This window comes from Lactuca serriola, chromosome 5 (assembly GCF_051521515.1).
Source record: "Lactuca serriola cultivar US96UC23 chromosome 5, Lser_US96UC23_V15, whole genome shotgun sequence".
Lineage (NCBI taxonomy): Eukaryota > Viridiplantae > Streptophyta > Magnoliopsida > Asterales > Asteraceae > Lactuca > Lactuca serriola.
The window spans coordinates 52,741,816-52,813,904 of NC_136412.1; the positions used below are offsets into that span (position 1 = coordinate 52,741,816).

At 40.1% G+C, this 72,089-nt stretch overlaps 1 protein-coding gene across 1 annotated transcript; it reads left to right on the forward strand.

Moving 5' to 3' along the window:
• Nucleotides 1–34,266: 34,266 nt before the first annotated feature.
• Nucleotides 34,267–36,355, forward strand: LOC145052472 (cytochrome P450 78A5-like). The gene is made up of 2 exons (XM_079000298.1): nt 34,267–35,272; nt 35,355–36,355. The coding sequence occupies exons 1-2, from the start codon at nt 34,310–34,312 to the stop codon at nt 35,961–35,963; spliced, it is 1,572 nt and encodes a 523-aa protein (XP_078856424.1). The 5' UTR covers nt 34,267–34,309; the 3' UTR covers nt 35,964–36,355.
• The last annotated feature ends 35,734 nt before the right edge of the window (nt 36,356–72,089 follow it).

The window sequence follows — 72,089 nt, forward strand, 5'->3', positions numbered from 1 at the left end:
CATATCCAGTCGATTGTCCTTTCACCCATCTTTACTCGTCGAGTTAGGCATTCACTCGACGAGTTCACTTCCTAACTGAATACTCAATGGTCCTTCATCCAACTCGCCGAGTTGTATGAACAGCTCGTCGAGTTAATCTTCAGCTGATGAAAACGTTCCATCCTTGACTCGTCGAGTTGATGAACAACTCGCCGAGTTCTATGAAGATTGCCTTGGACTCGCTGAGCACCTTCATGCACTCACCGAGTCCCATGAACTTCCAGATCAATGGCTTAGTCCAGAACGTTGGGTCACTCCCCGGAGACCCCCTTAAAACTTTCCACACTCAACTTGGTCCTTTCGACCCTCAACAAAATGGGACAGAACCCCTAGACTCACCGAGTCTAAGAATGGACTCGCCGACTTGGTCACGTCCATTCCCTAAATCTTTGTTTTCTGATGAACATCCTTTGATCAAAAGATAGATCCAAGCTTCTACAATCGATGTAGCATGTAAATTTACAAACTTTACGTGCTTGCATGGGACTTTGAGCTCAAAAGGACATAAAACAAGCTTATATGGCACATGGGACCTTTCATGGATGCAAAAGTAACCCAAATCTGCCTAGTGACTCCTTTCATGACGTGATTCAGAAGCTTAAACCCCCAACCATGTTTGCAAACATGGTTGGCCACCAAAAACGACTCATAAAAGCCCTAAACCTCCCCAAAGAGGGATCTAACAAATGAATGAGCAAGATCACAACTTTTTACCTTCAATGAGCTGAAGAAGGTGCACAAACTCAAGTTCCCTTGCTCTCTACTTGCTTCCTCAAGATTCTCTAAGATCACAACACCAAAATCCACCAACAAGGCTTAGATTGCTTCAAAAATAGCTAGGGTTTTAGTGAGGGGTGTTTGGGAGCATAAAGGAGTGATGGAGGCTGCATAAGGTCGTTTAAATAGGGTGCAAACCCCTGGATTAGGGTTTTTGTCTAGACAGCGGCTACTCGCTGAGTCCGCAACTTAAACTCCACGTCTCATCCCGCTTCTACTCGTCGAGTCAGTCCTTCGACTCGCCGAGTCCAAGGCCAAAATTGTAAATCATTAACAGAATTAAATACAAGAATACGTACCAAGAACCAGGTGCTACAAATCTTCCCCACTTATTTTAGACTTCGTCCTCGATGTCTGCTGCTTGCTCCTGAAACAGCTCGGGGTAATGCTCCATCATCTCGTCCACCGACTCCCAAGTCCATTCCGACCCCTTCCGGTGCTGCCATTGCACCTTCACGAGTTCCACTCTTTTGTTCCTCAGATCCTTTGACTTCCGGTCAAGGATCGCTACAGGTTGCTCGATGTAATTCAGGCTGTCATCAACCTGAATGTCCTCCAAGGGTATCACTGCCAAGTCGTCCACCAGGCACTTCCGCAGCTGAGAGACGTGGAAAGTGTTGTGGATCTGACTGAGTTCGGCTGGAAGATCCAGTCGGTATGCCACCTTGCCCACCCGGGATTCAACCCTAAACGGTCCAATAAACCTGGGGCCCAACTTGCCCCACTTCCTGAATCGGATGACGCCTTTCCAAGGCGAAACCTTCAGGAGAACCACATCCCCGACCTGGAACTCTAGGTCTGATCGACGCTTATCGGCATAATTTTTTTGCCAACTCTGAGCAGTCTGAAGCCTGCTCCGGACCTGCTGAATCTTCTTTGTCGTCTTGAGCACTACATCGGTGCTCCTCATGACCCTCTGGCCAACCTCGCCCCAGCGTATCGGGGTCCTGCACCTCCTCCCATACAACATCTCGAAGGGAGGATGGTTGATACTCACATGATAGCTATTATTATACGAGAACTCCGCCAACGGAAGGTAGGTATCCCAGCTACCTCCGAAGTCTAAAACACATGCCCGCAGCATGTCCTCCAAAGTCTGGATGGTCCGCTCACTCTGGCCATCCGTCTGCGGGTGAAAGGCGGTGCTGAAATGTAGAAAAGTACCCAACTCGTCGTGGAATTTCTTCCAAAACCTGGATGTGAACCGCACATCCCTATCCGAAATCACCAAAACTGGCACTCCGTGCCGCGCCACCACCTCCCTGATATAAATATCGGCCAAATTCTCGGCTGAGATGCTCTCCTGAATCGGGATAAAGTGGGCGCTCTTGGTCAACCGATCGACGATGACCCAGATCGAATCCACTACCCGTGCGGTCCTGTGAAGCTTGGTGATAAAATCCATCATGATGTCTTCCCATTTCCATAGCGGAATATCCAACGGCTGCATCTTGTCGTGCGGTCTCTGATGCTCGGCCTTGACCTTCCTACAGGTCAAGCACCGCTCCACGTACCATGCCACATCCCGCTTCATGGAGGGCCACCAATAGTCCAGACGAAGATCCCTATACATCTTCGTCACCCCGGATGAATGGAGAAACGGGATTTGTGCGCCTCCTCCATCAGAACCTGGCACACGCCTCCATGATAAGGGACCCACACCCTACGGTGAAGAGTCAATAACCCTTGGCTATCATAGTTGAAGGAGGAAACCCGCCCCACAATCCGCTCACTCTTCCGATATTCCTCCTTCATAGCCTCCTGCTGAGCCTCCCGAATCCGCTCCAGCAGCGGAGTCACCACTGTCATCCTTAGGCAAATATCTTGGATCGGCGCTGCCTTGCGGCTAAGCGCATTAACCACCACATTGGCTTTCCCCGGATGGTAAAGGATCTCACAATCATAATCCTTTACCACGTCAAGCCACCGACGCTGCCTCATGTTCAGATTCGGCTGGTCCATTAGATACCTCAGGCTCTTGTGGTTCGTGTAGATGGTATGTCACACCCCAAAACCAAGAATGGCGGAAACGTTCTGGGGCGGAGGACGTCATGTAAAGTATCACAACACAGTAAATGTAAATAAGCAAACAACATCATCCATTGCATTAAGTATATAATTTTAATACAAGAGTGTTCTGTACAGTTTTAGACACCAAAATTATAATGTAAATCAAAATAATAATATGATGAGTCTTGAATGCGCTCCATCTTCTCAAAAGCTGGCATCGGTACCTGTCTACTGATGACCTGAGAATACAAGTTATTTTGAAAGAGTTTATCAGCATTAAGCTAGTGAGTTCATAAGTATTTTAGTGTCGGTGTTTGTTATCAAAATCGTTTGAACGTGTCTCAAGTATAAGTTCGTAAAATGTATGTAAGTGTTTGTAAAAGTTTGAATCTCTCAGAAAATCCTATATTTTCTATTAAAGTAGCCTTCTACCAAGGCTTAACTGTTTGCATGCTCGTTTGTTGTAAAAGTGTGTAATTTACCAAATGTAACTATCATTTAATAAAATATAGTTTGTACATTTAATGTTTAAGTGAGGTTATCACTAAAAATATGTAATGGGTAAATCAATGTAGTACTGTAGTTCTGTTTTATAGAAACTACTGTTGTACTAACTACCTTAAACCGGATTTATATTAAGGTAATATGTGATAATTGCACCATGCTATCGACTGGTAACAACGACATACGAATGGTCGTAATAATGGAATGACGTTTGGCACCCGCAGACCTGCAGGTCCGGCTGTAGCTAGCAGCAAGGTGTAGGATAGTCAATCCAGTATAGATCTATACGCAAACTCACGCTCTCCCTCCAAGAGAATTCTGGCTACAACTCGGGACATGACATTTAAGGCATGCTCCGATACAGTGGATCACATTTGTTAACGTATTCTCGTATATGTAATGTAATGTTTCTAGTTCTAGTATAGTTGTATATGTTCTCGTAGTATGGTTGTATATGTTCTCGTAGTATAGTTGTATATGTTCTCGTAGTATAGTTGTATATGTTCTCTTAGTATAGTTGTATATGTATGATCCTGTGTTACCCCAATGGTAACTAACTAGTGATGTGTCTAGTACGTATGAATATGGGAGTACTTTTATGTCTATATATGTATATTTGATATATAATTAATATTGAAACGACCTTCGGATGGTCACCCGAAATCCCACCAGACCACATCCAAATCGAGGAAAAGGAAATAGGGCGGATGGCATTCCTAAGCCCTTTAAACATTATTTATACATCTATACATATATGGGCATGCAATTTATAAGAAGTAAAAGCATAAATAAGTTTTTATAAGACATTTGGAACATAAATATTATTTCAAGAAAAGATCGACTTGATGTCAATCTATAAAACAGTTTGAAGTCATAAGTTTAATAAAACATTTTAAGTATAAGGAACATTTGTTTGAATCACAGTTGTAAATAAGTTTGAAGAGTAAAATAGTTTGTAAAACATTTTGAAGTAAAACAGTTTGATAAACAATTTGAACAGTGATAAAATCATTGGTTTCCTAGTTATTAATCACATGTGATTGAAGCAATAACTATAAGTGTTTGACTTGTATCCCCCCCCCCATAAAGCATTTAAAACATTTAAAACATTTCAAAGGTTGATTAAAGGGGTATGAACTCACTTGTGGTGAGCTGTTTGAATTGCAGTGTCGGATACCGTGCTAGGTGGCAAACGGAGACTTGTTTACACGCACGAGCCTAGTTATCATATAATAAGCATATATATAACTAATTAGCCAAATAATAACTTAATAAAATAAGTTGGGACACTTAGGAACATGAAAACACTTTGTATAAATGTTATAGGTCCTAATGGTTGCATCTAAGTCGATACGGGACAAGGCAAAAGGGTTTGAAGCACCAAATGACCTTGTATAGTAGCTTACCACCCAACAAACCCCAGCTTTGGAGTTTACGGCCGTCAACCCATGAGTTTACGGCCATGAACTCCTCACTTGGTGGTTTTGGGTGTTTTGAAGTGCTATATTAATCCTAGAATAAGCCTAGCATTGTTGGAATAATCCTTGAAGTAGTTTAAGGCCCTAGAATGCTCCATAGAGGAGTTTACGGCCTAAAGACCATATCCCCTAGAGTTTACGGCCGTAAACTCCTATGGGGTGTTGGTTTTAATTCTTTTTGGTCACTTGCACATGTAGGATAGCTTCTATGTTTTTATCTAAGGCTAAAGGGGACATTAGGCACACCTTTGTGCCTTTACTTGGAGTTTACGGCCCAAGTGATGTTCCTTGGCCGTAAACTCCCTTTTAGGGATGATTTTTGTGTGGTTTAATCCCCATTCAATTCCTATGTATTCAAGGGTAATTGTCTCAAAGCCTTAGGGGTGATTTAGGGCACTTATAGCCCTTAAAAAGGGGTTTACGGCCCAAGAGATATCCTTGGCCGTAAACTCCTAAAACCTTATGATTTTGAAGTGTTTTGGTGTCCAAATTAGCTACAAGCATTAGAGGGTAAATGCCTTAAGCCTTAAGGGTGATTTAGGGCTCACGTTGGCCCTTGGAAATGGTGTTTACGGTCCAAGAACTCTTGGGTCGTAAACTCCAATTGCTTTGTGTTCTTGGATGATTTCTAGCCTCTAATGTTTATACATTAAGTCCTTAACTAGTTGCCTAACAAGGAAACGGGACTAGGTAGCCTTAAAGCTCCATTTTGGAGTTTACTCCCCAAGAACGTTCTTGGGCGGTAAACTCCCGGATCTTGCATTTTAGACATGTAATCTATGTTATAAAGCATATAACAAGTAATAAAACACATAGGAAAGTAGACTCACAATCTGGGATGAAAACCCGAAGATCCGTCAAAGAGAAAATGGCTTTTCTCTAGTTGGAATTGTGAATAATGAATTAATTTATTTCAGAAAACTATTTATAGTCCTGAAATATTTTGGCAGAACATATTTTTATTCCGGACATTGGACTATGACATTATGAAACTTGGAATGTTCAAGTTTCACAATTCCAGGAGCATCCACTCTCCTGATATCTACTGAAATGTAAACCCTAATGTACACAAACTTGTTCGGAAAAGTCTGAAAATCACCGAAACTGGACTGGCTTCTATTGAATAGATATTGTTCGTACAAATGGAAATTTCGGGTTGTCACATCATCCCCCCGTTAGAAGGAATTTCGTCCCGAAATTAGAATTTAAGCAAATAAGAAGTTACAAATAATTAAGCGAAAAGATGAGGGTATTTCTGTTTCATCTGATCCTCGCGTTCCCAAGTGAATTCCGGTCCTCGCTTGGCGTTCCAGCGAACCTTCACGATAGGGATACGGCTTTGCTTTGTCTGCTTGACCTCACGGTCCATGATCTCTACAGGTTCTTCCACGAAGTTGAGGCTCTCGTTGATCCCGATCTCGTCGAGTGGGATTACAAGAGTCTCATCGGACAGACACTTTTTCAAGTTAGATACGTGGAATGTAGAATGTACGTTACGAAGTGTGTCGGGTAGGTCGAGTTTGTAAGCTACGGGGCCGACTCTTGCAAGAATCTCGAATGGCCCTATGTACCTCGGATTAAGCTTCCCACGCTTGCCGAAGCGTATCAAGCCCTTCCAGGGTGAGACTTTGAGAAGGACTCGGTCTCCCACCTGAAATTCCAAAGGTTTTCTTCGTTTATCAGCGTAGCTCTTTTGTCGGTCTCTAGAGGCTTTCAATCGTTCACGGATCTGAACGATTTTCTCTGTCGTTTCCCGAATTATCTCCGGACCGGTGAGAGTACTGTCGGAAGCTTGCCCCCTAGCTAATTGGGTATCACCCACCTCAACCCAGCACAGAGGGGATCTGCACTTTTGGCCATAGAGAGCTTCAAATGGAGCAGCCTTGATGCTCGTATGATAACTGTTCTTATAGGAAAATTCGACAAGGGGTAAATGAGTATCCCATGCCTTCCCAAAGTCAATCACGCAGGCTCGCAACATATCTTCCAGTGTTTGGATGGTCCTCTCACTCTGTCTGTCGGTGTGAGGATGGTAGGTTGTGCTCATGTCCAGCCTTGTTCCTAGGGAGTGTTGTAGTGATTGCCAAAATCTTGAGGTGAACCTACTATCTCTATCGGAGATAATGGACATAGGTACACCATGTAACCGTACAATTTCCCTAATGTATGTTCTCATAAGTTTCTCCATCTTGTCGGTTTCTTTGATAGGTAGGAAGTGTGCAGACTTGGTCAATCTATCGACGATGACCCATATGGTATCAAGTCCACCCGTTGTCTTGGGCAACTTGGTTATGAAATCTATAGTGATCCGCTCCCACTTCCATTCCGGGATCTCTGGTTGTTGCAATAAACCAGAGGGCTTCTGGTACTCGACCTTCACCTTTGTGCAAGTAAGGCATTTACTTACGAAGGTAGCAATCTCTGCTTTCATATTAGGCCACCAGTATAGCTTTTTAAGATACAGATACATCTTATCTGAACCTGGGTGGACGGAATACTGAGTGTTGTGCGCCTCGGTCATGACCAAGTCTCGGAAACCACTGTGTTTCGGTGTCCAGATCCGGTCCATGAAATATAAGGCTCCGTCACCCTTGGCTTCTAAATTCTTGTCCATTCCTCTAAGGGATTCACTCGTCACATTTTCAGGTTTCATGGCTTCAAGTTGAGCCGCCTGAATTTGCTTAGACAAGTGTGAATGGATGGTTATTGACAATGACTTGACTTTGCGACCAGAATATTCTTTCCGACTTAGGGCGTCTGCTACTACGTTGGCTTTACCCGGATGATAACGAATATCGCATTCGTAATCACTGAGTAGCTCGACCCACCGTCGTTGTCTCATGTTGAGCTCCTTTTGATCGAAAATGTGTTGTAAACTTTTGTGGTCGGTAAAGATAGTGCTCTTCGTTCCATACAAGTAATGTCTCCAGATCTTCAGAGCAAACACTACTGCTCCTAGTTCAAGATCGTGGGTCGTGTAGTTAACTTCGTGTGCCTTCAACTGTCTCGAGGCGTAGGCGATGACCTTTCCTCGCTGCATCAGAACACATCCGAGTCCTTGATTTGATGCATCGCAATAAACTACGAAGTCTTCTATCCCATCGGGAAGGGATACTATTGGTGCGGTGCACAAGGCTCGTTTGAGCGTTTAGAACGCTCTTTCTTGTTTCTCTTCCCAATCAAAGGCCACGCTTTTCTGGGTCAGGGTCGTAAGAGGTTTCGCTCTTCGAGAGAAGTTCTGAATGAACCTGCGGTAGTAGCCAGCGAGACCCAGAAATTGGTGAATTTTCGTAGGCGTCTTTGGCGCTGACCAGTTCTCAATGGCTTTTATTTTGGATGGGTCCACGTGGATTCCCTCTTCGCTTACTACGTGTCCTAAGAATTCGACTCTTCGGATCTAAAATTCACATTTCGAGAACTTCACATAAAGTTTCTCTTTTCGTAACGTCTCTAGAACTTGTCGCAGGTGATCGCCGTGCTCTTTCTTACTTCGGGAATAGATTACGATGTCGTCAATGAAAACGATGACAAACTGATCCAAGTAAGGCCAGCATACCCTATTCATCAGATCCATGAAGACTGCAGGCGCATTGGTCAATCCGAATGGCATCACCACGAACTCGTAGTGTCCGTAACGAGTTCGGAAGGCTGTCTTTGGCACATCCTCCTCTTGCACTCGTAACTGGTGATATCCGGATCTCAGATCAATCTTAGAAAAATAGTTTGCCCCTTGCAGTTGGTCAAATAAATCGTCTATGCGAGGCAGAGGGTAACGATTCTTGACCGTTAGTTTGTTGAGTTCTCTGTAGTCAATACACATACGGAATGATCCGTCTTTCTTCTTAACGAACAAGACCGGTGCTCCCCAAGGTGAGAAACTTGGTCTTATAAAGCCCTTACTGAGCAGTTCGTTAAGTTGACCAGAGAGTTCCTGCATCTCAGCTGGTGCTAAACGGTAGGGCGACTTGGCTACTGGGGTAGCTCCTGGGACTAAGTCGATTCTGAACTCGACCTGTCGTTGCGGAGGTAACCCTGGTAGTTCTTCTGGGAAAATGTCGGGGAAGTCGCTCGCTACTGGGATGTTCTTTAGTTCTTTCGTTTCGAGGCTCGTGTCAACGACGTGAGCAAGGAATGCACTGTATTCCTTACGCAGATACTTCTGTGCTTGAATACTTGATATAATACGAAGACTTGCGCCGGGTTTGTCGCCGTAGACTATAAGAGTTTCGTTAGACGGAAGGTTTAGACGGACTGCTTTCTCGTAGCACATGATGGCGACGCGATGAAGGCTTAACCAATCCATGCCAATGATAACGTCGAAACTTTTTATTAAGACTGGCATGAGGTCGATTGGGAATGAATGGTTATCTAGAGTTAGGGTACAACCTAAGTATATGCTACTCGTACTTTTAGTTTTTCCATTAGCCATTTCTACTGTGAATAGTTCTTTGAGTGCGTGCGGTGGTTGATTAAGCATGCGAGCAAATTTATGGTTTACGAAGCTTCGCTCCGCTCCACTATCGAACAAAATGCATGCATAGGAGTTATCGAGGAGGAACGTACCAGTCACCACGGTCGGGTCAGTAACTGCTTCCCCGTGGCCTATAGCTAGTACCCTCCCTGCTCCTCCAGCATTCCTCGCTTTGGGGCAGTCCCTCTTAAAGTGGCCTGCTTCGCCACAACCATAGCAAGTTGGGCTCGCGCCAGAGCCAAGAACTTGGTTAATAGGTTGTGCCGGGAATTTATAGAAACGGATTGTGTGTCCTTTCCTGTTGCAGTTAGAGCACTACATTTCACAGCAGGGGCCGTTGTGGTGGAAGTTGCATTTGTTGCACTTCGGCAAATTTCCATCATACTGCTTTATCGGAGCAGTAACAGCAGCAGGGGTTACCGCGGCATGTACTGCCACGATTTGCTGCCTTTTGGCAGCTCGCTGTTTCTTCTTCTCATCCCAGAATTTCCGTTTAGTGTCAGTGGGTTTGGAGGGTTCTGGGATGGCTAGGGTGGTTGTGGTTACAAGGGTCTTGACTCCATGGTCAATGAGTCTTTGTGCCAATCGCTTGGCACTGTCGAAGGTAGCGGGGTTTGATGCTAAGACATTCCCCTGATACGGAGACACTAGCCCCCATATGTACCGTTCGATCTTTTTCCCCTCAGTGGGAACCATATTGGGGCAGAGGGCCACCAGTTCGCTAAATCAGGCAGTGTAAGCGATCACATTGGTGCCCTTCATGGTCAGGCTCCAGAGTTCATGTTCCAATTTCTGGACTTCGCCCCTCGGGCAGTATTCCTCCATCATGAGGTCCTTCATCGTTTCCCAACCTATGTCGTTGGCTACAAAGAGGGTTAGTGCCTTAACATGGCCGTTCCACCATGTCAGGGCCTTTCCTTCAAAGGTGCATGCGGCGTACTTGAATTTACTCGCCGCAGGGCATGAACAGATTTCGAAGACTGATTCAGTCTTCTCGAGCCATTGCGAGAGGGCAATGACTCCACCGGTTCCATAGAAAGGCTTCGGTTTGCAATTTGTGAAATCCTTGTATGAGCACTCCCTCGAGCGCACAGGAGTTTCAACCGGGGTTGATTCCACAGGGGTTCCATCTCTACTGGCATCAGTCGAGTGATATTGAGCCATGGCAGTCGCCACTGTTGCGGCTACGGCAGCATTCAGGGCTGCAGTATCGATGACCGGAGGCGGAGGAGGTGGTGGAGGTGCAGGGTTATTCCTGGGAGATTTGCGAGGAGGCATCTTTCAGCTATAAGTTTATAAAGATAAGAAAGATGGTAAGAATCAATTTATAAGCAACGTGAGAGTGACACATGGACTAACTAACCATAGCCCAACAGTTGAATGAGTGTTTGAAATCATAACAAGGAATATTAGTAGGAAAACACAAGTGTATAGATTTTTCCCACAGATTAGATAGATTTCAACACCACTGGTATTACTGATGTAATAAGTTCAAGGAAAATCGACCTAACAGTAGGTCTTACATCATACCAAACAGATAAGATTTACAGTTCTTAGATTCCTAATTAGAGTACTGAAAGTTAGGAATGTTTTACAGACAAGTGCTACTTAGAGCACAGATGTTAAAGGCTATTCCTTAACCAAAAGACAGGGATGCACTAGACATCATCTAACGGCGATGGGAATTCCCCGGGAGAGCCCTGAGGTCTGACACTTGACGAAACAGCTCTTGAAGGTGTCGATCCTGAGCCCTCTGACGAGCTCGAAGTTCCAAGATTTCAGTTCGTGAGGCAGCCAGCTGCTGCTGCAGGGTTTCATTAGTTCTCTGGGTCCGTTCCATGTCTTCTTCAAGACGGCGGATGCGGACTGTGTTGACACCAGAGTTGGCATCTATCTCCATGACCCGGTCGATGGCTGCTCGACATTACGAGCTATTCTACGGATAATGACAGGCAGAGCTCGGTCAGCAGAGCCACCGTCGCTGACGTTGTAAAAGCTTTGGTCCCCTAAGTATGGTAAGGGTTGACCCTGTTCATCACTCCAGCGATTCAAGTTGTTTGCCCACATGGGAGTAGGACCTGGAAAAGCTGGTCGAGGGTTGTTGTTCGAGGCTTGACCTACAAGCGGTAGGTTGTTGACTTCAGGCTCGGAGTCGGATCCATCAGAAAAACCTTCTGCGAGGTGATCATCCAAAGGGATTGGATGGTCATCTTCGGGCTCTTCATCGATCCACCCGGCATTGCCTTCATTTGGAAAGTACGGGTCGTCGTGATGGAATCCAGCCATTTAAATCTACGCGAGAAGAGAGGTATAAGAATATAGTATACGTGTAACTAGTAGTACAAAATACACCTATAGTATTTTAAGTTTAAGTTCTACTGATCTTCTTGTGGTATTGTTGGTAAGTTTTTAGACTTGTTAACATATCACAACCATTCTAGGGCATATGCTAATCACTCTTAGGACCAACATAGTTGATCAGGCTATGCCATTCCCAGGACTGACCATATATCCCTGAGCTCACTTGTGATATTTAACAATCGTAATACTTTTGTTCTTGTCATTGTGACACTGATTTTAGTATGAATGCAGACTAGTATACTTAATTAAATATTTTAATATTTAAAGTATAGACTCTTGGTCAGAGTGTTTTAATCCCTTTTGGGTTTATAGTTTAGTATATCTTTTATGGGTTGATATACTTGATTCACTATAAACAATGCACTGATACCAATCTGTCACACCCCAAAACCAAGAACGGTGGAAACGTTCTGGGGCGGAGGGCTTCATGTAAAGTATCACAACACAGTAAATGTAAATAAGCAAACAACATCATCCATTGCATTAAGTATATAATTTTAATACAAGAGTGTTCTGTACAGTTTTAGACACCAAAAATATAATGTAAATCAAAATAATAATATGATGAGTCTTGAATACACTCCATCTTCTCAAAAGCTGGCATCGGTACCTGTCTATTGATGACCTGAGAATACAAGTTATTTTGAAAGAGTTTATCAGCATTAAGCTGGTGAGTTCATAAGTATTTTAGTGTCGGTGTTTGTTATCAAAATCGTTTGAACGTGTCTCAAGTATAAGTTCGTAAAATGTATGTAAGTGTTTGTAAAAGTTTGAATCTCTCAGAAAATCCTATATTTTCTATTAAAGTAGCCTTCTACCAAGGCTTAACTGTTTGCATGCTCGTTTGTTGTAAAAGTGTGTAATTTACCAAATGTAACTATCATTTAATAAAATATAGTTTGTACATTTAATGTTTAAGTGAGGTTATCACTAAAAATATGTAATGGGTAAATCAATGTAGTACTGTAGTTCTGTTTTATAGAAACTACTGTTGTACTAACTACCTTAAACCGGATTTATATTAAGGTAATATGTGATAATTGCACCATGCTATCGACTGGTAACAACGACATACGAATGGTCGTAATAATGGAATGACGTTTGGCACCCGCAGACCTGCAGGTCCGGCTGTAGCTAGCAGCAAGGTGTAGGATAGTCAATCCAGTATAGATCTATACGCAAACTCACGCTCTCCCTCCAAGAGAATTCTGGCTACAACTCGGGACATGACATTTAAGGCATGCTCCGATACAGTGGATCACATTTGTTAACGTATTCTCGTATATGTAATGTAATGTTTCTAGTTCTAGTATAGTTGTATATGTTCTCGTAGTATGGTTGTATATGTTCTCGTAGTATAGTTGTATATGTTCTCGTAGTATAGTTGTATATGTTCTCTTAGTATAGTTGTATATGTATGATCCTGTGTTACCCCAATGGTAACTAACTAGTGATGTGTCTAGTACGTATGAATATGGGAGTACTTTTATGTCTATATATGTATATTTGATATATAATTAATATTGAAACGACCTTCGGATGGTCACCCGAAATCCCACCAGACCACATCCAAATCGAGGAAAAGGAAATAGGGCGGATGGCATTCCTAAGCCCTTTAAACATTATTTATACATCTATACATATATGGGCATGCAATTTATAAGAAGTAAAAGCATAAATAAGTTTTTATAAGACATTTGGAACATAAATATTATTTCAAGAAAAGATCGACTTGATGTCAATCTATAAAACAATTTGAAGTCATAAGTTTAATAAAACATTTTAAGTATAAGGAACATTTGTTTGAATCACAGTTGTAAATAAGTTTGAAGAGTAAAAGAGCTTGTAAAACATTTTTAAGTAAAACGGTTTGATAAACAATTTGAACAGTGATAAAATCATTGGTTTCCTAGTTATTAATCACATGCGATTAAATGCAATTGCATGTGATTGAAGCAATAACTATAAGTGTTTGACTTGTATCCCCCCCATAAAGCATTTAAAACATTTAAAACATTTCAAAGGTTGATTAAAGGGGTATGAACTCACTTGTGGTGAGCTGTTTGAATTGCAGTGTCGGATACCGTGCTAGGTGGCAAACGGAGACTTGTTTACACGCACGAGCCTAGTTATCATATAATAAGTATATATATAACTAATTAGCCAAATAATAACTTAATAAAATAAGTTGGGACACTTAGGAACATGAAAACACTTTGTATAAATGTTATAGGTCCTAATGGTTGCATCTAAGTCGATACGGGACAAGGCAAAAGGGTTTGAAGCACCAAATGACCTTGTATACTAGCTTACCACCCAACAAACCCCACCTTTGGAGTTTACGGCCGTGAACCCATGAGTTTACGGCCGTGAACTCCTCACTTGGTGGTTTTGGGTGTTTTGAAGTGCTATATTAATCCTAGAATAAGCCTAGCATTGTTGGAATAATCCTTGAAGTAGTTTAAGGCCCTAGAATGCTCCATAGAGGAGTTTACGGCCTAAAGACCATATCCCCTAGAGTTTACGGCCGTAAACTCCTATGGGGTGTTGGTTTTAATTCTTTTTGGTCACTTGCACATGTAGGATAGCTTCTATTTTTTTTATCTAAGGCTAAAGGGGACATTAGGCACACCTTTGTGCCTTTACTTGGAGTTTACGGCCCAAGTGATGTTCCTTGGCCGTAAACTCCCTTTTAGGGATGATTTTTGTGTGGTTTAATCCCCATTCAAGTCCTATGTATTCAAGGGTAATTGTCTCAAAGCCTTAGGGGTGATTTAGGGCACTTATAGCCCTTAAAAAGGGGTTTACGGCCCAAGAGATATCCTTGGCCGTAAACTCCTAAAACCTTATGATTTTGAAGTGTTTTGGTGTCCAAATTAGCTACAAGCATTAGAGGGTAAATGCCTTAAGCCTTAAGGGTGATTTAGGGCTCACTTTGGCCCTTGGAAATGGTGTTTACGGTCCAAGAACTCTTGCGTCGTAAACTCCAATTGCTTTGTGTTCTTGGATGATTTCTAGCCTCTAATGTTTATACATTAAGTCCTTAACTAGTTGCCTAACAAGGAAACGGGACTAGGTAGCCTTCAAGCTCCATTTTGGAGTTTACTCCCCAAGAACGTTCTTGGGCGGTAAACTCCCGGATCTTGCATTTTAGACATGTAATCTATGTTATAAAGCATATAACAAGTAATAAAACACATATAGGAAAGTAGACTCACAATCTGGGATGAAAACCCGAAGATCTGTCAGAGAGAAAATGGCTTTTCTCTAGTTGGAATTGTGAATAATGAATTAATTTAATTCAGAAAACTATTTATAGTCCTGAAATATTTTGGCAGAACATATTTTTATGCCAGACATTGGACTATGACATTATGAAACTTGGAATGTTCAAGTTTCACAATTCCAGGAGCATCCACTCTCCTGATATCTACTGAAATGTAAACCCTAATGTACACAAACTTGTTCGGAAAAGTCTGAAAATCACCAAAACTGGACTGGCTGCTATTGAATAGATATTGTTCGTACAAATGGAAATTTCGGGTTGTCACATGGTACAACGAACCTCATAGAGGTAATGACGCCAAATCTTGAGGGCGAACACAACAACCCCCAACTCCAAATCATGCGACGGGTAGTTCGCCTCGTGAGGCTTTAGTTGTCTCGAAGCGTAAGCAATAACGTGCCCTCTCTGCATCAACACTGCGCCCAAACCTGAGATGGACGCATCGCAGTACACAACAAAATCCTCCATGCCCTCTAGCAGGGCTAAGATTGGTGCCTCGCACAATCTCTGTCTCAACGTCTCGAATGCGGCCTGCTGCTCGGGCCCCCAACGAAAAACCACGACTTTCCTCGTCAGCCTGGTCAGGGGTACGGCTATCTTGGAGAAGTCCTGAATGAATCTCCGATAGTAGCCCGCCAATCCCAGGAAGCTCCGAATCTCGGATGGAGACCTTGGGACCTCCCATCTCATCACGGCCTCTACCTTGTCCGGATCCACTGATATCCCATCCTGGTTGACAAGGTGCCCCAGAAACTGCACCTCGCGTTACCAGAACTCGCACTTGGAGAACTTAGCATATAAGCTCTCCCTCCTCAAAGTACTCAGAACCTCACGCAAGTGCTCCTCATGGTGCTCTCGCATCTTGAAATAAACCAAGATGTCGTCAATGCAAAAAATCACGGACCGATCCAACATCGGCCGGCACACACGGTTCATGAGATCCATGAACGCGGAAGGAGCATTGGTGAGCCCGAAAGACATCACCACAAACTCATAATGACCATAGTGTGTCCGAAAAGTAGTCTTCTGCACATCCTCCTCTCTGACCCTCATCTGATGATACCCTGATCGCAAATCAATCTTGGAGAACCAAGATGCTCCCTGAAGCTGGTCGAAGAGGTCATCAATCCTCGGGAGTAGGTAACGGTTCTTCACTGTTACCTTATTCAGCTCCTGATGGTCTATACACATCTGATGCGACCCGTCCTTCTTCTTCACAAACAGAATCGGGGCTTCCCAGGGTGAACTGGTCGGCCTAATGAATCACTTGTCTAACAGCTCCTGCAACTGTGTGGACAACTCCTGCATCTCAGGAGGAGCCAACCGATACGTCGCCTTGGCTATCGGAGCTGTGCCAGGGACTAGGTCGATCCTAAACTCCACCTGCCTCTCCGGAGGTATCCCAGGCAACTCCTCGGGGAATACATCCATAGACTCCCGCACCACAGGTACATCACCCACCGTCGCCTTACCCGCCTCCCGGGTGTCCATAACATACACGACATACCCTGCGCAACCCTGCTGAAGGTAGCGCCTAGCTCTCACTGCTGAACATACAGTTGATCCTCGATGTGGCCTCTCGCCCTAAACTACCAACTCTCCCCCACTTGAGGTCCTGATCTGTACTAGCTGATGTGCACAATCTATCACTACCCCATTGGGGCTCAACCAATCCATGCCTATAATAACCTTGTTCCCCCCGCAACGGTATGGGAACCAAGTCTACCAGGTAGCATTCCTCGAATAGCCTCAAAACACAATCTCGGTAGACCTTCGATGCTCGCACTGATCGGTCGTCTGCAATCTCGACCTCTAAAGGGCAGTCCAACATGCCCGAAGACTCAGGAAACTTCTTGCTAAGCGCAAGAGAGACAAATGGTCGGGTAGCACCCGAATCAAACAACACCTGAACTGGGATACCGTTCACATGGAACGATCCTAAACGCATATACACAGAGCACATATTGTAGGGTCTGAAAGGTGTTGCATCTTGGGCTCGCTCTTTAGTCCATTTTGTCTTCGGATTGGGCCTGTCCACCCGAGAGTTATATCTAGGGTTTTGTATTTATAGGTGCTTGCATGCATCTTAGTACGTAAGATTTGGAAGTCAATTATTATCCTTATCGTTTTGTAACCCTAACAGCCTCTACAGTGGAAGTTCATTATCGAGCTCTGTTGAGGCTTGAATCTATTGAATCATTCGACATATTTTGATTCATTCTTGTGCTTGATATTACTGTTTATCGATTTTGTGATTAACCTGTTCAAAGATCTAAACGATCGAAGAGTTTCTTAACCCTTCAATTGGTATCAGAGCAGGAGACTGTGTAATTCATACACATCTCTTCTGTGAAAGAAGTGATTAGGGTTTATTCCGCATTTACTGATATTTATTGAGCCGTCACTCCATAATTGACGTATCTCATTATTTATTCATCTTGCCCTAATATTACGTATTACAAGTCTGATCTTATAACAGGTTAAACGATCAAGCATGGACGATTCTCAATCCAATCCTATCAACATCTCAAACAGTATTAGATCTACAACCAAGATTCCAATTCTCTACACTCAAGATTACGAGGTTTGGACGCACCACTTTGAAGACTACGTCATTGGATCTGAAGATAATGGGTATCTGATATGGGAAGCTATTGTGACTGGACCATTTGCTCATTCAGGAACATCCAAAATTATTAAAACTCAAAAGGAGTATAATGATTTGTTGAAAGATGTGAAAGATGTTGCTCAGGACGAAAAGGAGAAGTTTCAGTGCAACATCAAGGCACTGAGACTAATTTGATTCGCTCTTCAATCTGAAACGTTTAGATTGGTGAGTTCCTGTAGTACAGCTAAAGAAATCTAGGATCGGCTGCGAGAGCTGTATTCCACAGATGAAGATCTGGAGCACTCAATTCAGACCTTACTCCTGTCTGAATTTGGAGAGTTCAAGCAAAATCCCGATGAGTCTGTTACGCAGACATTTGATCACTTCAATCATCTTCTCAACAAGATGATCAAACATGATATTGAAAGGAAGCTCATTGAATAGAAGGTCACTTTTCTGAATGGTCTAAGATCCGAATGGAGAGCTGTTGTGTCAACGGTTAAAGCACACGAGCAGTTCAAATCGTACTCGCTGGCGAAACTGGTGGGAATTCTGAAATCCCAAGAAAAGATAGTGTTGCAAGAGAAAAGCGTGGTTTCAAATCTGGGGTCTCTGGCGCTTCTGTCTAAGGGAAAAAGTGTAGAAGAAGACGAATAGGATCTAAATCTGGGAGATCATGATCTGACAGGCGAAGACTATGCTATGATGGTGTCAAATCCTAGAAGGTTTATCAAGAAAAAGTTTCCTTCCAACAAAAATCGTAATTGGTAGGGAAGCTATAGTTCCGAAAGAGTGAAAGACGAACCGAAGGTTGAGGAATTGAAAAAGGAAGCGAAGGGTGAAGCTGACTCTGGTGTCAGTTGCTTCTACTGTGGGGGAAAGAATCACTATGCAAAAGATTGTGTATTGAAGAAGATGGCAGAGAAAGATGAAGAGAAAGATGAAGAAGCAAGTCTTATGAAAAGACTGGAAGAGATAAAAAGGAAGAAAGCTGCTACTAATCCCTCTATGAATGCTCTTATTGTGTAGGGTTCGGTAGATGATAATGAGTTCGGTGGCGTGCAGGTGTGGTCGACTGACCCAGAAGACGATGAAGTGAGAAAGCCTTCTCATGGAAAGGCATATGTTGCAAAAGGTGGTGAAACTGATGGAAGATGTCTTATGGTGATTGACGTATCTCAGATAAGGGGATACAACACTGATGGTGGAAATGAAGAGGCCAAGGAGCGAGAGGACTTATGCTTTACAGCAAAACCTCTCAGTGTGCATATCAATGAACTTGATGAACTAATCAAGAAGGTACAATCTGTTTTTGTTTCGTTTAAAATTCCCCAAAAATCATATGAAAAGGAATTAAATAACTTGAATTCAAGAATTTCAAATCTAGATAGTTGTTTAACCCAAACACGGGTCACGAATTCTAATCTAACTGACCAAATAAGCAGGGTGTCATCCAAGAGTGAGGAGCGAAGGATGTGGATAGAGCAGAAAGAGTTGGAGCTGATTAAGTCTAGGGATGAAAACATTTATTTGCAAAGAGACAATCTTAAATTGTTAAAACAAAGGAATGTTTTTTGTTTGATCGCCAAAAGGCTTTATGCTAACATTACTCAACTGCATCTAAATTGTGAAATAGGGCAGAAGATACATCGCATGATTCTTCCCTTCCTTGAGTTCAAGGAGGATGAAATCGATGTCGAAGCATACAACTATGAAAGTGTTGTATCTTCCAATGATGTTAATCCTACTTACATGTATGGTTTGGACAAAATAGAATCTTTTATAAAGTCCAAATACCAAAAGGACATGCTTAAAAATCTTTTGGATGAAAATGATAAGTTGAAACTCAGGAACGAAACCATACAAAAATTCGACTCATTGAGTACCAATTTAAGTTCAGAAAACAAAATTGATGTTGAAAACGCATCTGAACTTAATGAGGACGATGATATGAGTGTAATTTCTGTAGAGGACGAAGTTGACTGTTTTGAGTTCGTCAGAAGCGAACCCGAAAACCACAAAAATCTGATTTCTGAAAATTCTGTGGAATTCGCTCGTTTGACCAAAACTAAGTCCCCAATCCTTAAAGAAAAGGTCGTTGTGTTTCAGAAGGTTATAACTACACCCAATCAGGTGTATAAAGTCACAGGAGTAACCGAACATCAAACAGCCGAACTCACTGCCATAGTGAACGAAGATAATGCAGATGGCTGTGATAAGTTTTTCTGGTCAGCACCTATAGACAATGCAGACGAAACGGTTGGTCTGTCGGAGCAAACATCCTAGAAGGCCAAAGGTAGATATGTGCCCGAACCGCTGAATAAGCCTACCAACATTGACGTACCAAGTACCAGTGGCACAAAAGAGATTCCAGTAGAAGAAGTCACCTCCACAAGCGAAACCTCATCTATGAAGAGTGAACCGGTTGCTAAGAAGCTGAAACAAAAGACTAATATCCACAGACAACCGAAAAAGGTGAGAAATCAAAAACAGCAGAGAAACCTGAGATACAAGAAAAATCTCTCAGAGCGAAAGCAGTTTTGGCGCTCCCAAAATCCGCACTACACTTACCATGACAAAGATTCTAAGTCAAAGGGAGAAGAAAAAAAAGTCAAAAGAACCAGAGAAAGACTTTCGGGCCACACGAAGAACAGAACCGAAAGGATGGGTTCGGTCCCGAAAGCAACAGCAACCGAAAAGCTAGTTTCGGTCCGTCAAATAACAACAGGCAAAGACCTGATTTCAGTCCATCAACCTTTTACAATAAAAGACCCAATTTCGGACCACCAACCAACAACACCCAAAAATCCAACTTCGGTTCATCATCAAACAGCTACCGAAGGTCCAGGTTCGGTCCCCCAAATGACCACAACCGAAAGGGTCATTCCGAATCTCGAGTCAGGAAAGATTCTCATTCTAATTTCTTTTCCTCTAATTCTTCTCGTTCTCAATCTTCTTCTATGCCCAATTCTGTTCCTACACAAAATTCAAGATCATCAAGGGATTTGAAAGGAAAAAGGAAGATTTCCTCAGCTAAGGAAGACCGAAAGCAGGCTAAAGTCCAAACACCAGAATCTGAATCCAAAACGCCTGCAACTAATTATAATAAAATCAAAGTGTTTACTATTAAAAGAAAAGATGAAACAACCTTAATAAAACGAACATATCTTGTTGATGTTTCTCTTACTATTCCTGTTCCTGTGAAAGGCTCACGTGGACCCAAGAAACTTTGGGTTCCTAAATCTGCTTAATTTTTGCAGGTTATTAGTGACGAGTAGTTTGACGAAGAATGATATATTGACAGTAGTTGCTCACGTCACATGATAGGAAGGAAGGAAGATCTAAGGGAGTTTCGATCACTTCAGAATGGTGGCAATGTCAAGTTCGGTAACAACTCCTATGGAACAATAAAGGGTTATGGGATGATAACCAATGGAGACTTCACAATAAGAAAGGTGGCGTATGTAGAAGGGTTGCAACATAATCTCATCAGTGTATCTCAACTAGTGGGAGGTACTGGTCTCAAAGTTTCATTCGACGACGAAGGTTCAGAAATTATAGAGAAGAAATCTAACAAGGTCATTCTCAAATCAGATCGAAAAGGCGAAATGTTTCCTATGAATCTCAGACCAATCAAAGGAAATCCAGCCATATGTCTTTTGTCCAAAGCTCATTCAGACGAAAGTTGGTTGTGGCACCGAAGACTCTCACATCTCAACTTCAAAGACATCAACAAGCTTGTCACTGGCGGTCATGTTCGGGGTCTTCCATTACTCAAGTTTGATCGAGAACACTTGTGCGCTGCATGCGAAATGGGGAAACAGAGTCGTCAAAGTCACCCATCGATTATAAACACAAAAGTTGTTGAACCACTTGAGTTGCTTCACATCGACTTATGTGGTCCATCATCAATCGAGAGCATTGGTGGTAGCAAGTATATTCTTGTTATTGTTGATGATTTCTCACGTTTTACATGGGTATTTTTTTTGAAGCACAAATCTGAGGCCACTCCTATGCTGAAGATGTTTATCAAGCAGGTCGAAGTACAACTGAGAAAAGTCGTTCGAAACATTAGGAGCGACAATGGACTGGAATTCAAGAACAAAGAATTCGAAGAATTCTTGGCAGAAAAAGGAACCATTCATAACTTCTCAGCCCCTTATACACCTCAACAGAATGGTATTGTCGAAAGGCGAAACCGATCCTTGTGTGAGGCGGCCCGAACTATGCTAAGTTTTGCTTCTCTTCCCTTATATTTCTGGGCTGATGTTATTGCTGCAGCATGTTTTACGCATAATAGGTCTTATCTCAACAAGTGTTTCTCTCTCACTCCTTATGAGATCATCAACAACAGGAAGCCGAATGTAAAATTCTTCCATGTATTTGGTTCAAGGTGCTTCATCTTCAACTCCAAAGAACATCGCAACAAGTTTGATGTTAAAGCTGACGAAGGAATCTTTATGGGATATTCCCTTACTTCAAAATCATACAGAGTTTTAAATAAACGTTCTAGAAAGATTGAAGAAACCTATTATGTGACGTTCGATGACAATTACGTCAAGAAACTAAAGACTCCCGAAGAAGCAATTGGAGAAATTATCTCTCAAACAGGTCAAGTCACAGTCTCGATTGCCAATTTATTTGATTAGTTCATAGACTTGTTTGACGAACCTGAGAAAGCCACTCTCTCGGAAGCCAAGGCAGCAGACAACAAAATCGATCGTCTGAAGCAGATTGTCGAAGATGCAGCCAAACAAATGGGAGAAGGAGAACCAGTTCGAAACGAACCTCCTCAGCACGGCACTTCGGTTGAGGGGGAGAATCAATTCTCTTCAAATCAACAGAACTCACACTTTCAGGGGAGAATCCAATCCCTGCAGCACCTGATAGCCCGGCTACACCTAAAAGTTCAGTAACACCCGAAAGTCCTGTAGTACCTAATAGCCCGGCTACACCTGAAAGTTCAGTAGCACCCGAAGGTCCAAATCAACCTGAAGATCCAAATGATTCATCATCTGTCGAGGGGGAGAAGGAATTGATTATGAAGCTCGTCTTGTGGTGAAAGGATACTGCCAGGAAGAAGGAATTGATTATGAAGAAACATTTGCTCCGGTAGCAAGGCTGGAATCTGTTCGAATATTTCTTGCCTATGCTGCTCACAAGAACTTCGAGGTCTACCAAATGGATGTGAAGTGCGCTTTTCTGAATGGGGAACTTGAAGAAACGATTTACGTGGAGCAACCTCCTAGTTTTGTGAATGAAAAACATCCAAATCACTGCTACATTCTAGACAAGGCAGTTTATGGTCTGAAACAAGCACCTAGGGCATGGTATGAAACACTAACTAAGTTTTTAAAGATGTCTAAATTCAAACAAGGTTCGGTTGACCCAACCTTCTTTCGTAAAAAGGAAGGTAACCACCTTATGATAGTTCAGATCTATGTCGATGATATCATCTTTGGCTCAACGAATCCTAGCTTAACAGCTGAATTCAGAAAGCTGATGGAGACAAAATTTGAAATGAGCTCAATGGGTCCGATTAATTTTTTCCTTGGTTTAAACATTAGACAGGGACCCGAAGGCATCTTTATCAACCAAGAAGCATATACCAAGACTCTTCTTGCTAAATTCGGCATGATGGGAGATTCAAAAGTCAAAGTTCCTATGGCGTTCGGCACCAAGCACACACCATCCTTGGAAAAACTGGCAGTCAACATAACGCTATACCGCCAAATGATTGGTTCCCTGATGTACCTCACAGCTAGCAGGCCTGATATAATGTTTTTTGTGTGCTATTGTGCTAGGTTTCAAGCGAATCCCCGTGAACCACACATGCTAGCAGTGAAAAACATACTCCGATATCTGAAGCGAACCACCTCTCTCGGTCTCTGGTATCCCTCAAACTCAGGTTTCTTTGTTCAAGCCTACTCAGATGCAAACCTTGGAGGATGTGGTTTAGACAGGAAAAGCACCACAGGAGGCTGTCAATTCCTCGACGGGAAGTTGGTGAGCTGGAAATCTAAGAAACAAACATGTGTTTATCTATCTACAACCGAAGCAGAATATATTGCAGCCACTTCATGCACATCTCAAGTGATTTGGATCCAAAGTCAACTCCGGGATTATGGACTCAATATGAAAAAGATCCCTCTATATTGTGACTCAGAAAGTGCAATTAGGATCTGTCATAACCCCATGCAACATTCCAAAACCAAACACATTGCATTGAGGTATCACTTTATTAAAGATCACGTAGAAGACGGAAACGTAGAGATTCATTTTTTTCGCACTATTGATCAACTGGCTGACATCTTCACCAAAGCTCTTCCTGAAGCAAGTTTTAATAAAATTCTAGAAGGGCTAGGTATGATGGAATCGAAGTCAGTACCAAAAACTACTTCTCAAAACTAAAAGTTGGAAGCGAAATGAACCGAACGTTTGGTCTATTTTGGGTTCGGTTCACGTAAGTAACGAAATGAACCGAGCGCTCGGGTTCGGTCCTATTCACTTGTCTTCGCTTATCACTTAAAGGTAGTTTCTTTGGTTGTAAACTTTTTTTGTACTCTTATTTCTCAACTATTTCTCACTTATTTCCCAATTCTTTTTCTTTTTCAAACATTTTTTTTAAATACCGAAATGAACCGAGCGTTCGGTCTATTTCGGGTTCGGTTCCAAAAAAAATTTTGTTTGTTTTATTTTTGTTTTTCTCTTTGAATCAAAAATTTCATAAAATCCAAAAATATTTTTCTTTACTTCCGTTTGTTTTTACCATTTGTGGATGATCAATGGGGCAGGTATTGTTCTCACACTTTTTAATAGTTAAGTGTCCCTAGAAGCATACTGTTGTATGTTGTCCAAAGCCTCAACTGATTCTGAATAAATCCTTACTGACCTGGTATATACAAACCTTGTCTTCCCAATTAGGCTATATCATTTATTCTAATCTTGAGCTATCTTACTCTCTTCTCATATGAGATAAGAGTTTTCTGCTTTGTCATTAATTTTATAGCAGAGGTACTTTGGTTTCTTTACACCATCTCAAATATTTTTCTCCATCCTATTCGCTTCATACACGTAACCCTTGAGACTCTCAGAAATTACCACTGAGGTTTATGGTTACACAATTTCTGCGTTTATGATCTTAGCTTCGTGCCACTACGTGCTAAGTGAAACCCACAATTCAATACCTACTATGCATTGACGGTGAACAATTAAATTTGCTCTAGTTTTCACTAATGAATTAACGAATTCACCCAAGTGGTTGTACCTTGAAATCTCTAATTTTTCTTTTTGTGTGATTCTTATGAAATTGTTAAATCCCATAACATTTATCCCCTTAGAATCCAATTTAATTTTTTTTTTGAGATTTCACCTAAAAATTATTTTCCACTTGTCACTTAAATTCTCTTCACACCTACTTGTTCAACAGACCACATTGGTCTCACAAGTACTTCAGTCGATTTTTGTCTTATGTCAAGATCAGGAATTCTGAACTGAAGCGAAAGCCTCCCAAATTAGCCTTATTAAAAGATGCCTTTCAACACTTCTTAATTAGTGTCTGATCGTAATTCAGCGGGAAACCACACAAACACTTTAAGGTCTCTCTTGACTTTGAAGGAAGAGATCCATGCCCGGGATCCACTGTTTCGTGTCTTTATTGACATCACAATTTCCCACATATGTGTTGCTTTATTTCTTTTTCTTTGACACTCTATGCACGAAAATCTTTTTGATTTTCCTTAAATCTGGTTTCGTTAATTACAAGCTATTTTTGGCTATGGGATTTAATCTTATAAAAGAGATGTGGTTAACAATGTTGCACGTGGTTCTCTTGATCTATGACGACAACTGTTACTAAAAGGATAAGTTGCTGACTCAGCCGAAAGCCTAATCGTTTTGATATTTCAAATGGCGCTTGATGGGAAGGCGTGTGAAGCGGAATCGTTTTTGACATTTCAAACGGCGCCTGATGGGAAGGCGTGTGAAACGGGACAGTCTTTCTCTCTCCTGCGTAATCATCGGGGCTCTAAACTGTCACGCTTCAATCACTTAAGGAAACGCTTCGTTTTTTTTTTTGAAGATTTGGGAACAGATTCTTCTCTCTCCTCTACCCACAGTATAAAGGGTAAATCCTACATACTTTTACCTCTTTACCGCACCAAATATTCAGAGAGCAAGAAAATATTACTTTCTCCTACTGTTCATCATCTTCCCCAAAAACCTCTCTTCAATGGCGGACTCCTCTTCAGTTCACGCTACTTCTCACATTCTGCCAATCCGTCCTCAACAAAGCCTGATCATTGATCTTACCCCACAAGTTTACGATGCTTTCATGTTTCCAATCGTGGAATGTCTCAAGTATTCGCCACTGGTTCCAGCACTCACCAAAGTCGAACCTGTTCCAATGGAGTGTCTGTCGCAAATCTTCTCCACAGCCCACTATGACAAGTCTGTCGATCGAATCTTCTTCGACATTCTTGATAACAAGTCCTCCATCTCCAAACAATGATTATGTTCGCTTTTAGGGTTTGAACCTGATGAGTCTAGGGTTAACCCTGAATCCATTCTCGTGGGACAGTTGTTCTCCATGTTTTATAACATGGGTTACACTGAAATTCTGACCACCGTTACAAAGTTCAAGAAATCATGCTTACCTCCTCAGTGGAATGGCTTCTTCACTGTGTTGTTCAAAGGGCTATCGGAACGAAGTGCAGGTTCAGATGGGGCGAGCCGACTGTTTATGACCATTCTCTATGGGTTGTATCACGGCATAAATCTCGATTATGGATCGGTTCTATGGTAGCAGCTGATTCAGAGCCTAGCGTCTACTTCTCGCCATTCAGAGATCTCTTATGCCAGATTCTGGACGCTGGTCACAAAGTGGGTGATGGACAAGTATCATGTCCCTATTGTTGCTGATTCTCCACTCTCCTTGATAGGAACTTTCCACACTACGAGGATCATAGTGTCTGATTTCTCCAAATTTCAGTTCGTTGGCTCAATCCCTGAGTCAATGTATGGGTGTGTTCCAAGTGACATTCGCATCATCAGAACTTACAAGGAGTTTCGTCGCTCAGGTCCAAGAGAGCTCACTCCTGAAATGATTCAATCAATCCATGATGCTGATAGGCCTGCTCCCAGGGGAAAGAAACATGACAAGGGAAAAGACAAGAAGGTTGTCAAAGGAGTGAAAGGTCCTTCTCCAAAGTAACGCAAACCTTCCAAGGCTGCTTAATCCCCTCCACCAAAGAAGAGGAAGACTCAACCCAGGCGTAAGCTTATTCTTGCCTCCTCCTCCAGTGAATCTGAGGAAGAAAGTTCAAACTCAGAAGAGTCCCTTCGAGGTAATACTCCTCCACGTTCGCCTTCTCCTGAGGTACCTATTTTCTCTAAACCTATCTCCCCTCCCTCAATCTCCATCTTTATTTCCATTCCCCCCATAACCTCCACTACTCAAATACCACCCACCTCTATTCCTATACCTCCTTCTATTTTCACCGAAGCTACCACAACAACCACCGCTGGCGTTTGAACCAACATATCTGATACGGGGGCTCCTACTACAGCACCCGAACCTACTCCCACTACTAAACATACATCCGCACCCGAACCCACTACCACAACCGAACCTCCACTGTCGCCTTCATCTCCCGATCAAACAACAGAAGATGAGGAACCTTTTCTGGGAGGAGAGGACATGATGTTTGACTCGGTCTATTACAGTCCATATCAAATGCAAAGTGATGATGACGATGATGCTCCAGTCACCAAGAAGCATCTCAAGGAGCTTCATGAGAAAATCGATTCTCTCATTGCTTCCTCCTCCTCTTCCTCTCGATCTACTATCTCAAAGGCTGCTCTTCAGGGGCTTGTTGATTCGTTCACCAACGCTCATGAAGCCTCCATCAACACTGCCACTGCCGCTATTGACGCCTCTACCAAGGCATGTGCTGCTGCGACCGAAAAAGTCGAAAAACTATTTGTTGATGCTAATTCTCTTTTGCAGTCTTTACAGGGAGCCGCAGACTCCAATGCAGAGAAGCTTGACTCTCTTGTCAATAAAATGGCCACTTCAGTTGCCTCAGAACTGCAGTCCTTTGCCAGTCTTCGTCAATCTCTCAACGATGACAACAAATTATTCCAGGCGACTATTGAGGAGCGCCTAACTAAGCTGCAAGAAGACCTAGCTTTAGAGAACTCAGTGATGGATGCTCTTGCTTGCAAGACTACTGCTCTCAAGGTTAAGATTCTTCATCTTTTCCAATTAGAAAAGGAAGTTGCATCTCTCCGATCTGAGCATGCAGTTATCTCATCGTGTGTTTCGGATGTCCATGCTTCCCTCTCCAACATCATCGAAGCACATGATCCTATCCTGAACTACTCTGTGAGGCGCACTCTAGCTGAGAAGCTTGCTCCTGCCCTTGCCCTACTAAGCAAACTTGAAGGGCTTCTTGAGTTTGTGGCCCATCCGAAACAAGGGGGAGAAGATGTATCTCAACCGCCTCCCACTTCCACAGCAACTAAAACAACCGAACCTCCTCCAGCAGGTCAAGCCTCAGGTTCGGGTGTCAAAGACAAAGGAAAGAAGATTGTTGAAGACAGTGATGATGATGATAAAGAGACCATCGCTGATCTCTTAAAGAAACAAAGTCGGGATAAAGATGCTGACATGAGCGCTCGCGTTGCCAGAGAGTTTGAGGCGAACGAACGAAAAATGAAGGAGGCTCATGATCTTCTTGAGAGTAGGAAAACTCTTTTTCCTTAGTGGACTCTTGAGAAGCTTATAAAAGAAGCAATTGAAACTCCCAGCATCCTGTGGCTCGAACCAGTGATTTCATTGGGTCGAATCAATTCTGTCGATTCTCAGTTCGACATGCCACTGACCTGAAAATCCTTCATCTTCCATGCGTTTGATAATATTGGTGATGTTCCTCATCCTCATCCAAAGGTTGATAGGGAGCTTGTCGAATTCTATCTGAAGTCTGCTCAACCTCAGTATCAGACATTGAGCGCTCAGAAGATCGTCAGCGTTCGGGTCCTCAAACCGTTTCGTGAGCGGAACTTCACGAACGTTCGGTTCAAAGTGCTGAGGGGTTCTGCTAAAACTGAACATGCTATATCACTTGCTGATCTTCCCAACCTGAATCCACATGATTGGATTATTTTGCATAACATCCTCCTCACCAACGAAGCTGAGTATGGTCCAATCATTGATCACTTCAAAAGGATGCTTGTATGCTACATCATGGAGGTTGCCAAGATGGATCAGGGGATCGCTAGTATCTTCAAGAAAAAGCCTACTATCTCTCCTGTGGGCTCTGCTAGTGATTTGAACATGATGCAGATGGGAAGAATCGACCCGAAGCGGAATTCTGTTATGTTCACAAGGAACGAAGGCCAAAAATGCCTGTTCGCCTTGGCAGATAAGCACCTTTACACCACTGCATGCTTGGAACATGTTCTGGGAATCATTCATCGTTGCAAGCAGAATTCAGCAGATGACAAGAAGTATTTTGATGACATGATCCAGTGGTACATTCGCTTCAGACAGACCATCCTTGCTCTCATCCCACGTCTGTTTGAAACCACTAAGAAAGTTTCTGCAGCTGGACCCAGCAAGCCAAAGTAATAGTCTCGCTCCAATTGACGCAAAGGGGGAGATTGTAGGGTCTGAAAGGTGTTGCGTCTTGGGCTCGCTCTTTAGTCCATTTTGTCTCCGGATTGGGCCTATCCATCCGAGAGTTATATCTAGGGTTTTTGTATTTATAGGTGCTTGCATGCATCTTAGTACATAAGATTTGGAAGTCAATTATTATCCTTATCGTTTTGTAACCCTAACAGCCTCTACAGCGGAAGTTCTTTATCGAGCTCTGCTGAGGCTTGAATCTATTGAATCATTCGACATATTTTGATTCATTCTTGTGCTTGATATTACTGTTTATCGATTTTGTGATTAACCTGTTCAAAGATCTAAACGATCAAAGAGTTTCTTAACTCTTCACATATCAATATCATAATACCATACGAATAAATCAGAGGAAAAGAATCATACCCGTCACCACGTCGGGTGCAGCGCGTGCCTCCTTGGCTGTCAGCTGAAATGCTCGGCTCCGAACCACTGGAGCCTCCGACTTGACCTTCTGGCCATCCACAACCCGTACTGTCGCTGACGCTAGTGCCATATCCGGCGCTGCTGTTGCTGCTGTCAACCTAGGACAATTGGCCTTTTTATGGCCCCTCTGATTGCAATGGAAGCAAATCAGGTCTGATGTCTGAATCGCAGAAGCAGGGGCAGTACAATATCTGCCAAAATGCCCCACCTTGCCACACTTATAGCAGCCTGAACTCGACCCAGTGCGACAAACTCCCTCATGTGACCGACCGCATTTCCCACAACGGTCCCGCCCTGACTGGCCTTTCGGCCTACCATCGGATCCCTTGGGCTTCTTCCCCTAAGCCCCCATCGCCTGCCCCTCAGCGGCCTTCCTTTTCCATATGTGCTCCAAATCAATCTCTCTCTCCCTAGCCCTGACAATCATGGACTCCAGGGTAGGGCAAGCAGAGAAACTAACATGCTCCCGAATATCAGCCCGTAGCATGTCATGGTATCGGGTCCTCCTCATATCCTCATCCCCCGCATACTGGGGTACCAACAAGGCCCTCTCCTGGAACTTGGCGGTGATCTCTGCCACAGTCTCCGTAGTCTGTCTCATATCCGAGAACTCTCTGGCCAGCTGCTGAAGCTCCACAGCTGGTGCAAACTCAGCCCTAAATCGGGTCACGAAATATGACCATGACATAGCCTCAATGGCTGGGGCTCCCAACGTATCGCCAATCAACTCCCACCAGTCTCGGGCTCTATCCCTCATACAACCTGCAGCGAAATGGACCTTCGACCCTTCCGGGCAGAAGCTCGTCAGCTGAGCAGACTCGATGTCCGCGATCCACCTCCTAGCAGCAATGCGGTCCTTCACCCATGAAAATCCGACGCACCACTCCCACGGAAGTCCTTAAAGGACAGTGTGCGTGTACCCACCTGGCTAGATGCCAGATCACTCCCGAATGCTCGGAGGCGATCCTCCATCAGCTCGATAATCCCTTCCTTGATCGACCCGAAAATGACCGGGGTCGCCTCAAGGATACCTCTCGTAATCTCAGACGTGATAAACTCGCGTAACCCATCGTCGACATGCTCGGATCCCGCTCCCGACCCTGATCCTGAACCAGATCCTGATCCCCCTGCTCCATGACGTGTGACCACCATTCTGAAAATAACAACACAATTGTCAGGATCGCATATACCCCCGAAAGGTCTCACACACTCTCCAAGTTTCCAGGTTCCATCTCGACCCTCCTTAAATCGAGTACGGATCCTCTGCTTTCAGTAGTACGGGCCCATACTACCTTCCACATCTATCCGTACTTTCCTCAAGGATTGCCTTGACTTCACCAAGTCCCTTTTCAACGATGCTCTTCCTACTGATCATATCCCAGGTCTCCCTAGGGCACTCTTCGACATACTCCCCGCCATCAGCTGCATTAGGAGTCCTTACCGCGTCCCCCTAACTAGTGTGCGGATACTGTTACATATCCATTCACTAGTTAGTCGAAGTTGGCCAGAACCCCCATAGCACAAGCAAGCAACATTCGTGCGTTGAGTAACCAAACCAGGCATAACCTACACAGGCCATCCTACAGCTGACTAAACAGTCCTAGCATATAGCTCATACAACAGGCATATAAGGTATCCTTCCTAGATCCTTAGCCCTAACTAGCATGCAATTCTCAGAATCATATATCAGGCACATAAGGCATCCTCCTAGACCCTTAGTCCTATTCTAGCATGTAGTTTCTTGATTCAAAACCATACAACATAACATAACAAGTATGGGTATTTTGGGGAAAACTTACTTGAGCCCGACCGGTCGCACGCATCACACACTTCGTCTTTCTTAAAACTTCCCATTTTAGATTTTAGAAAAGCATTTTCCTTGTAAAAATCTTTTAGTCCCTCGGTTTGAGTCCAGACACCCCCGAGGGTGTGTCTGAATCCCTCAAACCAGGTCTCTGATACCAACTTGGAACAACCCGAAATTCAAGCCCAAAAATTTCATTTTAATTATTTATTTCATAAAAAAAAATTTAGAAAATACTGTGCCAACACGACATTTCATAAAACAATGTATCATGTTTGAAACCCATGTCATAAACAAATTTCATATAAGAGTACAATCCCAGAAAACTTCGTGCGGAAAATCAGATGTGTGTGTGTGATGTCATGCTACGCCGCCGACTCCTTCCCCTTAGACGAAGAGATACCTGAAACCAAAAACTGAAACCGTAAGCACAAAGCTTAGTGAGTTCCCCCATCATATCACATACCATACAATACCATCAGTATCTTTCAACCGGTAATCATCATCGGTATCTTTCAACCGGTAACTGGGGTCTATTCCACCCCTTACTACTAGCATACAACAACAAGGTATAAGCATAAAATCAGGCATATCCGAGTACTGACCTACCCTTCGGTCCTAAGGACCACTATCAGGGAAAACTATCCTTATCATGCATGTAACATATCATACAGATATATCTCATAACCAAACACGTATCCATACCAAGATAATTATCACAAAGACAATCATCTTTTAAAATACTCCTACTTGGTGGGTCGGCATTGTGGCCTTAGACCCACCCCTATTGGAAGGTAACTCACCTCAAAAGGCTGGATGCTGAAAAGCTGATCTGCAAATGTCTGACAGCTGCTCCGGTGATCCCCCGGCTATATTCCCATAAAACACTTAATTAGACATTGATACTATTCCTAGGGTAAAATGACTATTTTACCCCTGACCGATTCCAAACCAAATTCAAGTCAAAGTCAACTTCCAGTTGACTCGACTCCCCGAGTTGGCTTGCCAACTCGTCGAGTCCATATCCAGTCGATTGTCCTTACTCCCATCTCTACTCGTCGAGTTAGGCATTGACTCGGCGAGTTCACTTCCTAACTGAATACTCAATGGTCCTTCATCCAACTCGCCGAGTTGTATGAATAAATCGTCGAGTTAATCTTCATCCGATGAACACGTTCTGTCCTCGACTCGCCGAGTTGATGAACAACTCGCCGAGTTCTATGAAGATTGCCTTGGACTCGCCAAGCACCTTCATGCACTCGCCGAGTCCCATGAACTTCCAGATCAATGGCTTAGTCCAGAACGTTGGGTCACTCCCCGGAGACCCCCTTAAAACTTTCCACACTCAACTGGGTCCTTTCGAACCTCAACAAAATGGGACATAACCCCCTAGACTCGCCGAGTTGGTCACGTCCATTCCCTAAATCTTTGTTTTCTGATGAACATCCTTTGATCAAAAGATAGATCCAAGCTTCTACAATCGATTTAGCACGTAAAGTTACAAACTTTACGTGCTTGCATGGGACTTTGAGCTAAAAAGGACATAATACAAGCTCATATGGCACATGGGACCTTTCATGGGTGCAAAAGCAGCCCAAATCTACCTAGTGACTCCTTTCATGACGTGATTCGGAAGCTTAAACCCCCCAACCATGTTTGCAAACATGGTTGGCCACCAAAAATGGCTCATAAAAGCCCTAAACCTCCCCAAAGAGGGATCTAACAAATGAATGAGCAAGATCACAACTTTTTACCTTCAATGAGCTGAAGAAGGTACACAAACTCAAGTTTCCTTACTCTCTACTTGCTTCCTCAAGCTTCTCTCATTCCTTCCTTAAGATCACAACACCAAAATCCACCAACAAGGCTTAGATTGCTTCAAAAACGGCTAGGGTTTCAGTGAGTGGTGTTTGGGAGCATAAAGGAGTGATGGAGGCTGCATAAGGTCGTTTAAATAGGGTGCAAACCCCTGGATTAGGGTTTTTGTCCAGACAGCGGCTACTCGCCGAGTCCGCAACTTATACTCCGCGTCTCATCCCGCTTCTACTCGGCGAGTCAGTTCTTCGACTCGCCGAGTCCAAGGCTAAAATTGTAAATCATTAACATAATTAAATACAAGAATACGTAGCAAGAACCAGGTGCTACAGGATATGAAATCGAATATCACTTTGGATATTCAAAAATGCAATCATCCATATTTGTTTTTTTTCAAATGTCAAAAAATTAAAAAATGAACATTACATGTTACTAGTTCAAATGTTAAGAATGACAAAATATAACATTCTAGTATATTTGTTAACAATGAACTTGAAAGTATCAACGATCTAAACTTGGAAGGAGCTGAGGATTTGAACTTGGAAGTAAGTAGGGTTAGTGAAATCGTGATCGTTAATGTGTATTGGGAAGAAAAAGTGGTGTTATTTTTCGGATATCAAACAATCGAATTATCCAAAAAATCATAAAATCACTATCCAATTCCAATTCCAATTCCAATTCTAGTTCCGAAAAATTGGATATCCGAAAATTCGGATAAAAAATTCGGATATGGATATTTTGAACACCTGGATATCAATACTAAATTTAAACATATGAATTTGAAATTTATCCTTAAACAAATCGCCGAACACTTCCTGAACTCCTTAACCTCTGATTTTAATCTTTCGATTTTTGAGTAGTTATACCAAAAAATATAAATACTAAAAAAAAAAAAAAACCGTCGCCTCCATTAACTCTGTTTAACGGTTTCATAACGCGCTCACACCACAGTCTACAGACGTCTTCTTGCCCTATATAAAGCCTTGACACCCCTTTCTTCTTCATTACACCATCACTCTCTCTCTCTCTCTCTCTCTCTCTACAATGTCTTCCTCTGTTGCTCTCTGCATTCCCAATGACTCTCATTCTGTGCTTAGCTTCCAGCTATTCTTCTGCGTTGTCGTTTTCGTCTCCGTTTTTGCTTTCTTCCTTGCTCCCGGCGGTCTCGCATGGGCTCTGTCGAAATCCCGGACGAAAACCGCCATTCCTGGTCCTTCGGGGTTCCCCATTTTAGGGCTTGTGTTTGCTTTCACCTCGCCTTTGACTCATCGAATCCTTGCGAAACTCTCTACCACCTTCAATGCTACGTCTTTAATGGCGTTTTCTGTTGGGTTTACTCGTTTTGTTATCTCGAGTCATCCAGAAACGGCCAAGGAGATACTGAATAGCTCTGCTTTTGCTGATCGGCCGGTGAAGGAATCGGCGTATGAGCTTTTGTTTCATCGTGCGATGGGGTTTGCTCCTTATGGCGAGTATTGGCGTAACCTTAGAAGAATCTCGGCTACTCATTTGTTTAGCCCTAAAAGGTTATCGAGTTTTGGCGGGTTTAGGGAGAAAATCGGGTTAAAAATGGTGGATCAAGTTTCCTCGTCCATGAATCGTAATGGATTCGTGGAAATTAAGAAGCTGCTCCATTTTGCTTCGTTAAACAATGTGATGATGTCTGTGTTCGGAAAATCATACGAAGATTTCGATGGAAACAGCGGTGGAGATGGGTATGAGCTTGAGAAGCTTGTGAGTGAAGGATACGAGCTGCTCGGAATCTTCAACTGGAGCGACCATTTTCCTATCATAAGTTGGTTTGATTTTCAGGGGGTTAGGAAGAGATGCAGATATTTAGTCACTAGGGTCAATGTTTTCGTAAAAGAAATCATCAACGAACACCGTGTAAGGAGGTCCGAGAACGGCGGAACTACGACGGCTGAAGACGGCGATTTCGTTGATGTTTTGCTTGATTTAGAATCGGAAAACAAATTTACTGATGCCGACATGATCGCTGTTCTCTGGGTAAGCATAATTTCGCTATGGGTTTAAATCTAACACCAGAAATCATCATTTCATAATTCATAACCCAAAATTTATTTTACAGGAAATGATCTTCAGAGGAACTGACACGGTGGCGATACTGCTGGAATGGATTCTTGCTAGAATGGTGTTACACCCAGACATACAATCAAAAGCACAAGCAGAAATCGAAACTGTTGTCGGGTCGGGTCGTCCAGTATCCGTAACGGACCTACCGCACCTGCCATATCTCCATGCAATTGTGAAAGAAACCCTACGGATGCATCCACCGGGCCCACTTCTATCATGGGCTCGACTTGCAGTCCACGATACCCAAGTGGGCCCACACATGATTCCTGCCGGAACGACGGCCATGGTCAACATGTATGCCATAACCCATGACGACTGTATCTGGGTTGAACCCGAAAAGTTTAACCCGGATAGGTTTATAAACGAGGACGTTTCGATAATGGGTTCGGATCTCCGATTGGCTCCGTTTGGTGCGGGTCGTAGGGTTTGCCCCGGAAAGGCAATGGGTTTGGCCACGGTCCAGCTCTGGTTAGCTCAATTACTTCACCACTTCAAATGGGTCGGGTCCAGTTCGGTCACTGATGCGGTTGATTTGTCAGAGTGTTTGAAGATGTCATTGGAAATGAAGAAACCATTGGTTTGCGAGGTTGTGGCTAGGGTTTGATGACGTGGCAAGAGATTGATTAGTTAATCATAGTTAAGTTTACCATCACTGTCCATTTTCATTTTTAGTAGTTAAGGGGGTAATTTTGGAATTTCAAGAAGTTGGGCGAGGGGAGGGTGGGCCGTAGGGGACTAGGGGTATTGGATTTGAAGTATGCATTTTGTACACAACTTTTTGTTTGCGACATGTTAGATATATGTATGTATGTGTGCCCTTATATATATATATATATATATATATATATATATATATATATGTCGTGTCTTGCCCCTTTCAAGTTATCTAATGTTGATGGTCTTGTTATGGGAGCTCTCTATTTAGTTCAATTGTATTGTTTTTGGTTGTGAAATGTTTTTTTAGCCATAAATGGTAAATTATCCAATTTTGTCGAATATTCACTATTTTTAATTGAGCATGTATTTGTTAAAATGATAATTTAAGCGTGACAACAAGTAGTGGTAGAGAATTTGGTCGTACAAATGTGGGCAGTAAATTTGGTACATTATTTTTGTGACCACCATTATATTATATAGTCACATCATCAAGATATGTGGTTTGTTCTGTGGTGTCTTTTACTTGGAATATTTTCTTAATTAAATATAAAGTATGGCAATTAGGCTTAAATCTTGAATATATATATATATATATATATATATATATATATATATATATATATATATATATATATATATATATATATATATATATAATTTAATAAATTTGTTCAAAAAATTAATCAAAATTTAATTCAATAAAAAAATTATAAATTCTTTACAATACGCCTTAGTTTTGACCAAAAAATTAATCAAAACTTAATTCTTTAAAAAAATTATAAAATTAATCATTAAATTTGTTCGAAAAATTAATCAAAATTTAATTCAATAAAAAATTTATAAAGTTGAAATAATCATCTTACATTCTTGCCTTAGTTTTGATGGAAAAATTAATCAATATTCATTTCAGTAAAAAAAATTATAAAATTGAAAGAATTAAAACTAGAGCATATTATTTTAAAAGAAATTAAATATCGTCTTACATTTTGTTCCTACATATCCTCCTATCTAATTATATGATGACATGTGTAACATTTAATGAGATTTAGTGATATTTTAGGATACTAATATGACATATGTTATCATTTTAATGAATAGAAGGATTAGTAGGATCAAAAGGTAGGAGGATATTTAATGTCTCTTATTTTAAAGAATATAATATAAGATGATTCTTTTAACTTTATAGTTTCTTTAGTTAGTTTATTGCTAGTTTTGTTTAATAAAGTTTGGTTGTTAAGAAATGATATATATCTATTCATTGGCTAATCTTTGAAACTATAAACGGATTATAGATACCAATGGGCATTGTTTGTTTATTAACTCCAATACCTTAACACATCGCATTCATCTTTATTCGTTCATGCTTTCTGCTTTATGCCATTTGCATTTGGTAAGGCCCACCATTTTGGTAATAAGCTGTACTATGATCATAATCCATGATGTTATATTTATGGATACTCGATCATCAATTAAATTTGAAAAGTGTAACATATCTATGTTATATGAGACTTATCAGTATAAAACATATATAGAAATTCGTATTCTACTAAGATCTTGAGCACACACATCTTTTTTCTAATTTGCTTTGTTGCTTTTGGCAAGAATATAAAGTTCCTTCACTTTCACAAAAGATGCATTTGGGATTTGAATATCCCAAGATTCTATCTTCAACTCATTTATTCGGACTCTCAGTTTTGTCATTTTCATACGTTAAGTTCTTTGATGCCTTCATAAAGTTATATAACACATTTAACGATCCGTACCACAATCACTTATGCATTTTGATTCTTGTCATTTCTGGTCTTGTTTTCTAATGTATTTATGACCCCTACTTTCTCCTAAGGGCATATTATGTCGTCTTCGACGCTTAGCAACTTTATTTTATGTTTCTAGTACGTGTAAAGGGTAATTACCTTTTTTCCATAAATGAGATACCTAATGCATTACAATTGAAGGAATTCTTGTTGTGGTGCATCATAATGGTGATTGTTATTGGGACATATTCCTTTGACCAAGTCTTTTAACAGTCAAAATAATAATTTTTGTTTTCTGATTTGTCAAATATGTTAATATATACGTATCTTATCAAGCATCAAATGCGCAACCAAAACAATATGTTCTAAATCAAGGCAAAAGAGCCACAAAATGATAGTTCATAAACCCTATTAGCACGAGCCAACTTTCGTTTCATTTATATGGTAATAATGTGTGTTTGCGTTAAGAGAAAGCATTAATGACGATGATTAACATAATGCTTGATAGGGTTACTTATAAAAAAAGGAATAAATTAATTATGAAAAGAAGGAACATGATGCATATTCGTTATCTGAACTCGTAAATCATATAATATTTTTTGTAATCAGATTAAATAAGATATTTAATCTCATGAATCATAAAGCACTCGGTAAAAGAAAAGCTATATTTCATATTATTCCCAAAAATATGATTCCTAATCATGATTTGTAACTAAATTAATTGTTTTAATATGGATCAAAAGTGATCTTCCTTTTATTAAAATAATAACATCAAAATCATTAAGGTTTAATGAATATGCCATAAGTATCCATCTTACGAACCAATTATTGAACCCAATGAGATGAGATCATTGCCCTATCAAATAAGTAATTGTATGGTCTTCGAAATATGATTTCATAAGAGTATACATTTTAATTAATTATTAGAAGTGTTAAAGTCATTTTAATAGCTAATAGCCTAATATACGTCTTTTCAGAATAAAATCACAATACTAATAAATATAACAATAATGGGTAAAAAAATTAAAATGTAACATTTTTTTGCGATGTTAATTGAAAACCATGATATTTTTTGAAGTTTTTGTGTTAAAGTTATGTTTTATCACTTATAATTATTATTAAAAGTTAACAATGTTGAAAAGGAAGATGATTCATATATAAAAATTCTTTGTTATACATAACTATTTTTTATCATATACAATTTATGTTTTAGAGGTTGTACAATATGCAGTTGCATGACATTATTATGTATGACAAATAAAATATTATGTACAGATAAACTACTATTGAAAATTTATATTGAAAAATTATGATGTTGGTTCTTAAAGCAAAAGAGAATGGCCAATATTTGATCTTATAAATTTCAACAATATTTCACTTTTCATTGAACATACAATATCTAAGAATGACCAATATTTGGAGGTGATTTGTATGCCAAGTATATATGCTAAGAATGACCAATATTGGAGGCGACGGTACTCAAAGAAAGAACTGAGATTATTCCAATAAGTAGTATCACATCTTGGTGATTTGTATGCCTATGCTAAGAATGGCAAATATTGGAGGTGATGGTACTTAAAGAACTAGGAATTATGATAGTGTTATGTCGCATTATGCAATGCTTACGAAATTAAATTACTCAATGTGGTCTATAAAAATGAGAATGAGTTCGTTAGCACAAGAAGTGTGAGAAGCAATTTAAAATGCAATATTAGATGAGCGGAAATATAGGATGACCCTTGGTGGCTATTTAACAAGCAATTTCGAATGACATACTTTTAATGTTGGTCAAGAAGGTCACGATTAAAGAAGCATGGGAAATGCTTAAGACGATGCATATGGGAGTCGATACGGGAAAGGATGCTAAAGTATAAACCTTGAGAAGTGACTTCAAGGTGATCCAAATGAAGGACAATTGATGAAGTATTGAATCGAGTAATGAACGTAGAATCAGAGTAACGAGAATTAAGAACACCCAGAGTAAATAAGATCTGGTTTCAGCTCTATTATGCTTCAAGATTACAAAGAGTGAATAGACAAGACAGACTCCTAAAAACTTTTATCTAACTCTAAGTAACTCCCCTGTTTATAGGAGAACAATAAAGCATACAAAAAATTACAAAGGACTAGACATTCAGTTTCGACATAAACTGCGTTTGTAAAATAACATTACAATTTCGACATCTTACAACCTAACTTCAAACTTAACAATCTCCCCCTTTGTAAGCAATGTCGAAATCAGTTGATCAAAACTTGAACAGCTAAGTGTAATGTTCTTCGAATCTCAACATACCAATTCATCACCTTCTTTAGTTCTACCTTATCTCCATCATTATTCTTCTTATAATTATTCATACGAACAATTAAGTTAGTATACTGAGCAATTTTATATCTTTCAATTTCGCTTGTTTGAAAGAAGAACTTCGATGGCTTTCCCTTCTTATTCTTCCCAGCAAAAACTATACCAAAAGGCTTCAAACATATTTCACCATCCACATACTTCTTCATCTGAGCTTCACTTATTTGCCTTGATTTTAGGAGCAACAAGTTCCTTTTCCATTGTAGCAACCAACTCAACATCTGTCATAGCAAGACAATCATAGTAATTGTCTATGAAAAGTTTTATATGACCTAGACCCAATTTCAACACATCCTTGCTTGTGTTTTGGAGTTTATGGGCATCCAAATTCTTGAGAATATATTCAACTTGAATCAAATCATTCAAGTTCATCAAAGGAAAATCAACAATGGAAAATTCGAAAGTTTCTTTGTTTGCCCTCACTACATGATATCGAAAATTCTGAAGCATATTTTCGAACATTTCCCCTTTCGATATTCCAAGTACTTGAACAATTTTTACCAGTGACCAAACCTCTTCTTGTTCTTTTTCCAACACTACATGGAATCTCAGCTTCATATGAGAAAAATCATCCTTGTTCTCAAATTTGTTCACAACCTTGTATTGAGTAGTGAGAAACATCATCTCATTGATAGGAAAATCAAGCTGATTCATATCTAAGTTCTCAATTGCATAACTCTTTGTTAGCTTTTTCTCGAATTTATACATTTCATTATATGCAACTCTTGCTTCAATGTTTTCATAACTGTGCAATTTAAGTGGATCACCTTTGTTTATTGTAGGTGGATCATTTGCACGAAGTATCAAAATACTCTGAATATGACGTTGCTTTTCCATTTCCGCTTCAATTTTTGCCTTTCTTTCTTCTTTCGACTTTTCAAGAAGAATTGTTTTCCCTTTGTCTAAAGTGTTTGTTGTTTCCTTGGGTTTCGAATTACTACCCTCTTTAGCAGTTGATCCAATTACAATGCCTTTTGAGATTGGTCTTGTAGTAACAACAATTGATAGTATGGGTTCAGCTTGTCAAAATATTGGTTTTGAACTGGGAATGCGAGTTGTAAAAACTTTGCCAACTACTTTCACTTCTTCATTTGTAATTCCGGATGCACCTTCTCCTTTACCAACATTCACCTTTTCTCCCCCTTTCACCCCTGTAAAAACGGGTGGGGCGTTTGTTGGTAAGACATTGGCAAACTGACACAAATGAGTCAAAATTTTTAGAATTACAGCTTCGAAATAACGAAACTTCTGATCAATAAACTCAGGTGTAAAAAGGGATGAGGAACTAGGTTTCGAAACAATGCCCTTCAATTCTTCAAGTAGAGAAGTAACATTTTCAAAAGTTGTAACATCAGCTGTTGCATTCTCATCAAATTTATGATCAAAGGATTGATGAGTTTTAACGAATGTTGTAACAGCATCCGCGATAATATCAACTTTCTCAAGTAAAGAAGAGTATTTGGTATCCATCTCATGAAACTCTTTGGATACATCAACCTTCAGTTCTTCAATCTTGTGATTGACATTCTCATGAACCGTTTTAACATCTCGTACAAACAGAACATGATGTTCCTTTGCAATCCTTTTCAAATCCTTGAGCTCATCCTTAAACGTCGAAGAGGCAGACTTGACTCGCAACTCGTTACATTTATCCATGGAATCAAGCTTTTCGAAAAGACGAGATTCAGATTCATTAATCATCTTCTCCACTCTCTTGAATAATCGAACTTCTTGAGCTTTAAGCATCACATCAATTTCAATACTTGAGACATAATTCTTACCCCCTACATCTGCTTGGGATTGAAGTACGGAATTGAGCTTTTTGTTTAGAATCTTGAACTGTTTCCTGGACATTAACATATGATATGGGATATCATCTTCTCCGGGATCAAATTCTAAATCAGCAAATGAACCTCCAAACCCTCCATCATCAGTATCATCATCGTTAAGAGGTTTAGGTGGGTCAGTGGATTAGGATGAAAAGAGAGAACTGATGGGATGATCAATGACCATATCAAAAGTAGGAGAATGAGTGGTTGGAGCAATAGAGGTGATTATTGGTGGTAAAGAAGTGTCAGTTTGAACCGTATCAGTTTTAAGAATACCTTGATAAACAACAAGATGTTCATCATTTGAAACTCCTTCACCCATATTGACATTTACATCCGTATTAGGTACGTGTGTAAAGATGCCTGAGGTTCGAACCTCCTCATAAAATGATTCAGTTAACGAAACCTCGGGTGGTATGTCCAAGTCTTCACAGGAATCGACACTTGTGTGGATGCACCAAATATAGTGGTTGTGTCTATTATCGAAGTTTCCACAGAGCAACTTCCAATTCCTGTCATGACGAAAGTTGACTTGGCAGGTGAGTTCAATGGAGAAGAAGGATTACCAAATGGAGAATCAGGAAAAATGTCATCGTCTTCATCAACTTGAAGAATCAACTTTCGCTTCTTTGGCTTCTTGGTCTTGCGAGAGATATGCTTGGCAACATCCTCAGCCCTGCGCTTCTTTGATGATAGTGACACAGGTATAAGAACTTGTCACACCCCCGAAACAGACGGCGGAAACGTCCGATGGCTCACGTGACTTAAATTGAATATCATCACAATGAATATACATGAATCATAACATCATCATGCATCAATATATTACAACTGGAATTGTTCACATCAAGTACATTGTTTTAACGTTACAAATCCATACAAAAACTATTTGATAGTTTTCAATGACAAAATGAACACACTAACATACTTGGTACTTATTCCTCGGCTTACCTGTTACTTGAGAATACAATTTATTTTGGAAAAAACGGTCAACATAAGGAATGTTGGTGAGTTCATAAGCAATGTTGTGATAAAAATGATTTGTGTAGTTTGTAAAACCCAGAAAATCCGATATTTTCTGAAAAGACCATTGTTTATAAAAAGGTGTGAAGATTCGTACAATATGTATGATGATTTCAAAACATGTATAATTGAAGAACTTAGTATTAAACATACAAGTGAAAATGTTGAACTTCCCTAGAAAACCCGATGTTTTCCAAATATATAAAATACAGTGATTTCTCAAATTGTTATACCGCAACAATGAATGATTTTGATTACTCTTCCTTGATTACTCGGGCGGTGTTGGATTAATTAAGGGTTATGAGTCGTTATAATCATGCATTAGTAATGACTAGTTATAACTACAGTTTACGAACGATCCTTAGAGGCGTCGTCCTTTATCACTCACTTAATCCAACCACCTTGATTACTCTCGATCATCAACCTGAATCTATTTATCTTGTTTACTCATAAGCCTAGCAAACGAGGAAAAGAGGAGTACAAATCTTGCTACTTCCGTGAGTTTACTTACTGGCGATACTATTGGATCACTAGGGCCCAATAGCACTTAAGAGCCATTGAAGGTCCCTTTATATGGAATTGGGTCATAGAAGGCCCAATAACATACAATCATTATCCCTTGGGCCCAAAGATCATGTTAATGGACTTGCAAGGTCCAACACGCATGATTTGAAACTTTCAAGCCCAAGTGTCGAATGTTTACTTGTATTAGGTATCACATATCTACTGGAGAGTTCGATTTAACGATTGTTGTTTCGTATCGACTCGAGACCGATCGTTTTGTTTGTAACGATATTTGGAGTTATACGTGTATTTGTCTTTCGATTTTTGTAAACCGTAGATTAGTATTTTTGACTCAATATTCTATAAATAAAATAATTGGTTTAAAAATAGTGATTTGCCTTTTCAGCCCTTGTCTTTTGTAAAATAACAAATGTAGTCCTTAATATAAAAGAAAAGTCATTTTAGGTCCTTAAAACATTTTCTTGACACTTTTGCATCATAGATTTGTTGAAATTTTTTGTTAACAGTTTCAGCCCTTCCAGAATGATATTTTCCGGTTAAAGCCCAACTTTTTGCAATTTTTACACTTTTAGCCCAAAATCCAAAAACTTTACATTTTTTTATCCTTTTTGGAAATGAAAACCATCTTTAACCCTTGAAATAGTTTTGTTACACTTTTTATCCCCTGTTTTGAAGAATTTACTACTTCAGCCCTTTTAAATGTCATATTTTCACAATTTTGGGCTTATTGGGCCGAAAGCCCAAAAATTAGCCCATTAAGCTACAGATTTACATTTCAAGTACTTTGAAAATTTTGATATTCAGAAAAACAATTAAGTTAACTTTTTTGACTCTTTAATCCTTAAGAAACGGTGATTTGGCAACCTTTAACCTAAATTTTGTATTTTTGACAATTTAAGCCCAAGAATGGACTTTATGTTGAAATATGTTTATCATAATGTTATAAGTTATTATTCTTGACTTTTGGGGTGCAAAATAACTTAGATAATGTTTGTTTTCTTTCTTATGTCATAGATCTCGTGATATCACCCCTTTTTGGTTACATGTTCATCACAAAAACACATAAAATCATACATACATGCATAAAATCACACATAGCGTACGCATACACATAGATCTACACATTTTCTTGTATTCTCCCCCATAAAACTTATGAAAACCAAAAAGAGAGGGGTATGAAGCTCACCTTGAGTTTGTGGTTTCGGTTTTGAAGAAGAATGGAAGAAGTTTGATGCAAAATCTCGGCCTAGTAAGCTTCTTGGAGGATCTTTGGCTTAGATGTTCTCTAAGATGCAAGATCACGAGTTTGAATAGATTTAAAAGAGATTTTTGATGAAATGATGTAGTTAGATCATGGATTCAAGTACCAACTTACCTTGAATGATGATTTTTGTGGAAGAAAATCCTTGAAAAGCCCTTAGATCTCGAAAATTTGATGAAGAATGAAGAGAGTTTCTTTGTGAGTGTTTAAGTGAAATGTGTGTGTGTGTTTTTCCCCTTGGCCGAGAGTAATATGAAGAGAAGAAAAAGAGAGAGAGTTGCATGGATGTATGAGAGAGAGCTTGGATGTTTCAAGTGTAATGCCTAGTTATCCATAAAATAAAAATGAGGTGGCACAAAAGTAAACTCTTTCTTCCTCATGTTTTGTGGTTGGGCCAAGAATTAGAGAAAGAGAAGGAAATTTTGGGCCTTTGGTGTTTAATCCATATTATGGCCCAATTAGATGATTCTTGGCCCAAAATAAATCAAGAAATAATTTTATGGCCTATTAGGGCTAATTAGGTTAGTTATGGCCCAACAACGTCCATTAAGGTATTTTATTTCATTCTAGGCCCAATATGGCCCAAAATAATAAAATAAATGGAAGTGGGTCCAATTAGAGCCCATTTAAGAGTTTTAAGCCCAAGATAGTCAAATTGGAAGCTTATTGGCCCATTGGGCCCAATAAGGAAATCCTAGTCCAAAATGGACTTAAACCGGGATTTCTAGGGTTTCCAATTCTTTGTTGACTATTTGCAGTGCTTGTATGATGTGTTTGATTGAATTTTTTGTTGTTATTGAATAAGCATCATACATGCTTTCACATCGTTGGTTCACATTTGTTATCATTGTTCAATGTTTAGAAGGCATCAAAATTCCTAGTTGTGATAGAATCCCCCCGTTAGAGGGAATTTCATCCCAAAATTCTTTTGAAAGCTAGATTTGAGAATGCGTGAATACGTGGGGGTACTTCTGCTTCATCTGGTCTTCGCGACTCCATGTGAATTCTAGCCCACGCTTCGCGTTCCATCGTACCTTCACAATCGGAATGCGACTTTGCTTAGTACGCTTCACCTCCCTGTCCATGATTTCGACTGGTTCTTCGACAAACAGGAGATTCTCATTGATTTCAATTTCTTATAAAGGAATGACGAGGTTTTCGTCGGATAAACATTTCTTTAGATTGGAAACATGAAATGCGGGGTGTACACTGCTGAGCTCAGCGGGTAGCTGCAGTCTATACGCCACTGGACCAATTCGGGAAAGAATCTCGAAAGGTCCAATGTATCGTGGATTCAATTTTCCCCGTTTTCCAAAACGAATAACCCCTTTCCAGGGAGAGACTTTTAACAACACCCGCTCCCTGACTTGAAACTCCAAGGGCTTTCTCCTTTTATCAGCGTAGCTCTTCTGTCGGTCGCGTGATGCTTGTAGTCGAGCTCTGATTTGAACTATCTTTTCCATTGTTTCACATATGATCTCCGGTCCCGTTAACGTCTTGTCTGATGTTAGTTCTTTAGCTAGCTGGGTGTCACCTACCTCATCCCAACACAATGGTGATCTGCATTTACGTTCATACAACGCCTCGAAAGGAGCAACTTTGATGCTCGTGTGGTAACTGTTGTTGTACGAGAATTCGACTAAGGGCAAGTAGGTATCCCATGACTTCCCAAAGTCTATCACACATGCGCGAAGCATATCTTCAAGTCTCTGAATGGTTAATTCAGTTTGACCATCCGTTTGTGGATGATAAGCAGTGCTCATGTCGAGATGTGTTCCTAGAGCTTTTTGAAGTGATTGCCAAAAACGCGAAGTGAATCTACTATCTCTATCTGAGATGATAGACACTGGCACTTCGTGGAGTCTCACAATTTCCTTGATGTATATCCTCGTCAACCTCTCCATTTTGTAGGATTCATTTATTGGCAGGAAATGAACGGATTTCGTCAATCTGTCGACTATTACCCATATGGTGTCCAATCCATCTGATGTCTTGGGTAGTTTGGTCACAAAGTCCATAGTAATCCTCTCCTATTTCCACTCGGGAATTTCTGGTTACTGTAATAGTCCCGAGGCCTTCTGATATTCCACCTTTACTTTAGCGCAAGTAATGCATTTGCTAACATAGGTGGCAATCTCTGCCTTCATGTTAGGCCACCAATAGTGTTGCTTAATGTCCAAGTACATTTTGTCTGAACCCGGATGGATGGAGTATCGCGTCTTGTGGGCTTTATTCATGACTACCTCTCTGAATCCCCCAAGTTTAGGGACCCAAATGTGGTTCATGAAATAATATGCTCCGCCCTCTTTCACTTCGAGATTCTTTTCCATTCCACGTAATACTTCGCTTGTTTTGTTCTCTGCCTTCATGGCATCGAACTGGGCTTCCCTGATATGAGAGGTTAAGTGCGATTGGATGGTTATCGAGAGAGTTTTCACACGATGATTTGAGTATTCTTTTCGACTCAAGGCATCAGCTACCATGTTAGCCTTGCCTGGGTGGTACTTGATTTCACACTCATAATCGTTTAGTAACTCAACCCATCTTCGTTGCCTCATGTTCAAATCTTTTTGATTTAGAATATTCTGGAGGCTCTTGTGGTCCGTAAAAATGGTGCACTTTATACCGTAAAGGTAGTGCCTCCAGATTTTCAAGGCGAAGACCACAGCTCCCAACTCCAGATCGTGGGTTGTATAATTCACTTCGTGTGTCTATAGTTGTCGTGATGCATAAGCTATCACCTTCCCATGCTACATAAGTACACAACCTAAACCCTGATTCGACGTGTCGCAGTATACTACGAAATGTTCTGTTCCTTCTGGTAATGATAGCACCAGCGCACTGTAGAGTGCTTGCTTCAGAGTTCGGAATGTAGCTTCTTGCTTGTCCGTCCATTCGAAGGGTACGCCCTTTTGTGTAAGCATGGTAAGTGGCTTGGTTGTCTTAGAGAAATTTTGGATGAACCTCTTGTAATAGCCTGCGAGACCTAAGAATTGTCGAATTTCCGTGGGTGTCATTGGGATCGCCCATCCTTCAATGCATTTTACCTTAAAAGGATCTACATGGATTCCCCCTTGGCTAACGACATGACCCAAAAAGTTCACACTATCGAGCCAGAACTCACACTTAGAGAGTTTTGCGTATAGCTTTTCGGTTCACAGGGTTTCCAGGATTTGTCGAAGATGTTGGCCATGCTCTTCTTCGCTTCGAGAGTAAACTAGAATGTCGTCAATGAAAACAATGACAAAGTTGGCGAGGAATGGTCAGCAGATTTGATTCATTAGGTCCATGAATGTGGCAGGGGCATTCGTTAGACCGAAGGGCATTACAACAAATTCATAATGTCCATAACGAGTTCGGAAAGCGGTTTTGGGGATATCATCTTCCCGGTTCTTGAGTTGACGGTAACCAGATCGCAGATCTATTTTAGAGAAGTAACTTGCTCCTTGGAGCTGGTCAAATAGATCATCGATTCGCGGGAATGGATAGCGATTTTTGACGGTGAGCTTATTTAGTTCTCTGTAATCAATGCACATCCTAAAAGATTCGTCCTTCTTCTTGACAAAGAGAACTGGAGCTCCCCATGGTGAGAAACTGGGTCGGATGAATCCTTTGTCCAAAAGTTCGCTGAGTTGACTGGACAATTCTTGCATCTCCGCAGGAGCTAATCGGTAAGGCGATTTAGCGATGGGAGTGGCTCCTGGCACAAGTTCAATTCGAAATTTGATTTGACTTTCTGGGGGTATCCCCGGAAGATCATCAGGGAAGACATCCGGGAATTCGCGAGCTACTGGGATGTCTCGAACATTGACCTCTTCCTTGGATTTGTCTACTATATGAGCCAAGAACGTCAAGTCTTTCCTTCGCAGATACTTCTATGCCTTGATGCACGAGATAAGACGAAGGTTCGTGCTGGGTTTGTCTCTGTATATAATTAGGGTTTCGCGATTTGGAAGGGGAAGACGAACGTCCTTCTCATGACACATAACTTCGACATGGTGGGGGCTTAACCAATCCATGCCAATAATCACATCGAAACTCCTAATGGAAACATGCATTAAGTTTATTTGAAAGACGTGATGATTTAAGGCTAGGGTACATCCGATATAGATTTCCCTGGTAGATTCTGTTTTCCCATTAGCCATTTCCACTGTGAAGGTTTCATCGATCTTTTAGGGTTGTTTTTTTAACAAGTGTTTAAATTTATTGCCCACAAAACTTCGCTCTGCTCCGGTATCAAATAGGATGCATGCATAAGTGTGGTTTAGGAGAAACGTACCGGTAACAACAGCGGGATCCTGAACCGCTTCTCCCTGACCCATAGCTAGCACCCTTCCTGCTACTCTGTTCCCAAGGTTGTTGGTGTTAGGGCAGTTTTGATGGATATGCCCAGTCTTTCCACATCCATAGCAGGTGGGGCTTGCCCCTGTGTTATTGCCGCTATTGTTGGTGTTGTTGTTGTTGTTGTTGTTGTTGTTGATGTTGTTGTTTCTTTGTTGTTGATTCTAGGGAGGATAGGTTCAACAATACCTTGCTGTGTGACCCTTTCGATTGCAACTGGTGCAATGCATTTCTCTGCATTCTCCATTATGGTGGAGACCGCACTTGTTGCACTTTGGAAGAGTTCCAGACTACTGCCTAGGAGCACTTGGAGCAGCTGAGGCTAGAGCATGTGGTGTGGATGGAACTTGGGTGGTTGCAGCATTGACTGTCACTGTTTTTTGCTTCTTGGATGATTCCGAGCCTTGACGTCCCTTCCTCTTGTTGTTCTTTCCTTTCTTGTTGTGACTTTTCTTCTTAACTTCAGCCTCCACCGGCTTCTCACCCTTCTTGTTGTTGTGATCGTACAGTTTCTTGGCCAATCTCTTGGCACTGTCGAAGGTTTCGGGATTTGCAGCTATCACATTTCCTTGGATTGGGGAGGTTAGTCCCCAGATGAATCGTTCAATTTTCTTTCCCTCCGAAGTGATCATGCCAGGGCACAACAGAGATAGTTCGCTAAACCTTGATATGTATACGTCAATGTCGGAATTTCGGACGGTGAGATTCCACAGCTCTTGTTCCACCTTTTGGATTTCGCCTCGCGGGCGGTACTCGGCCATCGGCATTTCTTTCATCTCTGCCCATGGCATGGAGTTGGCTATGGGAAGAGTCATAACTTCTATGTGTCCATTCCACCAAGTGAGAGCTTGGTCAACGAAAGTGCATGCGGAAAACTTCACCTTCATCTCCTTAGGGCATTCGAATATCTCGAACACCGATTCCACCTTCTCAATCCATCTTTTCAGGGTTAACATTCCTCCAGTGCCGTTAAAATTTTGTGGCTTGGCATTGGTGAAATCCTTGTAGGAGCACATTTTGGTAGGTCCTTGATTTATCCTGTTGTTCGAACTTCCAGCCCCTTGTCCATTGACTCCTCCATTGTTCCCTTGGTGAATTTGTGCCATTGTTGCGGTGACCGCAGCAGATACAACTGCTTGGAATGCAGCTGAGTTGACTTCGGGTGGGGTTGGCCCAGGGTTTCCGTGGGTTGGTCGTTGAGGCATCTTTCTTTCATGCAACAGAAAGATGTTGAGTGCCTATGGTTTTTGTGAGATTGTGATCCTATAAACTAGGTTTGTGGCACAAACTTAAGCAATTTCACAAATTAGCATACAATCATGGATATATAACACATAGCAGATTACAGCATCTCAGTCATTTCTCCAATGACTTCATCCCTCTCATGCTCAGCTCGCATTGCTTGTGCTTCCATGGCAAATAGCTGTTGCCGTAGGGCGGCAATCTCAGCTTCTGGGGAGGTGATTCTCCCTTGCGGGATTCACTGGTGGGGCGGGGTGGTCCTGCTACGCCTTGCTGACACGTGTTGTGGCAAAGTCCTCGCCGGAGTCTTGTTCTTCCTCCATGTCGTCCTCAGCCTCATCGAACTCATAGTCAGTGTCCGTGTACTCGTCAGGACCCACGTCGTGTGCTCCCCCTTGATATCCTTCAGGCTCATCTTCAATCATCCCGTGAGCCACTAATACCTGATGAAACTGAATGCCCTGGTGCTCCCCTTCCATGGTGACTGAGAGGAGGTATACGAATAAACTATCAATACTCCTATCACGCTTCAATTATTGTATAGATTGAGTTGATGCTCTCTTCTTGGTGATAAAGGGGTATGTTTTTAGGTTTTCTTACCATCACGATTTCCTTGGGACATGTGATAGTTGTACCTCGGAGGAAATGTAGTTGATCAGGCTACATCCACTCCTTGATACGACTATGAACAGTCCCGGCTTAACCGAGATGCTAGCATTATCTTGTTTGGTTTGGTATTATGTTTTTTTTCCTGTATCACATAAGTAAAGATGTTTTATCGTTGTGTTTTATTTGTTTTGTTTTGTTCAGAGTTGTTTTGGTCCCTCTTTGGTTTATAGTTACATATCAATATGTGGTTAGATATGCCAGATCACTATAAACAGAGCTCTGATACCAACCTGTCACACCCCCGAACCAGACGGCGGAAACGTCCGAGGGCTCGCGTGACTTAAATTGAATATCATCACAATGAATATACATGAATCATAACATCACCATGCATCAATATATTACAACTGGAATTGTTCACATCAAGTACATTGTTTTAACGTTACAAATCCATACATAAACTATTTGATAGTTTTCAATGACAAAACTGATGGGTTTTAGCCATAAGAACATCCTATATGCTCATACAAACCCTAATGCTTGGATCTAGGTTTCTCTATTGTACATGAAGTTCATCCAAGACTACAAACCCTAGATATAATATATGATAATCAATATAAAATATGAATTAGGGTTTAGATCATACCTTGATTGTTACGTAGCAATAACAATCTCAAATCCTTCTTGTATTGACTTTAGAAAGCTTAGAGTCACAAATGTCACTCCTCTAATGGTTCACAAACACCAAGAGCAAGAGGATGAAGAGGAGAAGAGAAGGTGGCTGCCCAAAACATGTGGAAACCCTAGAGAACAAGTTCACCACGTTTTTGGGGCATAAGGGTTCTTTAAATAGTGAGGCTATTAGGGTTATCTAACAAGGAAACCCTAATTTGGATGCTTAGGCCCTAAGCAACCCATGAACCCCTTTTTAATAAGCCTTGGACGATTTCTAATGGGTTTCCCCATAGAATTCGTCCAACCTTATATTATAAGGTAATCCATAGCCCAATTGCAATTATCTTATAATTACAATTCCAGCCCCTTAAGTTTAATTAATCTCTTTTAGCCACAAACTTAATTCTTATTAATTATTGACTAATATTAATTAAACAATATGATTTCTCCTTTAATATATTATTCTCATAATATATTAATAAATCATATTTAATCCTTTCTATCCATAATTTATCCTATCAAGTTGCTTTGGTGAAGGCAACCCAAAAGGACCATGCACCATCGGGTCAAGTACATACCAAAATAGTTATGGACTTAGACACTAATCAAACAGTCCCCCACTTGGATAAGTCTAATAACTATTCTGCGTATGACTTCAGATCCTGATTTGCAATCGTAGCTTTCTAAAGCCGTTGTCAACTCTGATCTTATCAGATACGCGTGTCCTTTAGATAAGGGATCATATATCCCTCCATTCTAGATATCGTATTGACTGAGACATGGATCTAAATCATTCTCTTTGTCTATGTGTTGTGTCCTGAATTCAGATTTATGACGACTGACAACAGACTACAATTGAACACATCAATTTAGTCCCGGCTTGGCCAAGCACTTAGGTACCATCACTAAATCATCGAGGGGCCCACATATATCGCTTTTATCCTATTTAGATAAAAGGAACGAATAAAATTTGACTCAATGCTCGCTTGCACTCACTCACCAAATCACACACAACAATATGTTTTATAACACCAAGTTACTGGTGCGTTTACATATTATCAATGTGCAACCGACTCGCAAGATACAACTCACACATCTCGGTTTCAAGAATATAAGATATTATCGTCTCTCCAATCACTCGTGATAAAATCCATGAAGTGATCCAAGTGAGCGTGGGTTTAATCCAATGCTCAAATCATATTCATAAGCACTCATGAACATTGAACATTTGCTTATGTCTAATGCTCTTTAGACAATCCACACACCAATTCACGACAGTCTTCATTCGTACCTACTTCCAACATACGAACGACTGTGGCCCGTTCAAATAATTTGACTGTTCTGAACCAATTAAATTATTCAGGAAGTCAAAACATGCAAAGTGAAACACAAGAATAATACTAATCCCATATGGTCTCAAACCTTTGAGTATAAATAAAACACCTTTTATTTATCACCATATCGATTACTCATTATTTGTTGTTTCGGGTAATCAACTTCTTACTTGAATTATTACCACACTTGTCCCATGCTCTTAGCATGCACACAATGTTTACCTATGGTTCTTACTTTGTGAAATAGATCAAATGAACACATTACCAATCATACTCATTTCACAACTGCCAATCCTTTCTACAAGTGAAAGAATATCAAATTCTTGCTACTTATAGAATATGCTAGATTCTAACATTTTATGCAATGATCCTTTTGTAATATCATTGCACTAAAGTCATAATAACTATTGCCAATGAAATTACAAAGTCTTCTATCAGAGATTGTTACAAGACAATTCCATAGATGTGATGTCTCTCACTCAAGGTACATTCCTTTGAACATCCTTTTGCATAAAAGTTTCTAATCTAGACATAGATTCTCAATATCTAACTCCCAATATGGAAACCTTTCCATACTTACCATATGACAACTCATTCTTAGTAGAATCTTATCTATTCTTAATAATGTCGATATGGTCCATCCAATACTATACTTCCAACTACTCACAAGCGACCAATCCTTGGCGAACTTTGGATTGTCCTTTGATAGTTGTTTAATTATCTTAGTCAAAACCTATTCTTGTCCTTTTCCCTCTAAATGCGCTAGACATTTGGAAAACTTTTAGAATAGTCAAATATTATAGCATTTTCAATCGATCCTATACCCGAAGCGTATGGGACACGATGCATAATGTCTTACATAAAGATTTGATACTTTATCAATCTTCTGCCATAATATTTTACGTGCTACGTTCTCACAATTCGAAATATGAAGAGGAATGACGTAATCATAATCGAAATTTAAGAATACACTATGTATCCTTGATTAAATTTATTAACATTCCACAACCTAATCTTTTAGATTTGAAATGAAGCATAATATTCTCTCCCTTAATTATAGCAAAACAACTTTACATCCTTACTACTTTGAAAATTATGACTCTTGTTTTCTATAATTAATATTGCTAAATTGCAATACTTGCCTTAATAATCATACAATCATAACATTTATGCTCCCACTATCATGATGATTATTATAAACATAACACTTATGCTCCCACTAGCTTTGACATGTATTCAGAAACCAACTTAACTTCCAGAAAACAATACTTATTGAATTTCTTAAGTTCATGTTTCTAATACCTAATGCTTTGATAATCCTTTATCTAAGCTTATACACCTTTCCTTTAGATAGCTCATATGTGTGTCTAAACAATTAAGACTAATTGCCAAATCTCACAATTCGAATCATGGAAAGGGATACCGTAACCATAATCGAATTCGAGAATTCAATTATCACAATCACTATCTTCTTAAAATCTCTTTTAGTGAAAGTATTTCCTCACAGTCATTTTCATGAAGGAGGGAATCTTATGACACTTAGATTTTAATGGTGTATGTGTTCCTATTCATGTGAATTTGTCAAAACCAAAGTTTACGACAAATTCAAACTCATATGGACCGAACTTTCTCAATCTTGATTTCTTGCCTTATCGTAACACGGCTGCCCACCATGTCTTCCAAGTAGTCAAGCAGCTCACCCTTTCCTATCAATGTAATTTTTCATTGATCAAGGTTCTTGCCTTTTATGCCTTCAAATGAGAACTCATAGAACTCACATGCATAATTAAATCAACTGGAACGGCACAGAAACAAGATAGTTTCAACACAATAGGTTGTAAACCTCAACTCGTGTGCTAGTGATGATCAATAAGGTTTATTAAGACTCCCACTGACTCCTTGACATATAAGATTCTTTTGTCAATGAACATTTCTTGACAAACGAATATTCAAGAGTTAGTGTAGTTTTTATCAAGACAAAACATTTCATAAAATTGGTCCTAGTTGGTCTTTGTCTTATCCAAGACATCACAACTTTCCAATTTCAAATGTACGAAAATAAGAAAATCCTTTTTCCAAATTCTACACTTGATGAATGTTAAAAACCTTCTTGAGACTTGTCACTCAATGTCATAATCTTAACTCTAAGACTTGTTTTTGGAACGAAGTATGATTGACTTCTTGATTTAACCATTTCTTCAATTCCTGATTCCTCTTTCTTAGACATACAATTGCACAAAGATTCATTTAGAGGATCAATTAAGATATGGTTCTTAATCATTAAGACCTATCATAAAGCATAAAAGGTACTCTCCATTCTTCTTATAATAGAGAAACATTTATCTTTCTGCCTACTTGATTCTTCTTATTCGTTCTGCTATTGATTTAAACCTTTTCAATCAATTCAGAATTACACTTAATCTTGTAAGTATAATCATATTTACTAAACCTTTAGTAAACCATGACGAATGTCTTGTTACTCTTGTGGTGGACTTGATCAACACACAACTTTGTGTACTCGATCTCCTAGTCCTTCACTTGACACTTGTCAACGAATTAGTCTAATTTCCAAATATGAAATTTCTCATTCATCGTGCAACCAAGTTGCATGATTCCAAGTGTCTGTCCAACTGAAACTTGGCCGATGAGAAACTCTCCCTATTTGGTAAATTCTTGACCTTTCCACAAATAACATGATTAAGAATCACATCCATTTGTTGTAGAAATATGCAAGCATCAATTTTTTCATATCGATTTCATTGCAAGGAAATAAATAAATAAATACGTCAAACAAACTTTATTTTATTCATAACAGCAGCGGAAAACATTTGTCCTTACACTGCAAAATCAACTGAAAAACTATGTAATCAAATATTCCCAACAATTCTATCATAACTTTCTAAGCTCCAAATCTAATCTTCAAGTCCATGCGATCGAGATCCATTTCTTTGTGATTAGACTCATTTTGCTTTTTCATCAAGCTTCCTCTCTTTTCATTGATCCTGCAAAACATTCAAATGCAATCTTATCACATTATATATTAAGAATCAATGAATATGAACTTAATGGAGTTAGATAGTGGATTTTACCTGAAGCACAGCCATACTCTTTGACTCTCCCATCTTCTGGACTCTTCAGGCTCTTAGGGAAGACTTGTATTCAACGCCCTTTCTCTTGGCAGCAAACGCAGGTCAGTTCTACTAGAACGCCCTCGGAAGCATGGTTGGTTGACTTTCCCAACAAATACGCTCCATTGCTTCGCCAAATGATTTTTGATTCAGTAGCAATGAGCATGTAAGTTAAGTCAATGAGGCTTGCGTCATGATCCATCATATAATACTTTCTTTTGAACTCATTATATGATTCGGGGAGTGACTGAAGAACCCAGTTCATAGCCAACTTATCCGGGAATGACGCACCCAACATTTTCAACCTATCGATGTGTGATTTCATTCCTAGAACGTGGGCACACACAGGTTTACCATCTTCATGTTTCATTTCCAATAGGGCTTTAGTGACATTGAATCTTTCAATTCTTCGATCTTGTGGGTTACGGAGAATAACGGGATGAGGTGGAGGAAGTGAAGCATGATTTCTTGTTCCTCGATCGAATCGTGGAATATCATCTTCACGTGGAATGCTTGTTCCACGAGATTTGGGAAGACCATAGTTGTCGAACTTTGACATCTACAAAATGGGAGGAAACAAATTCAAGTTAGTTGATCGATTGAGTCCTTAATAAATCACCCAAATGAGATATTAAGGCTAGGACCCAACACAATATTCCGCAACTCAGGAGAGGGATGCCGTAACCCAAATTACAAAACATTAAAGGTAAGTGAATGACGATTCACTAATTTTCCACCATGAAAAACGAAAAATAGATTAAGTCTTAAATGTATTGAAAACTCCTAGATCCTTTGAGATTCATTGAAACTTTTCAATGGCATGTTTAAATCTCGATATTGATGGGTTTTGAGCATTCTAACACTTCCTAAGTGTACATGCAACCCTAATAACATTGGATCTATGTTTGTCTAATTATCATGCAAAGTTGAATTCCAAGGTTATATTCCTATCTAGCATACATGGGGAACAATTTCTAACTTGAATGAAAGATAGAATAACTTACCTTGTTGTTGCTTATGTTCCTTGAAACCTTGTGAGCCTAGCACCCCAACTGTGATGCCTCAATCACACAACACCAAATGCTCTTGGAAATACTTTTGAGAGAATACACACTACTTGAAATCGGCCTAGCCCTCTTGTTTCTTATGTGTAACCGATTTTGGTGGAGAATGGGACTCTTATATAGTGTTGACACATCTAGGGTTACACCATGTAAACCCTAATGTGTCATGACTCTTCATTTCCATGACCCATGGGTTTGTAACTCCCATGGAGCATCCATGGAGCATCCTATGGGTAGAACCCAACTTGATAATCCATGGAGCCTCTTAGCCCACTATACAAGATATGAATGATTTACATAATCAACCCATATATTTAATTAGTTATCTTTTGATCACTTAATTAATTCCAAATTAATTCTTTGATCAAACTAATCAAATAATATTATTAATATATTAGAACTTATAATATATTAATAATCTCCAAGTGTTATTCCTCTCTTTTAGTCTATCCAATTGCATGGTGCCATGCAACCCAAATGGACCATGCCGGGTCGGGTCAAGTACTTACCCGAAATAGTTATGGACTTAGACACCTTATCCAACTGTCTCCCACTTGGATAAGTCTAATAACTATAACTCCAGTACTTCAGGAACCGACCGGCAATCGTAGCTCTTTCAAGGTCTCTCGGAACTGAGAAGATGTTGATACGCCATTTAAGATAAGTGATCATATAATCCTCTGTTCTAGATATCAACCGGACAAATACATGGAACAATGTCTTACTTATTGTCCAACAGTTTGTTTCCCGATTTCCGATTTGTTTGACAAAGAACTTAATTGAACACATCAACTTAGTTCTGACCGGGCCCGATACATAGGTCAAAACAAAATCATCGAAGGGCCCGGATATCAGCTTCTAATCCAAGAAGGAACAGATAAACTTCGACTCATATGTTTATTCTACCACTCATTGAATTATACACAAAAGCACGTTTTATAACATCGAGTTACCAATGCGTTTTCGTACAATCAATGCATAACCAACTTGTATGTAACAAATCATATCTCTAGGTTTGAAGACTTATATGATATTACCGTCTCACGATCACTCGAGATAAATTCCATGAAGTGATTCTAGTGAGCGTGGGTTGAGTCCAATGCTCAGAACTTATGAGCACTCATGATTTTTGTAGCCTTGTCCAACACCTTAGACCTCTACAACCAATCATGACAGTCTTGATTCATACCTACTTCCGACATATGACCGACTGTGGAGGTTTGAATAATATGTTATACCAAACAAAATTATTCTGGAAGTCAAAACATGCAAAAGAAATATAGTAAACGATCGACAAGAGATAGCAACACTTTACTCATAAATAAAACACCTTTTATTCATCATCTAATGTCAGTTACACTTTACAAATTTCTAGGTTATCTAACTACTAAATCTAATATCATCCTTCAGCCCTATGCTCCGAGCATGCTGGAGATGCTTAACCCGAGTCAGTCCCTTCGTGAGGGGATCTGCTGGGTTCTCATCCGATGATACCCTCTTTGCCATGAGGAGTCCTTCTTCTATGCGATGTCTGATAAAATGGTATTTTCTGTCGATGTGTCTGGATCTCCTGTAATCCCTTGGTTCCTTGGCTAAGGCAACAGCACTTTCACTATCACAAAAAATTTCCATTGGCTCTTTTATAGCTGGTACAACTCCAAGGTCTCCAATGAAGTTCTTCAGCCATATCGCCTCCTTTGCCGCCTCGCTAGCTGCAATATACTCTGATTCACAAGTTGAATAAGCCACTGTCTCTTTCTTGGAACTCTTCCAAGAAATTGCTCCTCCATTTAGGGTAAAGACCCAGCCCGACTGAGAGCGGAAATTATCCCTATCAGTCTGGAAGCTAGCATCACTATACCCTACAACTCTCAAGTCATCACTCCCACCGACCCAGTCCTTAGTCCTCCGTAGGTACTTGAGGATATTCTTTACCGCAGTTCAGTGTGCCTTGCCAGGGTTTGCCTGATACCTGCTAACCATACTCAGGGCAAAGGCTACATCAGGTTGAGTACACATCATAGCATACATGATCGATCCTACTGCCGAAGCATAAGGTATTCGACTCATTTCTGCTATCTCAGCCTCAGTTCTAGGGCTTTGTGTCTTACTCAATCTGGTGTTACTCTGGATGGGTAACTCTCCTTTCTTGGAGTCCTGCATGCTGAATCTCTTCTGCACCTTATCCAAGTAGGTACTCTGACTAAGTCCAATTAGTCTTTTACTCCGATCTCTCAAGATCCTTATCCCTAGAATATAGGCAGCTTCTCCTAGGTCCTTCATAGAGAAACACTTCCCAAGCCAGGACTTAACTTCCTGCAGAGTTGGGATGTCATTTCCTATGAGTAGTATGTCATCCACATACAATACCAAAAAGCTAACTATACTCCCACTAGCCTTGACATACACGCAAGACTCATCTTCACTCCTGGAAAAGCCAAATTCCTTGACCTTTTCATCAAAGCAAAGATTCCATCTGCGAGGTGCTTGCTTCAATCCATAAATGGATTTCTCAAGCTTACACACTCTATTAGGGTACTCGTTGCTAACAAAACCCTCTGGCTGACTCATGTAAACATCTTCAGCCAACTTTCCATTAAGGAAAGCAGTTTTGACATCCATTTGCCATATTTCATAGTCATGAAATGCAGCTATGGCCAACAGAACCCGAATAGACTTAATCTTGGCTACTGGAGAAAAGGTCTCATCATAGTCTACTCCAGGAATTTGAGAGAAGCCCTTTGCAACCAGTCTAGCCTTATAAGTGTGTACTATACCATCCATGTCGGTCTTCTTCTTGAAGACCTATTTGCACCCTACTGTCTTACGACCTAGTACATTCTCAACCAAGTTCCAAACTTGATTGTCATACATGGATTGTATTTCACTGTCCATTGCCTCTTTCCGGTTGGCTGACTCAGGGCCTGCCATGGCTTCCGCGTAACTGCTAGGTTCATCCAGACCTATCAGTGTCTCATCACTGATAAGTGTATCCCCTTTCTGCAGTAATATGGAATCCATAGTAATGCTCAGGAGCATTCCTAACCCTTGTGGACCGCCTCAGAGGTACAGACTTGTCAATTGGCTCAACAGGAGTTTCCTCCTCAAGTTGAGTGCTAGGGTTTGAAGTTCCTTCACCGCTTGACTCTTGAATTTATTCAAGATCAACTTGCCTCCCACTGTTTCCTTGGCTTATGAACTCTCTCTCTCTAAAGAAAGCCCTCCTAGCTACAAAAACCACATTTTCACTAGGTCTGTAGAAGAGGTAACCAAAGGATTGCTGTGGGTAGCTGATGAAAATACACCTCTCGCTTCGGGGTTCGAGCTTATCATGAGTCTCGCGTCTCACGAAAGCCTCGCAACCCCAAATCTTGATGTGGTCTAGTTTGGGTACTTTACCAGTCCACATCTCGTGAGGAGTTTTGGCAACTTTCTTTGTAGGGACTAGATTAAGGATATGGGCGGCAGTCTCTAAGGCATAGCCCCAAAATGAGATTGGTAGCGAAGCTCGACTCATCATGGAACGAACCATATCCAACAAGGTTCGATTACGCTTCTCAGCCACACCATTCAACTGGGGTGTCCTGGGAGGTGTCAAATGTGAGACTATCCCACATTCCCTTAGATAGTCAAGGAACTCTGAACTAAGACACTCACCACCACGATCGGATCGAATCATCTTAATGTTCATGCCTAATTGATTCTCGACTTCCTGTTTAAATTCCTTAAACCTTTCGAAAGTCTCTGACTTATGCTTGATCAAGTAGACATATCCATATCTACTGTAATCATCAGTAAAAGTCAAATAATAACGATTAGCATCCCTTGTGGCATGTTTGAATGGTCCACACACATCCGTGTGTACAATGTCCAAAAAACCTTCACCCCTCTCACACGAGCTTGTGAAGGGTGACTTTGTCATTTTTCCAAGTAAGCATGATTCGCAACTATCATCTGACTTTAGGTCAAATGACTCCAAGACTCCATCCTTATGGAGTTGGCCTATGCGTTTCTTGCTTATATGTCCAAGACGACAATGCCATAATGACGCTTTATCCAAGTTATTATTATTAACAGAATCAATACACAATACATTATCTCCTAAGTTATCAACCACAGATACTGTTTCATACACGCCATCACAAGGTAATGCTTTAAAATAAAGAACATTATTAAAGAAAGCATTAATCGAACCAACTTCATTATCAAATGAAAAGGTGAAACCTTGTTTATATAATGCATGAAAGGAAATAATATTTCTTGCCATTTCTGGCGAATAACAACACTTATTCAGATCTAAACTAAACCCACTACTTAGCGATAAAGTATAAACTCCAATCTTGGTGACAGGTATAGCTTTCCTATTCCCCATGATCAAGTTTATCCTTCCTTGCTCCACATCCTCACTTCTTCTTAGTCCCTGCAAGTCACAACAAATGTGAATACCACACCCGGTATCAAGGACCCAAGATTTAGAATGGGGTGAGTTATTAGAAATGATAGTGTAAATACCTGCATGGTTGGGTTTAATATTCCCATCCTTCACATCTTGCTGGTATTTTGGGCAGTTCCGCTTCCAATGTAATTTTTCATGGCAATAGAAGCATTCAGCCTCTTTTGGGTCAGAAGAAGGAGTGACGAAACCTTTCTTGGTTCCACTTGAAGAAGAGCCATCAAGGGTCCGAGCCTTGGTACCCTTAGAAGAGCTCTTTCTCTTCTTCCCTCAACTTTTCCCGATTGCCAAAACCGGAGTAGAATTTGGAGTAGGAGTGTTAACAACCGACTTCCCCTTAAGACCTGTTTCTGTGGTCTTGAGAAGTCCCTGAAGTTTGCTGAGTGTGACCTCTTCCTTATTCATGTGATATGTCATGCGGAATTGATCATAGCACGATGGTAAGGAGTGCAAAATGATATCTATTGCAAGCTCCTCAGGGAAGTTCACATTAAGCTTCAGCAATCGATCCACATACCTTTGCATTTTTTGCATGTGGCTCGTGATGGATTGCCCGTCCTTCATCATGGTTGTTATCATGAAGCAGATGATTTCATACCTCTCTTGTCGTGAACTTTGATGGTATCTTTCCATCTGATCTTGGTGCATTTCATAAGGGTAGAAATCCTCATAAGACTTTTGGAGTTCTGCTGTCATCGTGGCCATCATGATGCATGCCACTTTCGTAGCATCCCTTTCATGTGCCTGAAAGTCAGCGATCTCCTGAGGAGTTGTAGTGGTCTCATCAATCTCCTTAAGCTCCTTGTCAAGGACATATTCTTTGTCCTCGTAGCGGGTAATCATCCTGATGTTTTTGATCCACTCATTGAAGTTGGATCCATCAAAAGTGACTTTCCCACACAAGTTCATAAGGGTAAAGGAGCCATTAGGGTTAGAGCCAGAAGCAACATTGTTTGAAGACATCTGAAGGAAAAGGACAAGATTAGTTTAGATATTTAGAGAGTCCTTAATAAAACACCCAAATGTAATATTAAGGCTAGGACCCAATCACAATATATTATAACTTAGAAGAGGTATGCCATAATCTAAGCTATAACATATTTGAAAGGTAGGTGAATGACGATTCACCAATTTCCACCACGAAAACCGAAATATTAAATATTAGGTTTTTGATTGGTTCTTAGAAATTCCTAGATTCTTTGAGATTCAATGAAGTTTTCAAAGGCATGTTTCAATCTCGAGTGTGCCCTCCAAGTTTTGTGACTGGGATACCGAGGATCACAAAACGAGGTGTGAAGTAACCATGCAAATCACTTGGTACCCTTAAAGTTTATCACTCAATCGATGTGCCGATAAACCACACACGCTTCACCGATACTATAATAAACTTTAAGTAACCCTTTACCTACCTTGTTAAGTCCAAGTTAGTGTGCCGGTTAACCACACACGCTCCACCAACGACTTAAACAAAGTGTAAAGTGTAATTTCATGGATTAGCACCTTATTTACATTTTTCCTAAAGTAACTAAGATTGGGAATTTAATAAAACATTTAGTTACTTTATAATATTCATCATACTTTTAGTGAGAATTAATAAGTCCTTGTCTTACCCGTTCGGCTAACGACCCTCCACCGGTTAAGCAAGCGGTGGGTGAGAGTGGACACCCATTAAGTTGCCATTTTATAGGCAACAACCTTATACCCACCTTATAGACCGGCTTCGTGAATGAGGCGTACTAGCGGTAAGACGACTTTGTTCTTATACATATATATATATATATATATATATATATATATATATATATATATATATATATATATATATATATATAATTATTAAATCATAACAATATAAGTATAAGGGTTGAATTTTAACTTTTAAAATTCTAAGGGTTGGAGCTAAAGTTTTTAACATGACTTTACTTGTTCCAAAACTTGAGGGAAAGTTTTGTAAACTTTCAAAACTTTTCATTTCTTGTAACTTATGAGTTTATTAGAGTAATAAAATGAAGACTCTTCATTTTTCTAACTCTTGTGTTCTTTTAATGGTTTTAACTCAAGTGACTTTTGGTTTTACATAACTTGAGGACAAGTTATGGACTCCATTAAAACACATTATGATCAAGAATTAAACTACCACATAGGTTACAAATAATTCCTATGATCATCTAAACATCATAAGATCAAGAACATGAACATGAACACTTTCATGAATCAAAACTACACTTAAAACTTTGTAATTTTGATAACTAGTTGTTGTAAATGGAATAACAAAGACATTACACCATCTAAAACAAGTTTTCAAGTACCAAAACACTTTAGGGTAATGTTTCTAGTCCATTTCCAGCAACTAAAGTCGAAAATCTGCACTCTGTGGCTCCTACTCGCTGAGTGCATGAACCTAATCGGCGAGTAGGTTGAAGATACAAGTGAACTCGGCGAGTCTCCCCATGAACTCGGCGAGTTCATCAGGCAGACAGCAAGTTTTTTGACTTTTTTTCAACTTTTAAGCACAAATAACAAACAAACAAGCCTAGGCTCTGATACCACTGATGGGTTTTGAGTATTCTAACACTTCCTAAGTGTACATGCAACCCTAATAACCTTGGATCTATGTTTGTCTAATTATCATGCAAAGTTGAATTCCAAGGTTATATTCCTATCTAGCATACATGGGGAACAATTTCTAACTTGAATGAAAGATAGAATAACTTACCTTGTTGTTGCTTATGTTCCTTGAAACCTTGTGAGCCTAGCACCCCAAGTGTGATGCCTTAAATGCTTCACACAACACCAAATGCTCTTGGAAAGACTTTTGAGATAATACACACTACTTGAAATCGGCCTAGCCCTCTTGTTTCTTATGTGTAACCGATTTTGGTGGAGAATGGGACTCTTATACTTGTTATGTGTTTATGAGAACTGAATGCTAGATTAGGGCTAAGGATCTTGGAAGATGCATTGTATGCCTGTTATGTGTTTATGAGAACTGTTTGCTAGATTATGCCTAAGGATCTAAGAAGGATGCCCTATATGCCTGCTATATGAGCTCATTGAACCGTATGTTAGAGCTGTTAGTTAGTAGTAAGATAGCCTGATTAGGTTATGCTCGACTTGGTTACTCAATGCACGAATGATTCTTGCTTTGTGCTAAAGGGGTTCTGGCTAACTTTAACTAACTAGTAAGTGAATATGTAACAGTATTCACGAGCTAGTTATGGAAAGGGGGTAGGGACTCCTAGTACAGCTGATGGCGGAGAGTAGGTCGGAGGGTGCCCTAGGAAAGCCTAGGATGAGATTGGTTGGAGAGGGATAATGGTTAAGGGACTTGGTGAAGTTGAGGAAATCCTTGTGGAAAGTACAGATAGATGTGAAAGATAGTATGGGCCCGTACTACTGAAAAAAGAGGATTCGTACTCGAGTCAAGGAGGCCCAAGATGGAACCAAGAAACTTGGGAAGTGTGACACCTCTCAAAAGTATGTATGATCCTGACGTCTATGTGTTTTATTTTCAGTATGTGTGACATCCCCATTCTTACGGTCAGAAAAGACCGATTTTGTTTATGCTTTATGAAAATCAGAGTACGTCTTTTAATAAAAATGTTGCGGAATTTGTTCCCAGAAAAACACGATAAATACGTTATCAAGGCATTTCTGAAGAAACGTATTTTATTCATTTTAAAACATTTGGGATGTGTCATCGTCAATACAGAAACATAGGCATAAACAGAAGTTACATTCATTTACACAATTTATTTATAACTCCTTAATCTCTCAGTGTAATGTAACTTCATATCGACACCTGTGATATAAATAAGTTGAGTGGGTCAGGTTGGGAAACCTGTTGAGTACATAGGGTTTTTAACCCACAATAATATAATTATTATGCTTAAACAATCAAAAAATCATCCCAATTACCCATCCCCATTATCTTCTTTACTCTGAAGGATTTATCCTAAGATTCATCTGTCTTGCATTCGTTTATTTCGAAGTCCCTTGCTTCCAGGGTTATAGGACTGGCACTAAATCCAAAGCTTCTAATGCTCATCCGTAAAGCACTAATTCCATAGCTGCTATAGTTTATTCATTGGGTACTAAATCCTTAGCTACCAGTGTTTATGTAATAGGTACTAAGTCCATAGCTACCAATGTTTATCTAATAGGTACTAAGTCCATAGCTACCAATTCCTAACAGGTACTAAGCCCATAGCTACCAGTGTTTGTCCAATAATCACTAAGTCTATAGGTGCCGATGTTATTTATTAGGCACTAAGTCTATAGCTGCCAATGTTTACTCACATCAGCTTTTATCTCTCATCATTCATTTACCCATGTCATACCCAACATATTTGTATATATCAAATACGTATACAGTTTAAATCATTTAAAACATTTATAAAAACATTCATCCTACATAGACAGCAAGTATTCAGATAATATGCACACGTAGCACGTAGTTTATATAAAATACTTCATATCTATGTGTATGATGAAAGTAACTATGCACTCACCTGAAAAGGTGGTGATTCTGTCCCTGAACAGCGCTTCGTTATCTCAAAACAATTATCCCTCGATAAAACCTAGTATCAATACCACTAGGGTTTAGTCTAACGCTAACCGCGACTAATTAATAGTCTAGCTATTATTATTATTATTATTATATAAGAGTTAAACAAAGTTCTATATAACTCATAATAATAGCCCAAATAATTATCTTAAGGATCTAATAACATTACCATAATTATTTAAAAGCTATATTAAAAATTTCGTATCCATAGCTCACTTACAGCGGGTTTTCTTAAAAACCGGGCTTTGCTCGGAGCAGCGTTTCTGAACCGAAAGACCCTTTTTCTCGGGACTCCGGGAGCCTCGGTGCTTCCCTCGGGTGCTAGGGGTTTTACCAAGGGTTTAGGGGGGTTTGGAACTTTAGAGAGAGAAAGTAGTGAGAGAAAGAAGAGGTTTGGAGTGAGGACCTCGGTAGCCTTCGCACTCCCTTTTATAGGCACAACCTTCGGACTGCGCTGCCCGTTCGGAAGAGCTACGCTGGGCGTAGCTTCAAAAAAGGTTGCAAGGAGGCAGAATCTGGGAGGTGCGACATGGTGCTTGTTGGGTCGAGGAGTGTGAGGCGTATGCGGCGCGTTCCAAGCTTCATACGCAGGGCATAATGCGAGGGCTGCGTGTCGTGATCCGAAGTGAGTTCTTTGATCAGCATCGGACGGCTGGGACTCAGCCACATCATCATTATTGCATAAGACTTCGTAAATCCAAGTGCAAACTTTAAAAATTCGCAACTCTCGCGTATGAGCTCCATTTTTGACGTTCTTTATATCCACGCGAAGGCGGGAACGTACTCTACAACTTTCATTTAGACTCTGTCGGCTAATTTTGACATTATTTTAAAAGTTATATTATTAACAGGCCGGGACAGGATTGGTCCGTTAAAAAATCATAACTTCTTCATCTGATGTCCGTTTTTGTCTGTCTTTTTATTGTTATGCTACAAATAATGAGGTCTTCGATTCTCGTTTAGGTTGTGTCGGCTAAAACCGCTCGATCTAATATTTGAACTTCGGGTTGTACACTACTAAGCCAAAACTTCGAAAAATCATAACTTCGTCATACGAAGTTAGATTATGGGCGTTCTTTTTATGGAATCTCTTGGTTTAACGTATTCTATGACTTTTGTTTAGTTCTCTAAGGCTAAAAGTCGCTTCCCGGTGTCGTGCCGGTTCCGTTGCGAAACTTCGACATGTCATAACTTCTTCGTTATAACTCGGATTTCGGCGTTCTTTATATGTAAGGAAACCTTGTGAAATATTCTACAATTTGGTTAAGATTATTTATTCAAAATAATCTTTTGTCAAAAAGTCGTTTTTGACTCGTATTATCTCTTAATTGACTAGCTCGGATCTACCAGCGTTACAATTATCTCCCCCTTAGGATGATTACGTCCCGAAATCACCAATGAAACAGGGCTTGTATAATGACTCCCTATGTTATCTCTTCATCCTAGGTAATAATCGTAATCTTCTATGTTCCTTCGAGTCTATCTCTTAGACTTATTGACTGCAAGCAGTACTTGATCGTGCACCTGCTCTCTATCTCAAGTTAGACTCCAAATTATGACCTATCATCATGTGATGCTCGTTTAGACTTAGGTCTCGTAGAGTCAAATTCCAGAATGGAATATACCTTCCTTCATGTTCTAATGTGTTATAATCACATCTCAACATGTATCACTTTTAGCTATCAACTCCTTTAACAACGAGTGCGATACTTCTATTGATCACTTCGATTATCTTTCACTTCAATCTTCTGGCTTAAGTCAGATGCTACGTCGAACTTGGTTCTCTGAACCACATAACATACTCATCGTAGTCGGACTCAATTCGATATGACCACTAGGGTCGGAATAACAACAATCTTCTTAGTCATTACTGAAACGATAGTAATGACATATTTGAATAAAATGGTATCAATTACTAGCTTCTTGGTAACCTTGTGACTTTCCCCAATCCAAGCGTGAGTCTTGTGCTTTCGGTAGTATATGCATCTACTACCTTTCACACCTACTCATACTCGTACCAAGTATTGTCTTGTAGTTATCCAAGTCACCATACAAGAAGATCACATAACAGTTTACAAAACGAAGGCTTTTATTATTTCTTGAAACGATTACATAGGTATTCAAGTTCATCCTGGACTATGCCTCTAATAGGCTACATCATATGGTTCTATCTCTTTGGCTACCTCATAACTCGATCTTCGGGTATGAATTCCTCATCCTTGGTTCCTCGCGTTGTTTTATGCTTCGTCGAGGATCATGTGGAATGCTCTTGGCCTTGGTGGCGTTTTTGGCCTTGCTGCCTCGTTTTTCTTTGGGCAGTCACTAGAAATATGCCCTTCTTTGTTACATCCATAGCACACCTTTCTGTTGGACGCACACATGCTGGCGTAATGCCCTATCTTTCCACATTTTTAGCAAGTCACCTCCTCACTACATTTCCCGAAGTGCTTCTTTTTACCCTTCTCGCACCACTTGGCTTCACCTCCTCCTCCTTCTTCAGTCTTTGAAAATTTCCTTTCTTTGTTGGATTTTGAAGATCCTTCATGTTTTCTTTTCTCACCAACTTCAGCTCTCTCCAGTCCCTTTTCCCTAATCTGGGTCTCAACATTCCTGGCTGCCCAGATGGCTCCTTTCAAAGTGGTTGCTTGCTTAATCATTAGTCCAAAGTCTGCTGGTAATCCATGGGCAAAGTTGTTGACCTTGGAGAGCTCATTTGGAACTAGGTAATGAACAAGCTTAATTTTCTCCATAAAACTTGCAGCATACTCGATAACACTCATCCTTCCCTTCTTTAGATAATGGAACTCATTGTTGATCTCTAGAAGATCCTGCACAGAGCAGTACTGCATCTTTAACTTCACCATAAAATCTTCCCATGACATCTTCCTTGCTTCTCCTTTGGGCATCGAATCGGCTAGTAGCTTCCACCAGCTTAGTACTCTATATTTCAATAGAGGAATCGCGAGAGCGGTCTTCTGCCTATTTCTACACTCGCAACTCTCAAACATCGTCTCCATCTCGAAGATCCAGTTCATGACTTCCATCGGCGTCGGGCTTCTGGATAGACTCGGTGGTTTGGATGCCATGAAATCCTTGTACTTGCATCCACATCCGTCATTTCCTTCATCCTGATTGTTTCGTCTAACTATCGATGGGTTGGCTTGACCAACCGTCCCACTATAGTTTCCTCCTTCTGACTACCCATCGTTCAGCTTGGGCTGTTCAATAGGAAACGTAAGTTCCTCTCCATTTTTTTGAAGTAAACGCCTTGTTTCCTCCATTTGGTGATCCAACATTATCTGGATCATCGCTTGCACTCTGGCCATCGTTATTGGCTAAGGTGCTACTTCTTCGACAACAGGTATTTGTTGTATCACTGGAGGTTGAGGGGGTTGGTTCCTATTTCCATTTGCGTTTACGTTTCCGCTACGGGTCCTTGCCATCTTGATTTATACACCGAATAAGGTGAATTTAGATCTTTATTTAGGATTGATGTTTAAATAATCCTCCTCCCTCCGAAACGTTTATATGCTAGTTCTAATATCGTAGTCATACGTTTAAAATCCTAAACACATAAGGTTTCCAGATCCGGTCGGCAACAAACCATAGATTCGAATAAATAACAACATATAAGGTACAAAGCATTTAGCACGTAAAAGCAATTTAGGCATCATTAGTGCTTGTGTCTATTTATGTGTACTACCTAAATTTTATTAGACACACTCCTCACGATCATCGCTTAGCATTCTAAGTTTAAGTCTAGAAATAAGTCCATATTCCTAGTTCGCTAAAACTAATGCTCTGATACCAACTGTGACATCCCCATTTTTAAGGCCAGAAAAGACCAATTTTGTTTATGCTTTATGAAAATCAGAGTACCTCTTTTAATAAAAATGTTGCGGAATTTGTTCCCAGAAAAACACGATAAATACGTTATCAAGGCATTTCCGAAGAAACATATTTTATTCATTTTAAAACATTTGGGATGTCATCGTCAATACAGAAACATAAGCATAAACAAAAATTACATTCATTTACACTAGTGATTTATATCTCCTTAATCTCTCAGTGTAATGTAACTTCATATCGACACCTATGATATAAATAAGCTGAGTGGGTCAGGTTGGGAAACCCGGTGAGTACATAGGGTTTTCAACCCATAATAATATAATTATTATGTTTAACTAATCAAACAATCAACCTAATTACCCATCCCCATTATCTTCTTTACTCTTAAGGATCTATCCTAAGAGTCATCTATCCTGCATTCGTTTATTTCGAAGTCCCTTGCTTCCAGGGTTATAGGACTGGCACTAGATCCATAGCTGCCAATGCTCGTTCGTAAAGCACTAATTCCATAGCTTCTATAGTTTATTCATCGGGTACTAAATCCATATCTACCAGTGTTTATCTAATAGGTACTAAGTTAATAGCTACCAATTCCTAACCTGCACTAAGTCCATAGCTACAAGTGTTTGTCCAATAGGCACTAAGTCCATAGTTGCCGATGTTATTTATTAAGCACTAAGTCTATAGCTGCCAATGTTTACTCACATCATCTTTTATATCTCATCATTCATCTACCAATTTCATACCCAACATATTTGTACATATAAAATACGTATATAGTTTAAATCATTTAAAACATGTATAAAAACGTTCATCCAACATAAACAACAAGTATTCAGATAATATGCACACATAGCACGTAGTTTATATAAAATATTTCATATCTATGTGTAAGATGAAAGTAACTATGCACTCACTTGAAAAGGTGGTGATTCTGCCCTCGAACAGTGCTTCGTTATCTCAAAACAATTATACATCGATAAAACCTAGTATTAATACCACCAGGGTTTAGTCTAACGTTAACCGCGACTAATTAATAGTCTAACTATTATTATTATTATTATTATTATTATTATTATTATATAAGAGTTAAACAACACTATATATAACTCATAATAATAGCCCAAATAATTATTTTTAGGATCTAATAAAATTACTATAATTATTTAAAAATTATATTAAAAATTACGTAGGTGTAGCTTGTAATGCCCGTATTTCTAGGCTAGGCATTAATGTTGACGTTATAGTCTAAGTTAACATTTGTAACTCATTTTGAAGAAATGAAAAGGAATTATGTGAATATTATGTGAATTATGTGTTTTATGCTTAATTATTAGGGTTTAATTAATTAAAAATAAAAATGAGCATCAAAAATAAATATTATATAAAGCCGATATATATTAATATAGTTGTAGTGGTCGTGACAAGGATTAAGGATATATAAATAATACCAAAATCTTAGTTATAACGAAGAAGTTATGACTTGTCGATGTTTCTCGACAAAACCGGCACGGTGCCGAATGTCGAAAAAATTGAATTTTTGATAAACTACTTTTTAGCCTTAGTGATCTAAACGAAAGTCGTAGTGCTCGTTAAACCGAGAGTATTCATAAAAATAACGCCCATATTTGACTTCGTATGAGGAAGTTATGATTTTCCGAAGTTTCAACTTAGCAGTAAACAGCTAAAAATGTGAATTTTAGATCGAGTGATTTTTAGCCGACATGCCTAAACGAGAATCGAAGGTCTCATCAATAGTAGCACAACAGTAATAAGACAGATGAAAACGGATGTCGGATGAAGAAGTTATGAATTTTTAACGGATTTCCTGTCCCGGTCTGTTAAAAATAATAATATAAAAAGTTAAAGTCAAAGTTAGCCAACGAAGTCTAAACGAGATTTGTAGAGCGTAATTTTACCTACGCGTGCATATAAAGAACGTCAAAAATAAATCTCGTATGTGAATGTTATGGATTTTAGAAGTTTTGGCGCGAAAATCGAGAAATATTGTCAAAACTGAGAAATCTCGCATACGTGGACTTCGGCCACGTGTCCTCGCC

What these genes read in the sequence shown, in the direction of transcription:
- LOC145052472 (XM_079000298.1), top strand. Translation starts at nt 34,310, where the DNA reads ATGTCTTCCTCTGTTGCTCTCTGCATTCCCAATGACTCTCATTCTGTG. An exon ending in ACATGATCGCTGTTCTCTGG is followed by an intron (nt 35,273 to 35,354) that starts GTAAGCATAATT and finishes TTTATTTTACAG; the next exon opens with GAAATGATCTTCAGAGGAAC.